Consider the following 72,089-nt stretch of genomic DNA (forward strand, 5'->3'; position numbering starts at 1 on the left):
ATCTTTATATATTAGATTAAACATATACTTTCCTAGGATCGTTCAAATTAATCTAAAATATATATATATATATATATTATGAGGAATAAAAACGACTTCGTTATATTTGCATATTTAATAAAACAATTGTTGATATTTACAATGGGGCCTTTTTCTTTTTTCTTTTTTACTAGTTTCGTTTCGCTTAGCAAAACATCCCCAGGGACTAAACCGTCCTGGTGAGTCCTCCGTCATTTTATACAAAAATATTTCAACCTTTGTCACAGCGAAGCTGATCGATTAAAAAAAATTAAGTCGTTTTTATTCCCCATAATCATCAACGCATATTGCACTTGCAACATCTGAAGCCATATATATATATATATATATATATATATATATATATATATATATACATTCTATTAGATGCACTCTACTTAAAGTTGACATTAAATTTCTTCACCGTATCATAAATAAAAGAATTGACTGCTCTGCTATCTTAGACTTAATAAATTTTAACTATAGTAATCGAACCACTAGAAACCCTATTTTATTTTATTCGGCAAGGCGCACCAGTAACCTTCTTCAGCGGATAATATCAAATTTTAATAAACATGGTACCAATGTCGATATGTTTTCCGGAAATAAACTAATAAACTAACAAATAAGCAGATTTTATTAAACTCGGTATAATTTTTGTACAATCTAGATATACTCCGTTTTTGGATTTTAAAAATTTAAACATTGCACTTTTTTATATATAAATATTAATATTGGTTTTATTTTTGTTTTTATTTTGTGTATATATGTGTAGAATATTATTTGGGTAATGTATATACAAGCCCTTGTTGAAAAGTTAATATATATATATCTATTCGCGATGACAATGTATACAATATATATACTTAATTTGTTTTCTATCTTTATATGAAGTAGATGTTTTTGACACCTGTTCGCCAACTTGTTGGTGCTTATGTACTGTTTTGCCGAACATTAAACAATATTCTATTCTATTCTATTCTATAATAAAGACTTGGGTTTTTATTTTGATAGCAAATTATTATTTACACACCATGTTGAACAAATTATCTTAAAAAGCCAGAAACATCCCGGAATTTCCTTTAGACTTTCACGACAATTAAATTCACGCGTTTGTTTTTAACTCTATCTAAATCATTAGTGATGTCCTCAATTCTTTACTGTTCCGTAGTTGTTAGTAACACATGCGCTTCCAATATTTTATAATAAGAAAAAGTTGTACAAAAGTTTACTTACCTTTACAATAATTACTTTCCAAACAACTCGAAAAAAACAATCATTGATACAATCAAAATTAGTTTAATCAAATCAGACATAAAATTTTTACATAGATTAATCAAAAAAAATCGATTGTCCTGAATTTTTAAATTTTTTAACTTTTATTTATGCATAACTCTCGCTATCGGAAGCTATTTTATTCATGTACAAATACCCCTTTAGTTATGGAAAGAATTATGTCCAATTATAATAAAGATGGTTATATTTTTTTACAAAGATCTTTGTCAAATAATTCGGTTAAGTTAATTACTGAACTTGGAAAATGTTAATTTGATTGTAAATATTTGTTAAACATTTTATTCCGGATTTGTTATTTTTGTTATCTATGGTTGTATTTTATGGCGGTATTTTAATTTAATGTAAGGTAACACCGACAATGTGTAATAACTAGCTGGTTTTTATAACTGTTTTATTGCACAATAAAGTAATTCTATTCTATTCTATTCTATTTATATAGATATATATATATATATATAGATATATATATATATATATATATATATATATATATATATATATATATATATATAGATATATATAGTCATATATTGTCACGTGTAGGAATAACGAGACGTGGTTTCAAATGCAAAGTGAATTTTATTTACACTAAATTATATACAGATATTTACATAGATACTAACAACTCTCTGAATAATGTTGGCGACGAGCCGGGACGTAGGGTAGGAAGCGGCGGGAGGCAGGGGCGAAGTGGGAGGCTTCGGCGTCTTCGCGTCGAGGTCTCCGGAAGTTAATTCTCGTGAAGCGGAACTTTTCAGTCTTAAGATCCCGACGAGAACCGTGAACCTCGATCAGTAGGCGGGACTTTTCAGTCTTAAGATCCTCACGAAAACCGTGAACCTCGATCAGTAGGTGGGACTTTTCAGTCTTAAGATCCTCACGAGATCCGTGAACCTCAGTAGGCGGGACTTTTCAGTCTTAAGATCCTCACTAGAACCGTGAACCTCGATCAGTAGGCGGGACTTTTCAGTCTTAAGATCCTACTAAGGCTGCCTCCTTAGAGGGAACTGTGTCAAGTCAAGTCCCTTGGGTTGCCCCATTTTATACCAGAGCCCCGTCTTTGTTCTATTGTTGGGGCTGCCGCTGGCGTTTCCCGCCTGGGGGCGTTATGAGGCGCGTGCACTTTACCAATTCAGGTTTTATGGCGCACGTTTCAAGCTTGCGCGACAATATTGTAACATCGCCAGCTTCTGGTTTAGACTGACGAAGACCTCGCGAGGGCGATAGCTCTCGTAAAATGCTGTTGGGCTTTTTACACCCTCCACCTAGTAATTATTAAAGTTCTTAATATCAGCCATTGTTTCTTTCTTTTATAAATGTACTAAAGTCTGTTTCTTTTCACTTTGTGTTCGACCATGTTCTTTCACAGGGGCTAGTGTGATGACGACAATTACAATCCCCGCAACCACTGATGTTCTAAACGCAGAACCCTTAAAATATGATAGAATCGCTCCGAAACGATGGCTTCCATTCTTGGGTCTTTCCATTAATTGTAACAATCACCGATAGAACTCTTGGTCAGGTCTGCCTCGACATCGACATCCGTAACATTGAACTTTGATTCAGCACATGATCTTGTTAATATCAGGCGCCTCAATTTCCAATTACGTTTCGAAACGGTTCTTGACCTTTGTAGCTGTCTTTCATCTATTTTGTAACTGCCAGGAATCTCAAATGATTTAAGAAGTCTTCTCTTCAGATCGATTTGATGTATGTTTCTGGGTTTGCGACATCTTAATGCGAGTACTTAATCTATTCGCTAACATAATATACGTGGCTTGTAAAACCCAATAGATATTTCTATAAAATAATATGAATAAAGTAGATAGTCTCCTCAAGTGCGATAGAAATTTCGTAGTTGCTAGCGACTCTAGCACGCACTCTTACCCTTGTGGAAGTAAAAGACAGTGGCGCAACAGTTACTTTAAAACAAGAAGACCATGTTACTTTAGAGAAAAATTTATTTAATCCGAACGGTACCAAAAATTACAAATAAGGAATGTTACAATGTCAAAATTTTAATTTCAATACCCTGATGGCAAAACAAAGAGTGCGTTTTTTGATATCAAGTATTTTTTATATTAAGTCTTAAGCCACGTCTGATAAATGATGCGAATGCCTTTTCAACGAATACTATACCTTTACAAAGTCAATACAGAAGTTAAAAATATATATAAATATACTGTATAACTTGATGGACCATTTTAAAATTACTATAGTTAAACTACTAAAATCTGAAATACGTTTTAACAGTTGTAAATATTTTGACCTAAATTAACAATACTAGTATAAAAGCGTACCACAAATTTAAATATATTTCGTTTTGAAGTAAAATATATTCTTTCACGTATCGTCAGACGAGATGAACCAGATATGTAGATTCTGAAAAAAAAAAAGATAAATTTTAAATTTTCTCCATACAATAGCCTCTTCAATAAAATATCTTCAAGGAAATCGCCAAGAAATAATATTTCCGAGAGCCAGGACCTGCAAGTCACTGTTTATATAGTGCTTGCTAAAATAATGGAAACTTTTCACCTGTGCGGTATGCAACAAGTGTTCCCTTTTAACCACGTAGCTTTTTTGACGTATTAAGGCTCAGAAAAAAACAGGACGTTCGTTGCTGCTGCTTAGAAATCGCAGTGCGTATTCAGTGCTACATTTCAAGGCCGCCGCAATTACTGGAGCTTTAACGACTGATTCAGTTCCGAATAGCTGCAGGATGCTCGAGCCAAGGGCGCTAGCCATTGAACAATGTACGAGATCTTTCGCGCTACTCTATTATTCTTCGGAAAATGTTTCTTTTTTGCTAGTTAGTTACAAATTATAACTACACAAAAGCTTCATTGTAATTACTTTATTGTGTCCCTGCTTGCCGGACCTGGAAGTATTTGATTTAGTTATTATGGCTAGTACTATCCAAGTGATTAAAGTATTTTAATGTTAAGGAAAATAGCGATGGCGTCGTAATTTCCGTCGAAACTAAACTTAGTATAAGGGACCAAGGGTTAGGCTTATCGGGTATTTATAATCTCAAATGAAGAGTACCTAAGCGACTTGACGAAGCAAGTTATAATATAAGAATTTTGTTAGGATAAACCAAGACACGGTATCGGAATAAAAAATAAAGGTAATCATCACGGCACGCTACATTCTTTTTTCGAGATTCCTTTGAAATTATGAGGCTAATAATAATAACAGAAATAAAGTTGAGGCTTCTTTCGGTGTTCTAATAGTAGAAAATAGTGATGAAATGAATAAGGATTTTCAAACAGAAAACATTTAAGGGGCTGAGCCGCCCGAACAGACTGAACCACCGTTTTCTATGCCAAATGACATAGGGCTCTATGTAAACGAGAAATTATATGACTTTACCAAGTGTACCATATAGAGAGACCTTGGACGCCAAATGAGAACTACGTGTTTCCATATAAAGCGTTACGTCAACAACAATCATCCGAAAAGATATAACTGGCTTGCGCTTTCTGATAAAGACAAGGCTTGCCCCGGCACACGTAAACAACGCCTCGTTACAAAAACTCGTAACTACAACTTTACAATCTTTTGCCAAACTTCTTGGAAAGGATGGAGACCTAGTCGTACATGAAAAACATATATATCATAAACAGGCAGTTGAAGCGGGAAAACAATTTCTAGTCACTTTTTATGAGCAAATCAAGTGGTATGTAACCAAATGAACGCGCAACGTTTAATGCAGGCTCAAGACAAAAGAGACAGATTGCGACCAATTTTGGAATCAATCATATCTCTCGATCAGCCGAATATAACAGTGCGTGGTCACCGAGATGACGGTACACTCATGGATGACTCTAGTCGAATTATGGCAATTTTAAAGAGCTTTTGCGATATAAAATTGTGTCTGGAGATGAAGTTCTTAGAAACCATCTAGCCAACGCCTCATCTCGTGCAACGAATATTGGGAAAAATCGTCCAGAATGAGTTAATTGAATGTTTAGGTGATGAAATTAAGTTCCATATTTGTTAAAGTCATATTTAGCGTGATATTCGATAAGACCACTGACATATCCCACACGGAGCAGTTGTGTAAAACATCACGATATATCGACGATGGCTGCATACACGAAGATTGAAACTTTGTGTTGAATATTCTACAAAACCTTTCGCTCAGTTTTGCTGGATGTAAATAATTGTGTTGGAGTTGGCACCGACATCCGACGGATGTTCAGTGATGAGATGAGCTGTAACAGAGATATTGAAAATCAGCCGTAGTGCAATGCGATGCCCATATTTTAATCACGCCCTTAATATTTCCCTGATGCAGTCCTCGAAAGTAAATACCACCAGAAATGCCAATTGAGTATTGAAAGAAGTTATTGCGTTCTTTAACGCTTCGGCGAAAATAAATCTTGTCGTAAAATCACCTTTAAGTCGCCAAATGGTTGGACTTTGCCAAACACGGGGTTTGAAAATCATGGTGGCGTAATTCAATTCCCAAGCATTCTTCCTGACATTGTTAACGCCCTTTCAATCATTTCGTCGTGGAATGAACAAAAACGGCGTCAAAAGCATCTACTCTCATTTCTTCTATTTGTACTAGCGAATTTGTTGTGGCTTTATTTTGTCTAATTGATCTCCTTAAGCACACTTAACCATTACGCAGACTACTTCGAATTCCAGCTATAGATCTTAAACTAGCAGTTCAAGCCGTTGAAGATACAAAATCGGTTTTGCGTGAAAAAAAGAAAATTGTGTATCGGTATTTTCACAAATTTATTGTGAGACTTGTAAACTGTCGAAAAATTTGGGTTTTGGAAATAATATTACCTAGACTAGTGAAAACAAATTCATCATGAGAACTACAAAGCGTCTGAAGCCGAACATCACTAACGCATTTCACTATACATCGCGTTGCTAGATGAAATTAATCAGGATTTATGCGCTTATTTATCTTCCGATTCTTTAGAAGTGTTAGACCTCCGATTATTGATGCTACCATTTCTCCTAAAATTCGAAGACGCTGAAATAATAGGCCAGCTAAAATGTCTACTGCAGAAGTTCAATTATCTTTTCGGTTTAGAGCACGGTTTAAAGAATTATATTCAAGGTGAGTTAAGGAAAAAGATAAATCCAAAAAATTAATGACGAAATTCGAGAAAAAGAAACCTATATGTACCGACACAGCGCTGGTTTTAATAAATTCTTGGGACAACAATTCGGAAATTGCCGCAGATTCTTGCCACTTTACCAATAAGTAACGCTAGTGCTGAAATGGCCTTTTCAACTCTTCGCCGTGTAAAGTCATGGCTTAGGTCACGAATGGTCGAAGAACGCCTGACTAGCCTATCCCTTCTACATACTCACCGAAACATTGAATTTAACGTAGATTCAATAATATATCGGTTTTCGAAAAAAAAAGCAACGTCGCTTGGATTTTGTACTTTAGTATTAATAAATAATCTTTAAATAATTTGAATTTTAACTGAAACTAGACATATTCTACTATTCAGAAAATGTAAATTAAAGGTCAACCAAAGTGGCGTAGGAGGAAAGAGGGATGATGTGGTATCACTTAGTTCAAAGGGAGTTGAATCGTCGCGCTGTAGGTCATATTTTCGGCGGCGTAACACATCATTACCTACAGCGTCACGGGTTAGTTCCCCTTGAACTTGGTAGTACGTTTTAGATGCCAAAATTAGTATTGGGTGGGAACATAATTTTTGATTTACTTTTGGAGGCGTCAAAATTAGGTTTTTATTTGTAGAAGGCAGGGGCGTAGGAACGTTCTAGAAGTTGTAAGGGGCAAAGAGAAACGAAAAGGGGTCTGGAGAATGGTTTTGAATTTGTAATGGAATACATGTGTACTTTTTACTAGTATGTAAATTGGCGGGAAAAGACTGGAATTTAAACACAGTTGAGATTCTACAAGCTTTATATGCTTTTAAAATGAAAATTTGAAGATTTCAACTGACCAAAATGTTGGAGGGGGCAATAACATAAGTTGTCCCTCCAAGAAAAATTCTAGCAGGGTTGCCACGCGTCAGGGAAAACAGGGAAATCAGGGAAAAGTCAAGGAATTTAAAAATGGGCCTAAAAAGTCAGTTAAATGTCAGGGAATTTTAAGAATTGGTAAAAATTCAGGGAAAAGTCAGGGAATTCAATTTTATCTTGGCACTTTTTGAAGGTAATTTAACTCTAAATCTATGACAAATTCCACGATTATCATTTATTTCCATGAATGTTTGGCTAATTTTTTCAACATTGCAATAACCTTTTTACTGAAATATAAGTCTATCAAATTTATTAACTTCTGATAAAAGTAAAATATAAACGAAAAATTTTGGCTTTAATAAGTCAGGGAAAATCTCTTAAAATGGTCAGGGAAAACAGGGAATAGTCAGGGAATTTGAATCTGAAAATTTTGTGGCAACCCTGTCTAGGGAGAGGCATTGCCCCTGCCCCCCCCCCCTGGTTCCTACGCCCCTGGTAGAAGGGGATATTACATCTTTGACTTATATGGAAACACTGCCATCGGTTGCGATGTCATCCCCAGTGGCGTCGCTAGGATGTTTTAAGTGGCGCTTGAGTGCACCCCGTTATTATTAAGCTTATTTTCCACTAGCGTGCGTAATGCTTGGTTTTCACTAGATTACGCCGTACTGCATTAGTGCCTGAATAAATTAATCATCGATTACAAACGCTCATACCAGTAATAAAGTAACATCCGTTAAATTCTATATTTGCTTGCTAAGTCCAACAACTGCTCCGCAATTAGGACAAGAGTGTTTAACATCCTTAGAGCAGTCAGTCACGAAAGGAATGAAGAAACAAGGAAAACTAAAGAAAACGAAAGATTATCTATTTTTCTTTATCTTTTTATCCCCGTTACCAATGTTAAGAGCCACATACCAGCACAAACAAATGACGAAACACCAAATCCAAGTACAAGTTCCATCCACCTTTGTTACAACAGTCACTATAGACTGTCGACAATTTGGACACATTGTTTGAGCTGGGACATCACCAAAAACTGGTGCTTGGACAACGAATGTAGTTTGCTCTAAAAAAAATTCATGAGTAAATTAATATATATAATATCAGGAAACTATATAGGTATACACTTTGAATGTCTAAGGAAGATTTTTACGGCCGTGATGAAGCTCGTAGAAACGGGCGCGTCTTAAAGCGGTAAAACTAACGAGAAAAACTCGCGCCTCGCTACCCTAATTCTACGAAAACTCGTCATTAAGCCTAGTCATGGTTATTATATTATTAGCTTACCTGATTACCTCTTTTATAATTATAAAAATACCTGAAATTAGGTATCACTACACTTCTTTCACGAAGAACATTATAATTACTTCAAAATATTAAGTACGATAACAAATTGAGGTTTTAAAATCCATCATTTTATAAGCCTTTTTTTGTCCGGGAAGATCGCCTATTTGTTAGCATGACGACGCATTCTTTTCGCGTCAAACCTCGATCCAATGAATTTGAAATGTCGTGTTACGTCTTACACTTGACGTAGTTAAGCCCCGCCTTTTTCTCGACGCGCTTTCGTATCACCGTCCCAATGGAACCTTAGACATTCCTAGTGTATACCTCTATAGTTTCCTGATAATATATATATTTGTAGAATCATATTCAATTTATAGTAGACGTTTAAGACGCCCGGGAAACTAGAAAAGCTACGCCTTGAAGTGGCCTATTCGTAAATTCTCATCGAGAACCTAACGTAAAAACGTAAACTCTTGCTCTAATCTAGAAATTTGGATCCATCTTGAATCCATATACATCCATTTTAAATCCTTAAATCAAATAATTTGGCTCAAATCGGAACAAAGTTGTATTTAATTGGATACAATTTATCTCATTTCGAATTAATTTTCGTTCAAAATCGAATTTGTATCTGCCATATTTGGGGTTTAATTTTGAATCGAATTTGATCCAGCACTTAAAAATAAACGAAGAATTAAAAATACCATATCAAATGGGAATAAAACGGTTTTTTTTTCGAAAAAAGTGTTGGGTTTTTTAACTTTTCGGGGAACTGCATATTTTCTATGCAACATACTTTCGACGCGTGGACGTGCACATATTGAAAAGTCCGAAAAGCGGCAAACTTAAGCATGTCAATAAATGGGCGTTTTCCGTTTCTTCAGTAATATACAAATGAAAGAGAAAGGTTTTCAAGGCCAACTAAAAACTATTACGCCCTTATTGATCAGTCCGTTTTCGTGAAGTGATTTCAATTGCATTTCCATTAAAAGGATGTTACATTTCTAACAGAGGCGGAATTCTACACGATGAAGGCTTATTATAAACTTTAGATAAAATATAATGTAATTGGTCGATTGTAGAAAATAGTAACAAAAATGTCCATTAGGCCTATCACATTTCCCTTGAATCCCTTTTTAACTGAAAAAAATCGTAATGATTTAAAAGATTTAAGGTTCTCAATTTCAAAACCGTACGTTGAGGGAACGGTGGTTGACCAAAGTTTTGCTGTGGCGCTGGTTGTCCAAAGTTTTGATGTGGCGTTGGTCCAAACTTCTGCAATGCTTCCAAGTCTTGTATCGGAGCCCCCGCGGTTTGTGGCTGTATCGCGAAGTGTTGTGGTGGCATCGACTGCTCGTAGGCCGGTGGTGGTGGCACGTTAGCGGTTAAGGTTTCTTTCGACATAATTCCAAAGCCTAAGAAAGAAGTAACGATATATAATTTTGCTCAATTAACATACTTTTAGTGTATACAATATATACCTGTAAGTTACGCCTAGTTTATATTTACTATTTTTTGAACTTGAACCACTTACAAATAGTAGGTATATACAAGGGCAAATGTATCAAACCACTTGACTTCTAGTGTTTTAAAACCGAGGTGACGAGGTCGTAACAATGAAGCATCGTATACATCCAGTTCAAGCCGGCCCGTAGGCTGAGCTGTAGTAAGGGTTCCTCTTCCCCTTTTTGACGGTCAAATTTCTACTTTGTGGGCCCACCCTACGTAACGAAGAGTAGCATTTGGCAAGACCTCTTCCCACTAAATTACGTAACACAAACTCAAGCCCCCTTTTTTTCTAAAATGTATTTTTATTTATTGTTTTACTGCTAGTGTACCTTAAAATAATTGGTAATTTTGGTTTCGGTATTGAATTATGATGTCACGTAACATTTCATCTACCCATAGAATAACCCCTGTGACATAGTAACGCTTCCAAAAATCCACCTCCCAATGACTGCCTTGCGTAATCTGAGAACTACCCCATCGTTAATACTCCTCTGGGTTTAGTACCGCAGTGATACAATAAAATCTAGAAATTACCATTGAAATAGCAGAGGAAGTTTCCTTACAAAACGAAATTTATAAGCGAAATTATAATTAAAACCTTCAGTCCCGAACGCTTTTAAATTTTTAGGGATGTTTATACGGTCGCTGGGGGCCTACTAGCCGAAAGCATTTACCTTTGGCTATTGGAAATTTGAAATATTTGACGTCACAAATATCCTTTTAGCAGACGACTATGCTAAATAAATGAATTATTTTTAACTTTTACAGTTAAATTAAGTAAGTTTTTTTTCCTAAAACAATAACTCAATATATCTATGATAGTTTTATTTATAGGAGTTTATATCGACGCTTATAGGGCCATTAAATCCCAATTCATGAACTGTTTAGCGTCTGCTTTTATTTGAAATTTCAATGAACTCAAAACAATTTCAAAAAATAAAACTCTTTTATTAAAAGCTAATATCACAAATATCATGTACAATATTGCAATAAAGTAGTATTTGTACTTTTCTTCGTAATACTTATAGGGTCATTCTACGTCAAATCGACAACTCATGCAACCATGGGTCGGCCGATCCAAATGAAATTTTTACCACGTAAAATAAGGGCAAATTGATGGGCAAAAAAATGTTAAACGGTTGCAAAACTAGAGCAATATGAACCGAAGTAACTTTTTCGAAGTGACGTAAAGCTCATTTTGTAAACCGTTTGTTTAATAATAATAGTTTTCTTAGAATTTTTCTAAAATGGGGGGTCACATTCGACGGCGTATAAAGGCCCAAGTCCCAACTTCGATTTTCAAATACAAGTTATTTTGAAATAGCCCTTTACGTAAGATTGAACTTGATATACTCTACTCCTAGAGTATTTGGTTTTAGGTTTGAAAAAAAATATTCGAATTTTGTTTATTTTCGCAAATCTATCAATAAAATTGTAAAGAATATATTTTTATTTTAGAAAGTACTAATACAAAAATTCTATAAAAATTATTTTTGAAAACGTAAATTAAAATCTGTTTGTACATTGTCTAAGCATATTTTAGACATTCTTAATTTGGAACGCGATTTGTGAGAAACTTCTTTAAAAGTATGACTAGAATATTCTCTAAAGGAACAAAGCAAATATGACAGTGTAGCAGCTTTTTGTCTGATCTCACTTGTTAAGTATTTAGAAATAAAGTTACTCCTTAAATCGTGGCGACTTTTTCAAGAACAATTGTAATTTGATGTTCATAGCTAAAGTGAAATTCTTTGAATTTAATGTAGAGTATATTGGAAACTAATTGTAACTGTAACTAAACCGAAAATGAAACGAGAAAATATTATTATGGAAAAGAGAGAAGCTCTTTCCTCGCACAGTTTTATTGTCTACTAAAAATATACAAAAGAAAAACAACAGAGTTCAAATTCCACGTATAGACAATATATATATATATATATATATATATATATATATATATATATATAGGGTTTACAGAGAAGGGGTCGCCATCTAGTGTGATAGATTATAACTTTGTTATCCTACACCCTCTCTCAAAGTTATAAGTGCCCGTTCGATGTCTATTTACATAGTCCAATCAACGATGTTAATTCTTGCGTCTTTAGTTTTTCCAGTGGTTTGGTTAACAAATCTGCCAGCATTGTTTCCGTTGGACAATATTCGAAATCAAATAACTTTTTTAAATCTTTAACAAAATGATGTCGCGTATCTATATGCTTCGTTCGCTGAGTTACACCATCGTTTTTGATCATTTTTAGACAACTTTGATTGTCCTCAAATATCTTGATTTGTAGCACTTCTTGTTGTAAATCGTCTTCGAGCAACCTTTTAAGCCAAAGTGCTTCACGACACGTTTCAGCGAGTGCCACATACTCCGCTTCAGTTGATGAGAGAGCGACAATCGTTTGTTTACGGCTTGCCCAACTTATAGTTCCGCCCAGCCATTGAAAAATCAATCCAGAATTTGATTTTCGGTCATTTACGTCTCCGGCCCAGTCCGCATTTGCGATTCCGGTTAGTGTATTTACTTGGGTTGTCTCAGATCCCAGTTTCAGTTTCAGATCCTGAGTTCCTTTTAAATATCGTAAGACACGCTTTACCGCAATCCAATCCATTTGCATTGGATCTGAAATATTTCGACTTAAAATCGATACTGCAGCTGCAATGTCGGGACGAGTGCAGGTAGCTACATATAGTAAGCAGCCGATGGCTTGGCGGTACATATCATTATTAGGCATATTTTCACCTTTTTCTTCTGTTTTCATTTTAATATATCCGGTATCCATTGGTGTTTTCGTGGGTTTTGCGTCTTGCATCCCAAAGCGTTTGAGAATGCGTGAAATGTATCCGGACTGGTGAATGATAAATTGTCCATCTGCATCGCGTTTTATTTCTTGACCTAAGTATAATTGAAGTTCTCCGAGATCTGTTATTGAAAAATGTTCCGTCAACAAGCTAGAAAAATTATCTATGAATATGTCTGACCCGACTGCAATAATGTCGTCTACGTACACGAACACGTAACACCATTCATTTTCAACTTTTTTGGTGTACAGACATTTATCAGCAGTCCCTCTCCTAAACCCGTTTTTTTCGAGAACATCGTTCAATTCTTCATTCCAAACACGAGCTGATTGTTTCAAACCATAAATGCTTCTTTGTAATTTACACACTAAATGCTCGGTTTCTTTTGTAGCGAACCCCGGTAGTTGTTTCATTACTATTAAAAAATGCGGTTTTGATGTCGTAGTGACGTACTTTCAACTTTCTATGTCCAGCAACGGTGAGTAGCGCGCGAAAAGTTGCTTGTTTAGAAAGAAAATCCTTGTGCGACTAGACGAGCCCTGTACCGACTGATCTTTCCTTTCGCATCTCTTTTTATTTTGAACAACTATTTACACCCGATGGCCTTCTTGTTGGGTGGTAGTTCCGTAAGAGTCCATGTCTTGGTAGCTTCTAGGGACCTTAGTTCCTTAGTCATTGCTGCCTTCCATTCTGCCTGTTTAGGACCAGATATAGCTTCATCGATACTACAGGGGTCATCGGTTGTTGCATCAATCTTGCATGCAATCATGGTTTCAATTAATCGAGTCGAGGGCTTCCCTTTGTTCACCCTTGCAGAGCTTCTTTTGTCTTGGTTCCTTACAGCGTCATCTTCTGACTCACTCGTATCGATGCTTTCGGTTTCATGGTCGCTTGCTAGCTCCTTTTGATCTTTCACCTCATTCTTTAAAGGTAACCAGCACTCTTCTTTGTCACGTTTAGTTTGTTCTGAACTACAATATTCTTCCACGAACTTGATATCTCTACTTATTGTGATGAGATCGGTCTTCATGTCAACTAATCTGTAAGCCTTTGAGCCATCCTCGTAACCAACGAAAGTCAATTTGTTCGCTTTGCCGTCGAGTTTCCGACGTTTTTCATCAGGAATGTGAGCGAAGGCTACGCAACCGAAGGTTCGAATATGACTTAATTCAGGTGCTTTACCATACCAGTGTTCATAAGGCGTTTTCTCGATCGTTCTGCTAGGCAACCGAATTTGTAAGTAGCAGGCGGTGATTGCAGCTTCGCCCCAATAGCGATTTGGAAGCTTTGCATCTGTAAGCATGCATCGCGCCATTTCAGTTAAAGTGCGGTTCTTTCGTTCAGCCACGCCATTTTGTTGTGGTGTGTATGGGGCAGTTAATTCCCATTCAATTCCTTCTTTCTTTAGAAACGTCTTTACTTCTCTATTGACATACTCTCCGCCTCGATCGGAACGGAATTTCTTCGGCTTGCGAGAATATTTTGTTTCGCAAAGTCGCACGAAACTTCGAATGTGCTCAGCAACTTCATCTTTCGTCTTGAGAAGTGACACGATGGTGTATAGACTGTGATCGTCAATTAAAGTAAGAATGTACTTCTTCCCGCTTGGAGTGACTGTTTGCATCGGTCCGCATAAATCCGTGTAGATCAGATCTAATATGAATTCGGATTTCGATCTTGATGCCGGAAATGGCATACGAGCCATTTTTCCCTCTAAACAGGTTTCACATATGCTTGACTCCCCACAATTTGATAATTTTATCCCATTTCCAAGCTGTTTCTTAACGAGTTGCGTAACAGCATCTGGGTCACGGTGTCCCATTCTTCGATGCCAAAGATGAATGCAAGTCTTCATTGTCACATTGCACGTCAAGACAGCTTCTATTGGTTGATCTAATTTGTATAAATCTCCATCGCAAGTTGCGGTTGCGATAATTTTTCCATCCAGTTGAATAAACTTGCAATTCTCTCCTACAAAAATTATTTTGAGCCCATTTTTCACTAATTTGCGCACGGATAATAAACTACCAGTTAGCTGCGGTACGTATAAAACGTCTTGGACTTCCGCTGTAGTTTTTGTACCGTTCTTGAGAATGCAACGTAGTTTACCGTTACCTTTTCCTTTAGCCTCAAGAGCTCCACCATCCGCTGTGTAAACGTTATCTTTAAATGTTTCGTCCAATTGTGTAAAAAATGTTTTGTCATTTGCCATATGACACGTAGCGCCGGAATCAATGTACCAAGCGTTACCGCTGGGCTGGCTAGTAACTTTGAACAATGTGAACTCATCTTTTGTTTCAATTGACCGTTTGACAAGGCTAGCATGCTGTTTCCCTGAATCATGTGGTTTTCGCTCATTTCTTTGTAATTTCCAACAATTTTTCTTAGAATGGCCTACCTTTCCACATTCCCAGCATCGTCCTTTCAGTCTAGAGGCAGCGGGTTTTATGTCCTTTCTAACCGTTTTCAATGCAGTTTGTTTTTCACTGTATTCGGATTTTCCAGTTAATCCCTCTCTTCGTTTAAATTCGTCAATTAGCTTTCCTTTCACCAGTTCCAAAGCTAATTCGTCTTCATCTAGTGTCTCTAATGCTATTATTAGGATTTCATAACTTTCCGGTAGACTGCATAGCAATAAAGCTACTACCAAATTATCTTTTAAATGTTCACCCAAGCCTTCCAAGCGATCGACGAGATCCAGCATTATTTCGAGATGTTCTTCCATATTTCCCGATTCAGTCAATTGACTACGACAAAGTCTTTTCAACAGGAATACCTTGCTACAATGAGTGCTCTTCTCGTGGTAGTCTTTGAGCGATGTCCAAACGCCAAGCGCCGACGTTTTATCTCGAATATGCATCAATTGATTATCTTCAACCAGTAATCCTATCGTCGCCCTCGCTTTATTATCTTGTTTTCTGGAAACAGCTGTTAAAGGTTCCGGTGGGTTGTCAGAAATTACATGCCAGATATCTTCTTTTATTAGAAACCTTTCCATTTTAAATTTCCAAACTTGGTAGTTTGAGCTTTTCAACTTCGCAAACTGTACCTTCGTCGTATCAGCCATTTTCCTTTGTTTAGTTTCAGATTTGTGCGCTCACAATATCTATTGTTTACCAGACCACACCACACCCACGTTCAAACGAAAAGTAATTTTTCTCCTAGGCCCATAACCTATTGGAAATTAATTGTAACTGTAACTAAACCGAAAATGAAACGAGAAAATATTATTATGGAAAAGAGAGAAGCTCTTTCCTCGCACAGTTTTATTGTCTACTAAAAATATACAAAAGAAAAACAACAGAGTTCAAATTCCACGTATAGACAATATATATATATATATATATATATATATATATATATATATATATATATATATATATATATATATATATATATATATATAGGGTTTACAGAGAAGGGGTCGCCATCTAGTGTGATAGATAATAACTTTGTTATCCTACAGGGAAATAGTAGTTTATTCGTGTTTGGATTCTTTGGAACTTTAAAAACTCGGGATTAGCGATGGAATTAGATTCACATTTTCCGAAACAGTACTCGGTTGGTGAACTAAAGAACGAAGAGTGTTATAAAACTTCATTGTGTAAGACAAAGGGAATAAAGAAAACGGACGAATTGGAATATTATAAAACAAACGGTTGATGATAGAAACTTTCTATGGTGTTTTTTGAAATCTACAGTATGTATTACACTAAAACCGAATATATTGCATAAAACGTATCTATATATTATATTTTATTCAACGATTCCTTTGGGGGTACCAAAATGAGCTTTACGTCACTTCGAAAAAGTGACTTCTGTTCATATTGCTCTAGTTTTGCAACCGCTTAAACGTTTTTGATAAAACTTAGTATTTGCCCATCAATTTGTCCTTATTTTACGTGGTAAAAATTTCATTTGGATCGGCCGACCCATGGTTGCATGAGTTGTCGATTTGACTTGGAATGACCCTATGCTTTTTTAAATATTGACTGTTTGTCGACTAATTATCAGTTAATACTTATCACAAATGTATATTAGGAAACAATTACCAATATTTTAAAAAATCAGGTAATCTATATGTGAAAATCATACCTAGTAATTTAGTTACTTTAAAAGTATTTGCATTTTCTTTCGCTTTTTCCTTGATCCGGTACTTTCTTCGTGTTGAGGTTGCGAATTTTCTATTTGATTTAGCTGCTAATTTTTCATTTAAGAACTTGATCCTAATGGAAGTGCGTACTTTAACGTAACACCTGATGACTTCGTGAGGTAACTCGGGGATTTGCTGCTGTTAAATTTTGGTTAATTTTTCCATAACCTGGTCTTCTTTATTTAAATCATTTACATGAAACTCTCTGAAGGCACTTTCAATTTTCTTGGCGTTGCGTAATAAATAGTCTGATGGCTCTATTAATCCTCCATATGAAAGCGGGCTAATCCACTTTTTTACAGTAGGAATGATCCGTATCAGTCTCTTAAGCTCCGTCTTTCACAAGTTGCGGGTATTTCATTTTTAAGTTAAAAGGAACCACCTGTGGACTGCATTGTAAAGGATGATAAAATTAACGAATAAGTAGATTAGTCCATTATGAAAAGGGATAATAAAGCTAAACAAATTTGAAGAAATTTAAAAACTTACTATTAGCTCGTACCGATAGGTCTTCGAGCAATTAGTACCGTTGGAATTTCTGGCTATTTTATTTAATTTAATTTTTAACTCGAAGATCTATTTGGTCCGAGTACATACTTGTCCGTTGATAAATATCTTTGAAGGTTGTTGGTGTACTGCTATATATGGTTTCCCGAGGTAGCCAACATATTAAACGTAATAGTCATTGCTACATGAGCTCTAACCAGTAATTTAATATTCTACCAGCGAGATACCCTGAAATATAAAATCAACGCCCCGAATATTGAAACAGAAGGTTCAATCTTAATTTCATTCACACAAAAAATATTTTATCTCGTACTTGAACAAGGGGCCTTGACATGCATTTTAGTTAAACTTTAACTATCTTGTCCAAACGACCCAGATTCAAATTGGTAGCAATCCTTGTTACTAGCAGGATGGTAGTCATGCATTTCAACTTGAACCGAGATGCTACGAGAGTACGAGTTGCAACCATTTTAAACTAACGTTGATCAGATTAGCCATGATCTTCTAATGACAGATTTTCCCAATTGAGTTTGACTATTAGTTGATTCTATGGGTTTTTCATATTGCACTACAAACGGTAATCATAACATTTTTTAAGCATGCACAATTTTTTCTATCTCATTGGCCAAAAGCACATTTTCCACATAAAATTTTTCATTTTCCCTTGCTGATCCGAAAGATCTGGAGTTTGCTGTTTCGAAAATATAATTATTTGCGGATGAAAATGATGAATTTATTATGCTAGCATTTTAAGGTCATCTTCAGTACATGATCGTTTTGATGCAATGCTATCATAATTAGAGCTTGAAGTAAGAGACATTTTAAGGTTGCAGCTTGGTTTTTATTCATAATCCAATACTTGGAATCTTGTGGTTATTAGTGGGTTTCCTCTAGGGATGCAACGGTTCCACTTTTTTGGACTATCTCGGTTCAGGATCCGGTTCCAGTTCCTAAATTTTGACTTTATCGGTTCCGGTTACGGTTCCGATTCTTAAAATTTTAATTTATCGGTTCCGGTTTCGGTTCCGGTTCTCAAAATTTAGAACCGATCGGTTCCGGTTCGTAAACGGTTCCTATACGGTTCCAGTGTGTTTAGTATTAATTAAAGTTAGATACACAAGCAATTCAAATGAAGTTAAAGATAAATAAAATAAACCACATTTATTTATTTAGAATATAAAATTTGTTTTTGATAAATTATTTTTAAAAAATAGTAGCTTTCTCAGTGACGTAGCTATGGGTTCGGGGTCCTCCCGCGAAACTGTTTTTGGGGTCCCCTATAATCATTAAGGCCGAGTCGCGATTATCGCCATCTAGAGTTAGGGCTAACATGTATCGCCTTCTACAATTAGATTTAACACGTACTTGCATTTTAAATATATAAAACACTTAAAAATGGCTTTAAGCCCTAAGTGAAACGATTAAGATAAATCACGGCAATCAGCGTCTAGAGCATTAAAAACATAGGTTCTGGTAGATTTAATAAAATGAGAATGGTTTTGAATTTTTAAAGGAGTGTAGCTTCACCGAATGCATGTGTTACTGTTTGACTACTATATAAATTGGCGGGAAAAGACACAGTTGACCTTCTATAAGCTTTATATGCTTTTAAATTGAGAATTTGAGCTTTTGAAGATTTCAACTGACCAAAAGGTTGAAGGGGCAATAACATTAGTTGTCCCTCCCGGCAAACTTCTAGCGAGGGGCATTGCCCCCCTGTTTCCTACGCCCTGCCTCATTTCATTGAAAAATATAAAGACGGGATTTCTATGACTCATTTTGATATAGCAGTAGACGACAAATATTTTTTGTGGCCTTTAATACATTTGTGAAATTGTGTCGAGTTTTCCGACTGAAGAAAATAAAACTAAAACTATCGTGGATTAAGGTATTATGCCAGTTTTTAAAGCAAACATTTGGAGGACGAGCCCATTTTCAATTGAGAATACGAAAGGGTGTGTCAGTTGACAGTTACGTAGAAACCCACATAGAGTTATCTGAGATAGGATAAGGATGAGTTCATATGAAAAACTAATAGTAAATTAGGAAGTTTAATAACTAAATTTCAACATAAATGATAATTTTAGAAATACGTAATATTGTTAAATCTAGTAAACTACTCATATTAATTATAAAACATTAAAAGAATCGAAAAGTATCCTATCGGCGTAAAAATGATTGCTGTTAACATCTTCCTTCTTCTTTATAGTACCAACAACATCTTTTCTACGCACGCCATATTCTTTTCTTCAATGACCTTGGCCAACTCCTAATATCCTACAGTACTCTGATCGCTTCCCCGAGGCTAAAAACGCGCCCCCTCTCTGGTCCTCTTAGATTAAAAGTTCGTGAGTAGACGAGTAAATGTAGAAAGGCTTGTAATAATACTATCGATTGGTTGATCTTAAAATTCATTTTGCGCGTGAAAATACGCCGCCATGTTAGAGTATAAATGCAAGTAAATAAGCCAGCTATACTTCACAATGTAAAGGTACTGTCACGCGCAGAAACGTAATTTTGGAATCGGTCAATTGTCACCTCGTTGCGAAACGATAGCGAGAAACGTTTTGTTAGTGGTGACTAGTGCCAAAAGTTAGTTAATGTAATATCAATAGGGTAGTCATTGAGACCTGACTCTAACGCCAATGATCGATTGTCCAACAAAGAGGGAAAGGTAAAATAAATAGGCGAGCGGGCATTCTCCTTCCAAAATCAGCAGGGTGCCAACAGGCCGGCAGAAACGGTCCCGATCGTAGAACAGGCACGCCGCTCGATCTTCTCCAAAAATGTTTTACGGGTAGCTCAATTGCAAGGGGAAGTGTCGAGGGTAAGATAATTTCAAGGGTGACTAGAAGAAAATTTAGGCCTTTAAGTCACTTTTGATATTACCATATTATGAAAATTTGAAAATATTTACCCCGTAGGCATGCTGATGTCGCGGAGCTCAGAGATTCGTGAGCTTATAAGAGTCTGAAACCGGTACACATTTCCTGGACACACTTCGTCTGCAGAGGCGTACCGATCCGGGTTCAGGGGTACATTTGGAACCGGGCGCCAAGCTGTCTTTCATGTAGAGGGTGCCAAAAACACTCCTATCTTAAAATATCAAAGCTATTTATAATTTTTTTATATATAGGGAGGCGCCATTTTGAAAATTTTGAACCGGGCGCCATATACTTTTGGTACGCCTCTGTTCATCTGTTTCCCCCAAAGAACAACGCAAAGTATATATATGAACTGAGTACATGACATTAATATTACTTAACAGTATGATCCAGATCTTACGTTTCTCAAATTTAGTTTGAGCATGGGTTTATGCTGCCAGTTCTTAAATAGACCAAAGGGTAAACGAAATTATATTATCACCTTGGCGAACTTGTTTCACTTCATTTCGGTTTAAGACCATAGCCTGCGTACTCCAACAAAAAGTCCACACTCTCTCGCTCAGGTCCGGACTGGCCAGGTCGGCTGGTCGGCGATCGTCGGGTACCCCGGCTCTAGGGGGCCCCAAATTGCTAATAATAAATTTTTTCTACAGGTCCTTTAGACGCGTTTGACATATAATCGAGTACACTTTAAAATCACTGTCGAAGGACGGACTTATCTCGTTTCGATCTCGTTAGGAATTTAATCAATACATAATATTAAATTATCGGTAGAACAGAACCAACGACGTAAGAAGTAAGGGATAAAATTCCTGACTGGTATATCTAAAGCACTTGTTTGTAGCGAAATTTGTCACAATTGTCAATTTAGAATGTAGTGCAGTCGAAACAGATTTTTAGTTATTTAATTGACATCGCGGAAATAGTCTCTTACTATTATATAGTATTTTATCAAGAATTCAGTAGAAGATAATTTCAGGTACTAGGCTATTAAGTGTCAGTTGCGGTTACTTTATATTTTATGAAGATCGTAACAATCAATACTAAACCCAAATGGGAGAAATCGATTGAAAAGTAAGTTTATATTTGTGATTACCGTTTATTATATTTTACCAAAACTAACGTGTAATAAATGAAAGGCCTAAGGTATATGTTTAAAGTTCGATTTTGTTTAGATGTAACGTAAATATGTATTTTTAAATCTAAAGTGTTTTTTATTTGTTGTCCTATAAATAACGATTTAGATTTTTATTCCATACCCCCCACCAGTCAGTGGCGGATACAGAAAAACTCAAGGGGAGGGGGGCGCTAAAAGACATCTTGAGCTATGGGTGTAATAACAAATCATCAAGTCACTGCGCTTGGTGCTTGGCCGCCCGCGTCAAGGAGGGGGGCGCCCCCCATATGTATCCGCCACTGCCACCAGCCCCCAAAGGAGGCAGTCCGGGCCCAATGTTCGTAAAATAAAAGCACTATAAGGTTGGCTCTTGTAAGAGTGGCGGGAAGTTGGATTTCGGGAAAGGGGAAAGAGAGCGTTGTTTTCCCTAGTCGCTAGTGATAAAAAATAAACAAGACGTGGCGTTATATTATATTTGTTATATCTACGGCACAGGTGCAAAGGAATAAAAAAACAACTTCCACCTACAGATCTTCCACTGAATGCAAGGTTCGTAAAAGAAAAGTGTCCGGGCCTGCTCTCGCTTCTCCCTTGCACCAAAAACGTTGAAGGAAGGAACCTTCCTCAATAGTCTTAGTCGATAATTCAAAATAACGGTCAAAAACGCCGCCGTTCAGTTTAGTAAAATATTTTCGGAGGCGTAATCGTCGGCAATTTTCGGTATGGAGATACCGGCCGGAAGGCAGGCACGGCTGCCAGATTTCGATAGACCGAAAACGGCCAACTCTCTCAAATGTTTTCGTTTTCAAAACGAAAATTTTGCGGCGTAGCTATCGACTAAGACTATGAAGGGAAAATATTATTTAGTCATATTCGGGTTATTTGTAAAATTAAATGGAACTTAACTAAAATAAATTCATTCACAACCTTGTAAAGTCAAAATATGGAAACAGAAGCCTGCTTGATTTCGATACAGTTGTGATGGCGGCGATAGCAAAATGATTTCCATCGCAGAGCTCTTCAAAAACATTCAATCACGTAATCCTTATAGTGTAACACCTTTTTCTTCTTTTTGGGGTTCTTAAAGTAAGGGCGACATTTCAACAATCAAGAGAAAGGGATACATTTAACAATGTTACTAGAACCGATGGGAGACACTCAATAAGGATTTGGTTTATTTTGGCTACGGCTAGTATTGTTCCAGGTGAGGGGGGGGGGTAGGAAAAGTTTCTATGTTACGGTTGGACTTGGGATTGTTTCTGGCGTTCTTGGGATTCTCTCTGCATACTATGATGCTTAAAGTGGCTTTAGACGACTTGGATTCCTCACTTTTGGCGAGCTGAGTTTGATGAAAAGTTTTATATAACATAGACGTGGTCTTCATTTGAAGATTTTGGGTATCACACAGCAAAACGCATCTTTAGGGCTATTTATTTGTGCACTTGGCAACTTTTCATAATATAACTAGATTTTGTTCTGGGCACTTGTCTTGTGGTTTCTTTGAAGGGGACTCTTTCTGCTTTTCCAGGATATCTCTCGCTTCTCCTCTGTTACACTGAATCTCTGTCACATTTCTTCAGCTAGAAAATGAATCAAAATCGAGGGGTCCGACACTTACGAACTCAGGTGTACGCGGCGACTAAAACTCAGCTGAACTCTTTGTTGAACTCACTTGTACTATCAAAATTTACCCAAACTCTTCGAACTCTTCAAAACTCAAGTTGAACTCTTCAAAACTCAAGTTGAACTCTTCAAAACTCAAGTTGAACTCTTCAAAACTCAAGTTGAACTCTTCAAAACTCAAGTTGAACTCTTCAAAACTCAAGTTGAACTCTTCAAAATTCAAGTTGAACTCTTCAAAATTCAAGTTGAACTCTTCAAAATTCAAGTTGAACTCTTCAAAATTCAAGTTGAACTCTTCAAAACTCAAGTTGAACTCTTCAAAACTCCCCAAACTCACACAAAACTCCCGTGAAACTCTCATAAACTCTCAATCGAACTCCCATAAACTCTCACTACATGTAACTCTGTAAACTCTCACTAACTCTGTAAACTCTCACTAACTCTGTAAACTCTCACTAACTCTGTAAACTCTCACTAACTCTGTAAACTCTCACTAACTCTGTAAACTCTCACTAACTCTGTAAACTCTCACTAACTCTGTAAACTCTCACTAACTCTGTAAACTCTCACTAACTCTGTAAACTCTCACTAACTCTGTAAACTCTCACTAACTCTGTAAACTCTCACTAACTCTGTAAACTCTCACTAACTCTGTAAACTCTCACTAACTCTGTAAACTCTCACTAACTCTGTAAACTCTCACTAACTCTGTAAACTCTCACTAACTCTGTAAACTCTCACTAACTCTGTAAACTCTCACTAACTCTGTAAACTCTCACTAACTCTGTAAACTCTCACTAACTCTGTAAACTCTCACTAACTCTGTAAACTCTCACTAACACTGTAAACTCTCACTAACACTGTAAACTCTCGTCGAACTCTCACAAACTCTCAGGTGTACAAAAAAATCTAGTTGTCGGACCCCTCGATCAAAATTGATGTTCTTCTGTCTAGTTTTTCGGTCGTCATTTGGTTTTCCTTCTATTTGTGGAGGGTGGAAATATTGGATGCCCGAAGTGTAGGCTTGGGTGTATTAGCTTAGGTCTGGGGTGACGTTAAACCGTAACCAAGTTCCTGATTCGCTGGGGATAATATCCCTCAGTTGCGAAGGGCATAGACGCTATATAGGACTCTCTCTTTCGTCTTTCAATGACTAGTGGAAAATTTTTCCTCTGAACAGTAAATTTGGTCTGATATATCGGAAGGTTATAGATGGAGTAAAGTTTTTAACGAGGGGGTAATGTGGGGGAATCTTTCCTCTCTTGACCGGGTAAACAAACTCGCTGTGGTTGGGTTTGGTCATAGACGAAGAACGGGTAAACCCTGGACATGCGACCTACTCCTCTCTCCGCGAAAAATGTTAGTGGTGTCAGAGGCGCTGCTTGTTTGTTTGCTGGTGCACTCACGCTCACGCTCCACCCTCCTCCTCCTCCTCCTCCTCTCTTATCAATTTCCGGTTTCGAATCACGTGGGTCGTGGAGATCCCAAATGTTTAAGCTAAGGCTTAGCAATTGGACTTGAATAAACGATGAATTCAAACTATAACGATGAATTTATTGATGAAATGTTTAATGGTGAGTACTTTTAACATTTCGGTATTTCACTCTTCCTAACTGCCTCAATATTATATTTTTTTTTGTAATTTAGACTGTGAAGATGTTAGTTGACAAAGGCCTATTAATAGAAAATCATGCGATTATAAAAATAAGCACTTTCTACAATCAACAAAGGATAAATATAAAAACATACTTAAAATTATATATCCACGATGTTTTATTTCTTTAGGGAAAACACACGGTAAATGGTCGATTATTTCTAATAATCTATTTTAAAAAAACACTAAATGCAAGATTGCAAGACTGATTCAAACTGACAGGATAAGGCAAACAAAACGGCGCGACTCACCTCGACTATGACCCCGAGACCGGAAACAAAAGTTTGCGCTTGCGCAGTAGCCTTTATTTGGAAGACGCACACTAGAGGCGCTAGCGTCGCACACCAGCAAATTCCTAACAATTATCAAAATCTCTCTCTCTCTCTCTACTGTGGAAGGCGTACGTCGCGTGTCCAGGGTTTACGCGTTCTTCGTCTATGGTTTGGTGGTGAAATCGGCTTTCAGGATGTTTTTGTCAAATTTATTTATTTCGATGGCGTCAGGGTGGTCGGGGGGAGAGAAATTGGTGGTCAATTATACGAAGGATCTTTGACCAGGTATCCAAACTCACTTAAAAAAAAGTTTTTCCAAGGTCTGACGCCGATGTAAAAATGATCAGCGGCGGCCTGTCTCATTTTTAGAGCTTTCGGTGGCGGCGTAAGGATAATTTAACCAGCGGCGGCGGCGCTTGCCGGCGTAACAGTGGCGGATGCAGTAGGGGGCAACCCCCTTTGATGTATAAAATTTCCCTCAGAACGAAACAATACTAGAAATCCCAGATCTTTGTTTTATACATAGAAATCGGAATAACAAACGGGTTTATACTCTTTCATAGAATTTCTGCTAGAAATCATTCATTGAACAATAATTATAATGACTAGAGGGTCATTCCAGGACAGATTTTCCCACTTGTTCACCCGACCACCGCCAAATTTCATGAAAACTTGTATTTAGGGTTATTTTGGCCGAAGAAGTCGATTCTAAAATTGTCAGGAAGATTGATTGAGTGGTTGTTGAGATACGGTGTAGTCACATTTGTGAAAATGACCTTGACCCCTACCATTAACCATTTGTTATCTCAGCTTCTACTAAACCGAAAAATTCGAAAGAGGGCTCATTTTAAAGGAATTGAAGAGCGCAATGTAAATATGCACTCAAGTTCATCCTATATACAGGGTGTCTCAATTTGCTCGATCAGGCCATTTTTCTCAAAATGTATTTATGTTAGGGTTTATTTGTTAGGTATGGAAGGCTTTGGTTACTAAATTTCAGAAAAATCGAACGATTTTGTGCCGTTTTGGAAAATTTATTTTTTCACCGGTAGGTGTCACGCAAAATGTTTCAATAGAAAAGTTGTAGAGCATAGTCGAAAGTGTAAAAACAATTTTTTCACTGAGTTTGGAGGTCGGGGGAAAAACAAGTTGTACTAGCAGGCAATAGCCTTTAACGAATTGTAGGTAACATGCATTTCAGTTATAAGATTTCGAAAAATAAACAAATAATAATTAGCCCAAGTGACAAATGTTTTTAATGACTTCTACAAAATGTTTTCAAAAATGCCACCTTCTGATGCAATGCACAAATATGCACGATGTTGCATATTGCGAAATGCTCCCCGAACCATTTCTGGAGTCACCCGGCGACATGCTTCGATGATTCTTTGTCGTAAATCTTCAACGCTCGTCACAGGTGTTTGGTATACGTAGTCCTTTACGAATCCCCAAAGAAAAAAGTCGAGTGGTGTTAGATCAGGCGATCTTGCAGGCCAACGAACAGGACCAGTTCTTCCGATCCATCTTCCAGGAAACTCGTCGTTTAGATATGCAACCACGTCACGATATTGGTGAGGTGGCGCCCCATCTTGCTGGGCCAGAGGAATGTCGTCCAACACGTTGGATATTTCATTTTGAAGGAACTCCAAGTAGTTTTGACCGTTCAGATGATTTGGCAGGAAGAACGGGCCAATAATTCTGTCACCTAACAGACCAGCCCACACATTTAAGCGAAACTGCACTTGGTGGCGGTGAGGAAATCCCCAGTGTGGATTCTCGTAGTCCCACATATGTTGGTTTTGACGGTTGAAAGGCCCATCTCTTCCGAATGAACATTCGTCGGACATCAGTAGTTGATCGTGAAAATCCTGGTGTGCGTCAGCCATGAGGCAAAACCAATTGCAGAAGTCGAGTCGGCGCTGTCTATCACCGTCATGCAGTCCTTGGTGAAGTGTCGCTCGATAAGGATGAAAATGGTGTCTTTTGAGTGTTCTCCAAACGTAGTTTCGATCCAACCCTAAGTCAAAGCTGGCAGTCCTGACGCTCACTCGAGGATAGGCGACGAAGTAGGCAAGTATGGTGTTTTCCACGAAACCTCGGATTGATATTACCCCAGTTGTCGAAGTCGCGGACCACTCTAAGAACCGTCGTATGACTTGGTCTGCAATTGGGAAATCTTCGTCTAAATAACTGACTTACTAGAGTAGCATTACGACGACCTTCTCCGTAAAATAATTGTAGCATATGAGCGCGCTGATCTCGAGTGTAAAGAGGCATACTGTACAACAATCGGCCAAGCTGAGATAATGTTTTAACTTTGAAATGTAAACGCTTTAAATACTACTCGGACAATTGATATTTCACGTTAAAAAACAACAAAAGAAAAATAAGCGTAATTTTTGGTCTACAAATCTTTGTTTGATGATCTTACTCGTAACCACGTCGAAATGGAAGACGCGGTCTTTGTCTACTTTGTCTAATTAGGTGTTGAACGTAATAATTTTCTTTAACAATAACTTTTTGCAGATCTGATTATTAACTACATAGCTGAAAGCATAAGTTCCCTAAAATAAATGTACATGTGTGTTGTGATTATGTACGATTGTTTACGTTAAAGGCTATTGCCTACTAGTACAACTTGTTTTTCCCCCGACCTCCAAACTCAGTGAAAAATAGGTCTTTTTCAACCGAACCAAAATTATTTTAACACTTTCGACTATGCCCTACAACTTTTCTGTTGAAACATTTTGCGTGACACCTACCGGTGAAAAAATAAATTTTCCAAAACGGCACAAAATCGTTCGATTTTTCTGAAATTTAGTAACCAAAGCCTTCCATACCTAACAAATAAACCCTGAAAATTTCAGAACCCTAGCATAAATACATTTTGAGAACAATGGCCTGATCGAGCAAATTGAGACACCCTGTATAAGAGAAAATACAATAAATCAAGTTTCAAATAGTTGACCTTTGACCCTGAAAATAGCTCATTTTTAATTTTCAAAATTTAATTTTTTTCTGCATTCCCTATACGCGCTTTAGTTGAAGTCAAAAAACTGCGAGGGTAATATTTTTTTGTTTTCGAGAAAAAAATTATTTTGTATACCACTCCTTAAAAAATATATTGAAATTTAAAAAATATATATTTTAGAGTAATGCAATGTTTTTATTTTGAGATTTAAATAAGCTTGTTCTATTTTCGAACTATCTTCCTTTTTCAAACAGTATTTACTACCGATTTGGTCGATTAGCGAAGGGCATTGTATTTTGCCAATTACATTTTCAAGTGGAACCCAGCATCGGTCCATTTTTTGGGTCATTAAAAATTTTTTTGATGTATTAGCAGGATACGTAAACGTTATGAATTCAATAGAAAAGTCCAACACTTTTCCTATATAGTACTTTTTCTCGTAAACCGCTGCCAAGTCTCTTTTTCAGTTTCAGTTTCCATTTCTACACTAGTAGTAGATATGGAAAAAACTTTCGTTTCGTCCATTTCTGACAGAAATGACACGTTGAGGGTATCATGAACTTACGATACCTCTGCGTGCCTTTAATTGTCTTTGTTCGAGAAAATCGTTCTTTCAAGAGATCTGATGTCTCTTTGACTTGGCCATCAGAAACATATATTAATTCAATGTTATTGAAAGACTTTTCGCAGAAGTTGAACATATCTTGTGGCGTTAAAATCTGGCCGGAAATAGGTCTTTGGCTCCAAAGACATATTTCCGGCCAGATTTTAACGACGAAATGAAAGTTTTTTTTCATATCTACTAGAAATCGAAACTGAAACTGAAAAAGAGACTTTTGTGGAAGGGGAATTCTTGGCTGCGGTTTAAGACAATAAGTGCTTTATCGGAAAAGTGTTGGACTTTTCTATGGAATTTGAAGATGTCTTCATAACGTTTATGTATCCTGCTAATACATCAAATAATTTTTATTGGCCCAAAAAATGGACTGATGCTGGGTTCCACTTGAAAATGTAATAGGCAAAATACAATGCCCATCGCTAATCGACCAAATCGGTAGTAACTAGTAAATACTGTTTAAAAAAGGAAGATAGTTTGAAAATAGAACAAGCTTATTTTATGTCTCAAAATAAAAACATTGCATTACTCTAAAATATATATTTTTTAAATTGCAATATATTTTTTAAGGAGGGGTATACAAAATAATTTTTTTCTTGAAAACAAAAAAATATTACCCTTGCAGTTTTTGACTTCAACTAACGCGCGTATAGGGAATGCGGGAAAAAAATTAAATTTTGAAAATTAAAAATGAGCTATTTTCAGGGTCAAAGGTCAACTATTTAAAACTTGATTTATTGTATTTTCTCTTATATATAGCATGAACTTAAGTGCTTATTTACATTGCGCTCTTCAATTGCTTTCAAATGAGCCCTCTTTCGAATTTGTCGGTTAAAGGGATGCTGAAGACGTAAATAACTTACTCTTATTCGATTCCCCATCTATAATTAAGCCTATTTAAATATTTCATTCGTAAAAAACTTTAAATCCATTTAAAAAAAAATAAAAACATTGAGAAATTCGGGCCTAACGCGTCGACGCAAAAAGTTATCGGAAATTTGTGTATTCCGCGGCTGTACGAGCGTCCAATGAGAAGCCTCTTTCAAATTTTATAACACCAACCAATGAGAGAGTGAATTTAGGCGCACGCTCAATTTGCGATTTTTAGCCTAATGTTTGTTATGACACTTTTCTCCATAAATAAATTCGGATAACTAATTTATATACACGTTTTGATCGGTTATTCTACTGTAGAAATATTTTTTTTTACATCTATTCTTTAGGCCAGCGGTAAACGCACGCGATTTTATTAGGTAAACAATCATTTTCACCACGATTTTCAATGTATAGGGCCAAGACTTATTTTGGTTTATGATGAAACTTAGTTAAATTTAGAAAGGGTCCTGACGGAAATTATGGCTGAAGAATTGGATAATCTAGGAGCCGTTCCGTATAACTTTGAGACTCTACTCTACTTGTTGACCACCCCGAGTATTTTGCAAATGAAGATGATAGTGAGGATGAAAATGAACAGCCAGTAGTAGTGGGAAATAATGAGCGTATTGGAAATACCAAATGGTAAAAATGAATTCTGAATATTTTTCATGAATCATTATACTAATTTAAGCATAAATTATTTCTTTTAGGTGTACTTGCGGTAATTGCAGGCCAATGCCTACAGCGACAGAGAGTATTTGTTGTCGAGAGATAGGAAGATTAGTGCGAGAAACCCCTAGTTTACGCTGCTGTTTCGATTGGAGAAAATTTCGATTAAATTGTTTAGAAATTGATATTTTAAAGCCAGCGTACCTCCATTACGTACAGGAAATGGATGATAGGAATGAACAAGAAATACATGAGTAAGATACTATTTGGTCTTAACAAAAGTTTATAATAAACCATATTTCACCAATGTTTTAAATTACAATAATTAAAGTAATAAATTCCGGAGAATGGATTAAAATATATAAAGGCAAGTTTTTAAAGAACCTAAAAACGTACATTGCCCTAATGTAAAATTTTCGTAAGGAATGCATACATTTAATATTTTTCAATTGTTTATAAAATTGTGCACATCCGCAAGCTGTAAATTGTTAAAAGAACGTTTGTAGAAAATTTGCGGTTGGATACTTCTCCCCGAAAAGGGTTTATAATAGATTTCTGGTTTAAGTTTTACAGTCTATTTTCACTTGTGATAATTGCTAATACAGCTCTATTTTACAGAAAATATAGACATATTGCATATATGCAATTTGTTTACATTACATTCCGTAGAATGGGAAGGAGAAATCGAGGACCAATTCCTAATTGTGCAGTCTCAAAAATAAGAGACGAATTTCCATCAGAGGAATTTACTGGATTTAAGTATCCAAGGCAATGAAATAAATTTCAGAATCGTTTTATTGAAAACGAGTCTTTTTTGGCCACAACATCACTTTTACTGACCTCCGCTGAATGCTTAGCTTGACTTAGTAGGAGATTAAGTTGAGCTACTCAAAATATCACATTAGGTACTATGCGACAATCCTAAATATAAAAAAATAACGATTTTTTTAAAGGGAAACGCAAGTGAGCTGGCATTTGTGTGATATGTATGCAAAGTGCGAAATTTACGGTAAACTCTGCGTGGTCTCGCTAGTACCGAGTGGGGGTGTAGGGGGTTAAAAAGCACGGTGCTTTTTCTTTTTTTTTGCCACAGAGCTTGCGTTACCCTTTAAATAAAGATTACTATGCAAATTTCTAATACTATGAATATTTTACCAATTGTATTCACTTGAACAGCGATATCCCTAATTGACTTGTGACGCAGTTTCCATAGTGAGTTTCTAAAAAAACAATTATCAAAAGATAGATCTAACGAACAATTAACATCAAATATTTATAACCACTTACTTTAGTAGCGTAGGTATGAAACTGGGTTGGACCCTCACTTAAAACTAATTCGGGAGCACTTGGTGCTTCTGAAGATGAACCACCTAACTCTAGTCCTTCCTCTCCAGGAAAGATTTCAGCATCCAGCAATGTAAAGTCAACTAATCTGGCTCTTTTAAAATAATTTGGATTTAAAATGCTTGGAACTGCATTTCTCTTTATCCGGCGTAGCTTAGCAGTACGCGGATGAAAACTATCTGATGTGAATTGAGCATAAAATACTCTCAAATTTGGAGGGGATTGAGCTTTAAGCCATACCGCCCTTATTTGTTGATCTTTCGGAAATGAATGAAATGCTATGTTTAACCCACGACAATTGTCAAACGTATTATCGCACAGTCCTACAGCACACACTACACTGCTCGCCATTTACTGTCAAATGTCAAGTGGCAATCAAAACGCTTCTATGGAGGTTCAAATCTATAAACCGGCCTAAAAGCCGGCTTCTGCTAGCCTGAAAACCAAAACAACACATTAAGCCTTGGCCTTATATATTGGAAATCGTGGTGGAAATGATTGTTTACGTTATAAAATCGCGTGCGTTGACCGCTGGCCTAAAGAATAGATGTAAAAAAAATATTTCTACAGTAGAATAACCGATCAAAACGTTCATATAAATTAGTTTTCCGAATTTACTTATGAAGAAAAGTGTCATAACAAACATAACGCTAAAAATCGCAAAATGCAGTGGCTCTGAGCGTGCGCCTAAATTTGCTCTCTCATTAGTTGGTTTTATAAAATTTGAAAGAGGCTTCTCATTGGACGCTCGTACAGCCGCGGAATACACAAATTTCCGAGAGATTTTTGGGTCGACGCGTTAGGCCCGAATTTCTTAAAGTTTTTTTTTATTTTAAATGGATTTAAAGTATTTTAACGAATGAAATATTTAAATAGGCTTAATTATAGATGGGAGATCGAATAAGAGTAAGTTATTTATCGTCTTCAGCAGCCCTTTAAGTAGAAGCTGAGATAAAAAATGGTTAATGGTAGGATTCAAGGTCATTTTCAAAAATGTTACTACACTGTATCTCAGCAACCGCTCATCCAATATTACTGAAAATAACCCTAAATACAAGTTTTCACGAAATTGGGCGATGGTCGGGTGAAAAAGTGGGAAAATCTGTCCTGGAATGACCGTAGAGTAAGAACCCTTTAATTTTTTTAGAAAATAGGAAAATAGTACGGCGTCGCGCCGGAGCAACGTCGGCGGCGGCGCGACGAAAATAAGGGAAAAGCCGGCGTGGCGGCGTGAACAGCGGCGTCGGACTCTAGTATGAAGGCTTATCTATAGAAAGTTAGAAACAGATGAAAAAGGGAGCCACTTCTCGGTATAGAAACAGGCTTATAAAATAAAGACACATGAGAGAGGGCCAATTATTATAATAAAGGAAATTAAGGTATACCAACTCAAAAGTTATTGAATTTTTGTCAAAATTATTTCACTTTATGCAGGCTTGTTTCGAAAATTTGGTGAGTTTTTAAAAGACCAAATGACCAAAATTGGCCGTTATCGACGTCAAGATTTAATTTAATCGAATTAAGGGTTACTGAAAAATCAAGGACCCAAATTTACGTGGGTCCAAATGCGTTGCTGAAAAATCAAGGGTAGCATACGAAAAAGAGAAGCCGACAAATAATTAGCTGAAGGGGACCTACATGTAGAGCATAGCGCCGACTTGATTTGGGTCGGCGGCGATGTTTCACGAAAAAAAACCCGGCGGCGTTGATTTTTCTCCGCAGCGGCGGCGCAGAGTGGCAAAAGTTTATCCCCCCTTTTAAAAATTTGGATAAAAAATTCCAACGATTTTGAAGGAAAAAATAAAGTTGCGTAGAAAATCTAGAAAAATTTCGGTGGCGGGATTAAAATTTATCGGCGGCGGCGTCGGCGGCGTTCGGCTCTACCTACAAAAAATAGCATCAAGATATTAGACCGGTTAATCCACTCCTCGAAAACATCTAGCGGGAACTTGTAGGATTTCAGATTATACACAATGAAACTACGTGTACACTTTTCACCGCACGTTTCGACGGCGCGGCTTAACCTGTCTATTAACTCCATCTTGCGTCATTGTTTGAGCAGGCACTCAAGTAAAAAAAAACTCCCCCCCCCCCCCACTGGGTACACTTTCGTAGAAAAAAAAAATTGTGGGACAATAAGGCTGTAATTGCCTATATGCACCTAAAAATGACCCCAAAATAGGAACTATTTCTTATAGAAATTCCCTGAGGCACTCAGGTAAAGTAGAACTACACTTAATGGGCCACATAATTGTTTGAATTTTAAGGAGTGAGGCTAAATAATAACGTACGTGTGACTCTATGTAAACTGAAAGGGTTAATTAAAGCATAGTGCCGCCGCCGATATTTTCTTTAGCGTCGATCGCAACGCCGCCGAAACACCTATTTTTCAGGGTACCGATCATGACACCCTTTAAAATATCTAAATCTAATAAGCTTGAAAACACTATATTTACCTACCGTTACTGAAGTGATATTTTCAATATTCCTTCTTCAAGTACTGGAAGCAACAAGTGTTCAATGGCGGGATAATGTTTAGAAATTTCCCAACGTTTAGTAAATGTCAACTACCCTCTCAAGGCTTTCAACTGAAAGAGCGCTAATATTAATATCCTCGTTGCTAAGGTCGTCAATTATGATAATCGGTCGAGTTTGTTAGGCTTAGCAAACTCCATGGAAAATCCTGACTCGTTCCAAGAATTTCCAGACTATCGCGTTCTTAACCAGTCTATAATTAAAACTTTCGTTTGATAGCTTCGGACCACTTAAAACCGTTGGCGATAATTTACAAATTAAACTTCGGAGCTCGCGAAAGGTTTGGTGTGAACAGCTCCGAGAACGCTATTGAAAACAACACCTACTCATTTGGTTTTTCAACAATTTTCGAAACGGACGAAATGTTACCCTCGCAAATGAAGTTGCATCGATTCGCCAAACGCGCGGACTCGGCGTCATAGTAACGTTTGTTTCACAGCCTGACTCACAGGGTATGCTTCTACTCTTTTCATACAATTGAACATGCTGGTTCTCCGAAGGGAAAATGCAATTAAACGGTAGAGGTACCAAATAAAGAGATTTCCTGTTGTCGTAGCATACAAGTATGCATATTGGAAAACTCGAAAAGAGAAGAGCTAAGTCCTTGACCTACATACATTCTCTCGTGTACATTTCCACTCAAAATAAGTAAAAATGAATATTGTATAAATGGTTTGGTTAAAGTAAAGTCATCTTAAATTTTATCCCACGAACAGTAAATTAAATTTAACTTAATGGCCAATTAAATAACTACAAGAAGGACTCGTGGGGGCTCTTTTAAAAAACGTTTTAAACTAAGTAAAGATTTTAATAAATACCACAATTTTGTAGATTAAATTAAGGAAAATATTTTATTAAACTTCAACTTCCTTGCTCTTTCGGTTTATTTATTTAGGCATATACCTTCTCAAAACAAACAGTATTGTAGCCCCAAAATAAGCACCTTTTCTAAAAATAAAATCTTTACAATGGTTAAATACAGGGAAGTACCCACCCTCGACCGCCCAGTATTAATTTCGGTGATCGGGGGCCCAAAAGTTGGTAATCTTTCCATTTTCGTGATTTTTGGCGATTTTCCCCTTAAAATCAACATACATTTTTAAATTAATTTCGACTGTCTTGAAAATTATAATTTTAGATAAGTCTCGTCAGTATTATATTATGTTTTTAGCATCAAGAAATTCACATTTTAAATACGTTTTCCGCCACAACCACTTACGCACTATTGTCATATTTCAATAAAACATCTTCAAGAAAATTGCCAAGAAGTAATATTTCCGAGAGACAGGACCTGCAAGTCACTGTTTATACAGGATGCTTTAATTAGATCAATACAAGTGTTTTTCACAAAAGCTATGTTTTGTAGAAGTACGAAATTTTTAGGGGGTATTCGATGACTAGTAATAAATTTTAATTTTCACGAAAATGGGGGTAATTTTCAGCGGTAGGTTACAGAAAAAACATTTCAATGAGAAAGTGAAAGAGCAGACTCAATAAGATTAGAATAAACTTACGACCAACTAGTTTTATTTCATGAGCTAATATTTCACTGAAAAATAGGCGGATTTTAACCAAACCAAGTTTATTCTAACCTTTTACAGTCTGCTCTTTAACGTTCTCGTTGAAATTTTAAACGATTACTAGTAATCGAATACCCTCTGAAAAGTTCGTACTCCTACAATTCATAGTTTTTGCGAAAAATGCTGCTATCGATCAATTTAAAAACACCCAGTAAAGTGCCTTTTAAAACAATGGAAACTTTTCACCTGTAAATAGAATATCGTATTTTTCTAAGCCTTAATATGTCAAAAAAAATTTCCTGCTTAAAAGGAGACACTTGTTCCATACCGTACAAGTGAAAAGTATCCATTATTTCAACAAGCACTTGTTTCTATTAAATTTATTAGTGTTATTAAACCCATTAGATACCCTCAGATTGTTGTTTCCAATGTTGATGTAAGCGTAAAAGATTCATACCCCTAGACAACGACTGACCAATGTTTATCTTTATTTCGCTAACTCCAATACCAATATTGGTTACGCGAATGATAACTCGGACTAACTTAAACTAAGCCGTACGTTTGGAAACCCTTTTGTGATTGATATTTAGCGTCCTTTAACGAGGTCCCACGTTCGTATGTGTTGGACTCCAACCTCGAGTCTGTATGGTAGTCTGTTAGGAATCGGGGCTAAAAGCATCACACCCACAGGTAAAAATGGGCGCCAAAAGTACCAACCAAAGTACGCCACATACTCTAACAACAAATGCACCCACAAAAATGCGCACCGAAATACAAACCCAAGTACTCAACTTACAATAATCACGCTGTACAGAAAACGCACAATTAAAAATAGACGGCGAAAGTTCGAGACCAAGTAGGCAGCAAAATTGAATAACCATTAAAATAGCCGTAAGCGCTGAAAGAACGAGACATTGCATAACCAACACCCCTCTATAACAAATGACCGTCGTAAATAATGAGCTAGTAAAGTATTGCATCATAGTATAACCAACACCCTGTAGAACAAATTAACGCATATAAAAATGCTAGATGCCTCCGTTGATAATGTCAATGTTGGATATGAAGTTTTAGAGATATGTCTAAATGTAAAAATATGTTTTGGTTTCTCAATGATTTTAATTTTTAAGGGAGAGCTTATTTTATTCCTGGTACCGCCGACTTAAAAACGTTCTTAAATTTCGGCATTTTATATTTTATTATTATTTCAAATGTTCCTTATTTAGGTATATTAAAAAAATGAACTTGGTATATTTACCGTTATAATTGCGTTATTTTTCCAAAACGATTAAGATCTCAAAATCGAAAAAACCCAGCATAATCCTATGGGAATTTCCCGAGCTAGGCTTTTGAAAGCGTCGGCTGCAGCTTTCATATTTATCTGCCGAGAGATGACGCGTCGGGCGTAGTGTTGTCATAGAAAAATATGACGGGCAGGCCCGTCTTAAGAACTTTTGGGGCCCTGGGCTAAATTATATATATATATATATATATATATATATATATATATATATATATATATAAAACCAAAACTTTCAATTTCAAAAGTATAACATCTAGCTCTCATTACTTACGACAAAAAGTGAAGGTTAAGTTTTAGTTTTTTCAATATTTCTAATTCTTTCTCAATATTTTTTACTCGTTATTAGGTTTTAGAAATTGTTGTTACCGTATGACACGCGATGTGGCGATGAGTCAAATTACTTTAGACGTAACTAAAAGATACATAATATTAAATAAGCATAAATAATATTTAACCAACTAAACCCTTATCCCTAGAGTAGAGGCTGTATGGCTGGCCTTTCCAGGGCCCCAAAACTGGCTGGGGGCCCTGGGCTGTAGCCCATTTAGCCCATGCCTTAAGACGGCCCTGATGACGGGAAGATAATACAATATTTCGAATTGAAAATTTTAAATTAATGAATCGGCTTCAATATACCTGGTTCCCTTAAATGAAATTCTATATGTTTAATTCAATAAATTACCTATAAATTTGAAGTATTAGACCCTAAGGTTTTAGTTGAAGGTTTGTTTGTATTCGAACAGGTTGCTGAAACCTAGGAGCAACAAACACAAGGAGAACGCAGCTAGCCTTTAAACACGCTAACGAAGGGTTGTGTACGAATTTCATTGGACGAGCGTCACGAGCCTTTACGCTGAACGTTTTACGGGCGGGGGGGAGACAATTTCCGAATTTTCCCCTTCTGACGGCAGCAGGCGCTAAAGCGTCTAGCCAATGAAAAACGTACACAAGAAAATCCACGACTTTTGACGGGTTGCGTTCTCCTTGTGTGGGGTGTTGTGTTTGTTGCTCCTAGCTGAAACTACCACTATGTAATATATAAAAGAAAATTAAAAATAAACTGCATCCTCCCCAGTGGCGCACCCAGGATCTTTTTCTGGGGGGGGGGGGGGCGATGAGTTTTAACCATTTTTAGGTAATGATAAGCACAAAACCTTTAACGAAAGCTTCAGTCATGCTTATTTTCTTCTTCTTCCTAGAGGGGGGCGGATGCACTCTGATCCTCCCCGTACTAGCCGGAAATGTCGACTTCCTGCCGTCTTTAAGAGATAATCCACTTGTCCCAAATTATTTATGGGGCCGTTTACAAATTACGTAACTCTGTAAAGGGGGGGGGGGGATTGGATTTGTAAAAGCGGTACTAAATGTTACAGGGGGGAGGTGGAGGGGTCGCTCAAATGTTACGCCATATATCAGTTTTAGATGAGAACAAAAATAATCAATTATTTTATCGTAAATACGCGATTTAATACTTGGTTTATCATTTATAATAGTAGGATTAGTTTGGTGGACGTAAAATAATATATAATACGTATCATTTGAAAGTAAATTTAATCATTTTAAGGTTTAGGGAGCGTCTATAAATTACGTGAGGCGTTTAGGGGAGGGAGGGGTCGAGCCGAGTCTCACCCAATCTCACGTGGAGGAGAGGGGGGGGGCGGGTTTCGGCAAATATCACGTAATATTTTCCCAGCAAGAAACAGTGTAAAATTGCGATAAATACTAGTCTTAACTTGTCTTAAATATAATTAAGCAAATTATGTTTTTTTTTAGAATAAATCCAACGCAATCAAACACAGATTAACGTATTTACACTAAAAATCTCATGTGATATAAGGGGGGGGGAGGGAGGTGGTCGAGCCAAATCTCACGACATCTCACCAAGGGGGGATGGGGTGTCTAAAAATCGCCAAAATAGCCCCACGTAATTAATGGACGCTCCCTTATGGCACCATTACAAATGAGGAGTTAAGTATTTGTTAGGTAATTTCGGATATGCGTTAGGATTTTTTACGTTACGAATTTTTGAACAGCCTCTATATCGATTTCCTAAAACGAGTTAACACAATCACAGAGCCCCAAAAAACATTCTAAGTGTTGAATTTACTTTATCTAAAAAGCTTATTTCAAAGGAATAAATATACACAAACCTGAAATACCCGAAAATCACTTCAATGGCTTCACTTTTCAAACCAAAGAACTTAATCCTTTTATGAAGTTAAAAACGCATATAAGCACTCGAACTTTATCGAGCTTAGCTAGCTACAAATCCAGTATAGAATAAACTATATAGACAGATACTTCGTAAACCTTTTATTAAAAATAATTTGTAGAAAGCTGATCGAGGCTATTCATACTTTTTCGAACTGACGAAAGTCGCTCTTGCGCTCGAAAAGCTTTCCAAATATTCTTTTTTAATACATCTTTTACATAAACCATGACGTATCTGTTTTTAGTTCGTTCTATTTATATACAAATCGAAGTGTAGGGGATTCGCGCCCGCAGAAAGGAGCGAGCGTCCTAAATAACGAATCTAACATAAATAGAAGCTTTATAAACAGTTAAGAGGGGTAACCAGCAAATTCCTGCCATTCCAAGACCGAATGACCCCCGATAGAGTAACCGTTAACGGTTTCCGCTTTACCACGTGTAATTTCCATAAACAAATTAGCTTCAAAAATATTTCTTTTGAAACTTTGGAAATACTTACAAGGTGGTTTTGGCTAGAAAATGTACAAAGCGACATAATATACACATAATTGGTTGATTTTAAAACCATTGCTGGGAGACACTACGTTTAATGAAATTTCCGAATACTTTTCACAATTTTTTTAACCATTAGCAACCAACCTAGTATATTCTCTAATGCATTCAACGAAACAGTGGCGGATACATGCGGGGTGACTTGATGATTTGTTAATACACCCATAGCTCAAGATGTCTTTTAGTGCCCCCCCCCCTTGAGTTTTATCTGTATCCGCCACTGCAACGAAATAAGTATTTGATTTAATAGCGTTTGTAGTTTGATTTCTCAGTCCAATTGATAATTCAAGCGATTTCATTCTCGTTCTGAAAAGGAACATGAAAAAAAACTTCTCAGATAGGCCCGTATAGGGGGGGGGGGGGCGCCAGGGGATGCTCAGCGCCCCCAAAAGAATATTTGAGCACAAGGAGCTAACCACTGTCAGGTGGCCTGTACACCAATTACGCGTACTCAACACTGATAAAGGTACAGACTTTAAAGATCACGCGTAATCTCAAAGGTACGGGAGCCCTTGTACACCGATTACGCCGAGTGACTAGCCCCTCGCTTGAGCATCCCCAACCCGACCGACCCAAAAAATCGATTGCTCAACTACCAACAAATATCATATAACCTCGGTTACCTGTATTTTTGATAAAATATTCTATTTTAAACGAAGTCGAAATTCATAATTTAAAAAATAACCAAATAAAGCCAATTTGGGTATATTTACTAATTTTAGGAGTGGGAGTTAAAAATTATGATTTTTAGTATCAAGGGATTGGCCCCTCCCCACCTGCAAAAATTGATTGGAGCAGAGCGAAGCACGAAAATAGGAACGCTATGGGAAGTTGTAGATTTTAATGGTAATTGGGTGAATACTCTTCGATTCCATTAAACCTCTTTTAGAATTAACGAAATTCATTAAACATAAAATTTCCTAATAGGATCCATGGTAAGAATAACAATCATAATTTTAACGGAGGAACCACATGGACGTTTTAACAATAAATTCATTATAAATTTAAAAAACATGCATTAAGTTTTACATGATTTACAAACCATAACAATTTCAAGATTTATGTAATTTTAGTTTATGAAATAAACATTTTCGAGGAAAATAAGTCCCAACTAAACTGATGGTAAGCTCTAAACGTTTTACTATTGAGGTTTCAGAGTAGAGGCTAGCTTTCTTTAAAACTGGATAATACGCATTCTAGAGGTTTAGCCTCATTTGGAAGTGGCAACGAAATGAAAAGCTCTTTCAACTTGGAATATTATTATCATTAACTCATTCTGAGCTATATTTTAGACAAAATATAAAAAAACCGGTGGGTTACCTTATTTAGGAAACGAATTGTGAAACACTTAATTATTTCCATGCATAATTCTAATTTTAGGAATAAACTACGTTTCGAACACTTTTTCATTTAAAAACATTGAGTTAATTATTAAACGAAATTGAATCAGCAGAGGTGCATATCGCTTCTGCTTGTTATTTGACGAGGGAAAAGATTTGTATGTTTAGCAGTACAAAATTTAACAGTCATATCTTGCATTGCAATTTAGTTACATTGATTACCGTCTTCTATGGCTTCATATCTTTCAAATATATATAGGGTGACTGAAAAAAGACGCAGGAAGGTTACGTTATTTTTAGGAATGTGAGAAACGTTTGATTATACGTGGCTTTTAATAACTATTCAAAAGTAAACCCCCCGTACGTTTTTTTAGGATTGCATAACTTATTGTACAGGCTTGAAAACGTACTTAATATTTCAATGATTTAACCTAAAATTTCATATATCAATAGATATAATACAAAGTTCTTACAGAAGCTACCATGGACAAAGATTTCGTTTACTCTATAAAAAGGCAGCTATTCAAACAATAGACCGTGGTCGGTTAAACATAAAGTTTTTGGAAAATGTACCCCTACAGATTATTATAAAACATGATTTTATGAAACATTTAGAAATTAACAAAAAATCTATAGTTTTGTTTTATATAAACACTATATTTGTTTGCTAACTCCAAGTATGGAATCACAATTCGGACAGGCATGTCTGACATCCTTTGAGCAGTCGGTCAGAAAAGGGATGAAGCAAAACGGAAAACTAGAAAGAAATTAAATAAAAATCATTTGCAAAATGTATTTCATTTTACTCGCGGAGGGGAAGTACTTACAACATAAGCTTTAAAGTTCCTTATAATAGTATTTTAACTTTATTATTAAAATTATATTTATGTTTTGGTACTTTAAGATGTCAAAAAACTCAAGGGGGGGCGCTAAAATACATCTTGATCTATGGGTGTAATAAAAAATAGGTAGCATGTTAGCCCTATGCAAGTACAACTATACTCTACTGACGAATAAATTGCGTGTAGATGGATACGTGGGCGGGTGGTGCGGGTGTGCCCTCTCCTTGCCGTGAACCGTACTTGGTGCTGAAGCGCCCGTCCAAAAAATGAGTCACGCCTAGAGAATTGCACAAATATTTTTTTACAATGTCCCCGACAAGATATTTCACTGCTCACATCGAACATCGTAGGGAAGATAGTGTAATCTAGGAGCAACAAACACAAGGAGAACGCAGCTAGCCTTTAAACACGCTAACGAAGGGTTGTGTACGAATTTCATTGGACGAGCGTCACGAGCCTTTACCCTGAACGCTTTACGGGCGGGGGGGGGGAGACAATTTCCGAATTTTCCCCTTCCGACGGCAGCAAGCGCTAAAGCGTCTAGCCAATGAAAAACGTACACAAGAAAATCCACGACTTTTGACGGGTGTGGGGTGTTGTGTTTGTTGCTCCTAGGTGTAATTATATAGGTAATTTAGATGCACGGCGTGGAATTTAATCAATATCATGAATATGTTTTTCAAGAATTAGATGAGGGTTCTATACAGTTGAGCTCGATTCCAATAGTGGCGGATGAAACTATGTTAGAGGATAGTAGCTGCTGCGATATCAAGGCTTGTGAAGCTCCTGCGTATTACTAACATAATAGAACGCTTTCTTTGTTATAGAGGTAATATGTTAAGATGTTAAGTGATGGTGTTATTAAGAAACCCAAATCGCGCTGCAAGGTAGTACGGCTATTTCGTGTTCCTCCTAAAAAAAGGGTGAGAGCGAAGATGCTATGGAAGAATCATTCGTGATGCTCAGTATGAAAGTTTTTATCTTGATTGAAAGGCATACAGTTTATTTTAAACCAATGCTCCATACTGAGAATATCAGTTTGCAGTAGTTTAACATCATCATAATTATATTTGTGGTTGTAGACCTTACAGTCATCAGCGTATAACGCTTTCTTTGTTTGAATATGATTTGGCAGGTCAGTGGCCCTCGTTCACTGCCTTGAATGACGCAACTAGCTACAGGCAAGCTCTCACTTAAATTGCGATTCCAGATAACCTTTTACCAATTTTGTTTAGTTTTTCCAAAAGCCTATTACGAGGCACCATATCAAATGCTTTGCTGAAATCAAAATAAAGCACGTTGGTCCTCACACCATTGTCCATAGCAGATAGCCAATCATGAAGACAGTTAAGCATATTTGTCTCGACCGACTTACTGGAGAGGAATCCATGTTGTGACGGATGTAAGTGAGGTAGGACATGGTGCAGTATACCTTTTTTTCACGTGAGTTTCAAGAGCTTTGAAAACTGATGATGTTACATTAATTAAGGCTTAGGGTGTAGAGTTTTTCAAAGTCCAATGTGTGAGTTATACATATGAAAATTAAAACAACTTTGTTAAATTTTCACATTTATTTTTATAAAATCAAAAATGATATTTACAATGTCATTTTAAACATCATTTTTTATTTTAACAAAGTGGTTTTCATTTTCATACTTGTTACATTTATTGGACGATATTTTCTAGCGTCAAATTTCTTGCTTTGATTTTTAAATAGAGGAGTTACAATAAAGTTGGACCAATCGTTGGGAAGGACACCTTGAGTAAATTTTTTACAAAATAATATTTTAAGTGGTTTACAGAGGACATTAGCACACTTTTTGAGGACTATATTTGGCACGTTATCTGGACCTGGAGAGGATTTGTTATTAAGGTGACGAAGAATATTGCGAGTGTCCTTAGAAGTGGGAAGCAAATCTTCCAGAATGGGTTGTGTATTTGTCATATCATTAGTAGGAGCAGGTTTAGTATTAAAGTTCTTTGCAAAGACGTAATTTCTTAACAAGAAACCAAAAATATTTAAATATATTGTCAACATAATTCTGTACAAGAAAAACGGGGTTTACTCACAAAGTGTTTTAAAAACCATTTCCACATGGCAATGGAGTCACGTTATGCACTCAACCAAAACAATACTTAGCAGACCAAAGTTTAAGCCAATCACAGACGAACCAGGGGTCCAAATTTAGCCAATAACGGGCTTTCTATTCACAAGAATTTTAATTTTCTAACTAAAACTAGATTAATTAATTTTTTTAAAACATCAAGTTTTATATTTATATTGGAGAAGTGCGAAATCCAGAGTATCTATTTTTGTAGTGCCCAGCTACAAGTTATTTATACATTGGGTAAAGAGCCGGTGAAAGTCATGTGATCTTTCGTTTTACGGTGATATTTACCTACACCTGGGAAGGGGAAAGCACTGAAAATAACACGGTTTGCGCTTCGGTCCTAGTTCAAGGCTTTTTTGTACGAAGTCTTATCAAACTTTAGATTAAACGTTTGCTTATGTTATTAGTCACTTAACTTTTTAACTTTTTTATTTCTTAATAATAATCAGCTAGGCTAATACCCAAGGCACCACCTATGTCATCAAGCGACTTATGATTTAAAACTATTAACATCCGCTATTCAATGTTTTTGGTATTTGCTAAATCCGTGCAATGATAGGACTTATATTTTCTACAATATATATAACGGGAAAAAACATACCAACATAAACAAAGTACAAAACACCAAACCCAAGTACAAGAACCATCTAGCCTCGTTATAGTCGTTACTACGGACTGTCGGCAGTTAGTGCAAACTGTGTGAATCGGGCAATCTCCAAATAGCTGTGCTGGAACAACAATAGTAGCTTGCGCTGAAAATATATTGTGACACTTTTTAATATAATGAGATATATATTTATAAGAATGGCGTTTAATTATAGATTTGGGGAATATAAAGTTAAAAGTAAATTCGTTGTCTAGGGGATGAATTGTGGAATATGATTAATTTAAAATATAAGTGTCAACATTAAAAGAAAAACAAATACACAGAACTGGCAATGGTCAAACATTTATTTAAAACGTTCATTACTAAAAATAAGCTAACTTACAAACTAAAATATTTACAGAAATAATAAAAAAAAAAGATTGGCTGGTTTCCCATATGCGACAAAGGTTTTTACGATACCGTAGGAGTGGTTATGGCGACGGTGAGTCCCGGGACCATGGCGCAGCTCCTGGCTTGTGAAAAGGCGGCGACTTGGCTCTTGACACGGCTCCAGAGTTACAAGATGGTGGCAGCACAATTCTCGTTGTCCGTAGCCCCAACCACGATTGTATATATTTTTACCAATGGTAAAACGAGAGACTGAGCCACGAGGGCATTCTACCCCGCGCTAGAGTTCACGCGTAAAAAAAACAGCAGTCCGGTAATCCGGATCAGCTAAGTACTGCTTCGAGGAGCTTGTGGTTGACGACTCATCTCGTATTGTTGAAAACAACCCTTTTTAACACCTCGTCAGGAACTGTGAAACTTCCATGACGTAGGGGAAACTGGGGTTTTCGAAAGAGTTCGGGCCGACACGGCTGCAACCGCTTTTTGGGGCAATGGATAGAACCCGTGGTATGTTTTTGAGCGCTCCCCGCAAAGTACAGGTGCGAGCGTCGCCTTTTTGTCGAGGAAACCAGCATTAAGGGAAAAACCAGCCATTGACGACATTTTAAAAATATACGAGTACCAAACAGTTCGAAAATAACATTTTAATGAACCTAATACTAGAATGATTGACCATAATTTTAATTATTTGGGGGGCAAAAAAACATTTATTTATTTATTTGTTACAATATCACAAGTGAAGTTAATTTTTTTAAATTTTTAAAACATGCAACTTTGTTCGAAAAATCATATCCATGCGAAAATTACTCGTACATTTTGAAATACTAAACGTATGATTGTAGATAAATATAAAATGTAAAATAAATTTCGTAAATTTGATAGCTGTGGTTAAACTTTTATGACCCGGCTTTGCCTCGCGGTCTAAATCTATAATTATATTGAATATTTTTTAATATACTCTACGTTGCAGTGGATATCCTTGCAGCGGTGGGGGTCCAAAGTTTTGCGTTACTGGAGATCCAAAGTTGTGTGTTATCGGTGGTCCAAAGTTGTGTGTTGGCGGTGGTCCAAAGCTGTGTGTTGACGGGGGTCCAAAGTTGTGTGTTGGTGGTGGTCCGAAGAATTGCTGCGATTGAGGGTCAAAGTTCTCAGAGTGCAAAGGCTGGACAAAAGCTGGTGCCGATGAAACATTTTGTGGAGCTGCCTCTTCTTTATTCATCTAGTTTTCCTTAAAATCGCACGTAATATCAGAAATAAATGTCATATTAAAGGCTTTTTCCTTTCAGCATCCGAATAAGGGATTTGTTTAAAAGCGCCTAAAGTTCTGTTAAAGACAAAGTATTCTACGAGGACCACCAAGAACATATTAACGTTTTCTTAACAACTGCTTAGGCCTAGGTTGTCAAGGGACTTTTAAAGTCTTTAATTCGGGTGGTCGGTTACAATACGTAGGAAGGTGGTGGCAAGCCCTTCATACCACGTGAGCCAATAGCTCCCTACACTAACTATTACCGTTAACCTCAACAAGTTTTAATGGAAGAGGAAACCGAAGAGCTCGGGGGAAAACCCCTTAAACCAGCGGGGAGAGAACTTGAAAACTCAACGCGGAAGAAGTTGTCCCGAGTTTTCACCCAGTGCTACAATCTGGGATTGAACCTCTTGCTGCGAGGCGAAAGGGGTACTGGTAACCACTCCGCCACTCCACATACGCCGTTATTAGAAGAGGGACTATATTGATTTACAAAGATGTGACGCTGGCTACCAAGACATAGTGGCTAGGAGAGCTATGAAAAAAAAACAATTCTTAAATTGTTCACCTTACCTTTCAGGCGTTGGTACTCAAGCTAATTTTGGAATTTAATTTAAATACCTCTTTTTGTTAACTATACTTCGCGTCGGTAAAGTACATTTAGAGGTCAAATATTTTTACACCTTTCACAACTGCGGGGAATTGCTCAAATATTCAATATATCTTGAGATGCTTTTTGCTTTTTTATAGTTTTTTCAAGCTCAACCGCTTGTCGTATTTTAATTATGTTAATCGCGATAATCCAAGTACGGTGCTTTTTTGTTGGAAGTTTAATAATTAAATTGCTAACGCCGTAAAAATGACGTCGTTTTGGGACATGAAAATAACGTTTTTGCTCGCTTTTCTGATGAGGCCACCGAGGAACACCTAGGGAAATTGCACAGTGTTGTTTTTTATTTTATACTGAGCAGTTGCCAGTGATTAATCGAATTTAAATTTTACAACTTGCTTAACGAAAAAGATATTCTAAGCGGGGATGTTTTTATGAAATATAAACATGCTTTTTAGGAGCAGGAGTAATAAATGAAAACTTATTATGTAGCGCTATTATAAAATTTCTTTATTATGCATATTATCGCATGTTATAGAGAGCGACAAATACTTTTAAAATGTACTTCGTTTGGGGTAATCCATGGTCACAGGCTTGAAATACACAATTGCTTGACTGTTATTTCGCTTGGGGCTTTTCTTAAACACTGCCTACAATGAAAGCTTTGAGAAGGAAGAGTTATCAAAAGTAGCATTTATCGTACCAGTACAATGGCCGCAGTTTACGTTTGACACTTTTAAACCTATTTTCCCTCAATGAAATGTCTTTCCGTTAGCACTTTAAATATTTTTCAGTTAATATTTTTTAGATATAGGAAAATTCGTGATTTATAACATTAAAGTTTTAAAAACTCTTGGTGGTACTTTTCATATTTCCCCGCGGCAAAGCTCACTATTGTGTTGTCTATCTTAATAACACGTAATCAGACAGTTTCATTGAAGAATTAAGATTCCAATACTTCACTATAAGAACAAGATGATTAATAATATTACAAGGATATTTATTTTACATTTTTTCAGAACTATAGTTTTCGTATACAGGGTGTCTTAATTTGATCGGCCCAGGCGTTTTTCTCAAAAACCATAGTTGCTAGAAATGTGAAATTATCAGGATATACTCTCTCGGGGAGGACCCTTGTCTTTTGGAATTTTCAGAAAAACCGTGAAATTTTTCACCGTTTTGAAATTTTTTTTTTGAACGATAGGTGGTAGACGAAAATTTTCAATCAACAAGTTGTAGAGCGTACTCGAAAACCTATAATGAAATTGGTTTGGTAAAAATCGTACAATTTTTCATTGAAATAAAACGTCTGGAGAAAAAAACCATGTTGGTACTACCCAAAAAGGTTTACATCTCATGAAAAAGAAACCTATCTAATTTGAAATGATCGTATGTTTGTAGAGATAAAAAAGGACTTGTAAGCTAAATCATTTTAAATAATTTTTTAGAGAAAATACAATTTACATAGTAGAATTCCAGAATTCACGCGTCTTATTTTAAATGAGGTTCAATAATTCCACCGTCCGCTGCAATACAAATTCGTGCGCGATGAAGAATATTTTGAAACGAAGCACGGACCATCTCGGAAGTTACGAGTTGGAACGCTGCCATGATTCTCTGCCGTAGATCTTCTTCGTTAGTGACAGGCGTTTTATACACTTCCTCCTTGACGAATTCCCACAGTAAAAAGTCCGGCGGTGCGAAATCTGGGGACCTCGGAGGCCATCGTACTGGACCGTTCTTGCCTACCCATCGCCCAGGGAACTCGTTGTTAAGGTACTGCACGACGTGTCTTTCTTGGTGGGCAGGTGCACCGTCAGGCTGGAACCAAAGGCGTGGGACGTCGACTAATGGCACATCTTCCAACTCGTAAAGGCCAGGTAGTTCTGCCCATTGAGTCGACGCGGAAGAAAAAATGGCCCAATTACGCGATCTCCCAGAAGACCAGCCCAGACGTTTAAACGGAATTGTACCTGATTGTGGTGAGGAAATCCCCAGTGCAGATTTTCATCACTCCACATGTGGTTATTTTGGCTGTTAATCGGGCCGTCTCTCCCAAAGGAGTGTCTTCTATGTTGTCATGGCCAGGTCCGCGGAATCTGTGATAAACGTTGCCTTCGTTTTCAAAGTCACGGACAGCACGGAGATCAGGGTGGTGATTTGGATGACTGTCAGGATACAACATTTGAAATAATCGGCTCACGTGACGTTCATTTCGTTGACCATCTCCGTACTATAATTCGACCATCCTGGACCGCTGTTCACAGGTATAACGAGGAACCTTTTTTTATTTTACTGGAGTACGTTCATAGAATGATTTTAAAACGAAGCTGTGTCTCTTTAAATACTAAAATGGAGCCACACTTAAAGCGACAGAGTAGTGCAAAATAAAAAACACGTGGGAAATTCAGTTGGCATAAATTAGACGGTTTCGTGGACTTCTTGCAACATTCTTGCCCCAAATAAGACGCAAGAATTCTGGAATTCTAGTATGTAAATTGTATTTTCTCTAAAAAATTATTTAAAATGATTTGGCTTAAAAAACAGTCCCTTTGCTATCTTTACAAACATACGATTATTTCAAATTAGATAGGTTTCTCTTTCTTTTTCATGAGACGTAAACCTTTTTGGGTAGTATTATTTCACTGAAAAATTGTCCGTTTTTGACAAAACCAATTTCATTATCGGTTTTCGAGTACGCTCTACAACTTGTTGATTGAAAATTTTCGTCTACCACCTATCGTTCAAAAAATAAAAATTTCAAAACGGTGAAAAATTTCACGATTTTTCTGAAAATTCCAAAAGAAAAGGGTCCTCCCCGAGAGAGTATATCCAGACATTTCTAGCAACTATAGGTTTTGAGAAAAACGCCTGGGCCGATCAAATTAAGACAGGTACATACGCTATATTATTCATAATGTTATTTTATTAATTTCCTTGTCTTTTTCAAAATATTAGGTTACGCATTTCGGATTTAAAAGATTGTTATTTGGCTTACTATAAAATGTTATTGATTATATCCAATTTAATCCACTTATTGCGAGTTCGAAATTTAGTTAGTTCTTTTAACACTTGCTTTCTCGGGTTTTAACAAAGCACTTACTCTCCGGTAATAATTATAAGCATTTCAAATTAAAATCTGCTTTTTTTTAAACTCAACAGGTACTAATAAACTTTCTAAGTGGCAAACATTCGTAGCGCTCTTTTCACTGGACAATATTTCATATTGTTTTGCACGTTCTTTTAACGTTGCGCGTGTGTAAAATATGATATGAATAATTTTTGGTAGAGCAAAGCCAGCTAATGGTTTACCTTGACACAATTCCTCGGGAATCGAAGGCAACGTACAAGTACTATTGATTTGACATGCGCGTGCTTAGAAGCTTGGTTTCCTATTTATTATAAGACTGTTTCCATAGAAGACCTTCAAAGTGTTCGCGTGACATCCTGAACTGGAAGTTTGAAATTAGGTATAGACTATAATTTGTTTCGCACCAAAATGTGGACGCAGCCATTTTGTACAAAACATGACCATGAAACACTGCTTTCGAGTTTGCTTATTAGTTGTCTGTATAATGTCTTGGAACCTAGCTACAACGAGAACTCAGAAACTACAAATTAATTTAGTTCTAATGCCAGGCAGAAGGCGCTAATTTTTGTAAATAGCTAGGGTTTCCTACGTGAATAAAGTATTTTTTCAAAACATAGCAATATCATAAATGGAATATTTACGCAACATTGGAAAAAATGTTATTTTACTGAATTCACTGGTTTATTTGAAAATATTAGCTGATAAATAAGTAATAACTTTTTTAATTAACAAAATGGTTACTCCATTTTCCTTTCGATCAAATGAATATTCGATCAACTGATCATTCGATCTAATTAAACAACATTTCATACTACAAAATTGTTAATAAAACATCTGCCAAAGCAGTATTTAAATACTTTTCGATCAAATGAACGTTTGATTCATTCTACAAAAATTAAAAGTCTGGTCGTAAAATTGTGCTGATCAAAAGCAATTCAATAATTTCATTTTAGATCAATTCTGGTGAAATAAATTAATTGAACCTATACCCAAATATACAGATATGCGTTTGTTGTACGAAAGAGCTTAAGGATATGGTCTAGAAGCTAAAAGATCGTACCAGTAGCAGAGGTCCGATTTATTCGTAAGGAGCAAAAATTGTCCTTAAAAATTAAAATTATTCTTAAACTCAAAATTTTGTATTCTACTCTAATCCTTGAGAAAAATTGTCCTTAGTAAGGAGCTAAAATAGTCCTTAAAGGGAATATAACTTGCAAAGCAATCTTTATGGAATACCCCTTCAATTTTTCCAATTACCCTGTACAGTGGTGTCAATAATTCTAAAGCCAAAGGCAAAAGCGGCCAGAGCTGGAAACGTTGGTGTTCCATACAAAATACCTGAGGTAATAATAATAATAATAATAAAAATAATAATAATAATAATAATAATAATAATAATCAGCTAGGCTAATACCCAAGGCACCACCTTAGGCCTAAGTCATCGAGCGACTTTAAGATAATGTGAAGTTAAAACCTCTCCTTAGAGGCGTAAGGACCAAGAACTATCCTTATTTGGCTCATATTTCAAGATGGCCGCCTTTATAAATATTGAAATTTTGTATTTAGCGGTTATAGCGAATGTCAAAAAGCACCTGAAATAGATTTTCAGTTAAAAAGAATAATAATATAATAATTAATTAATTAATTTTAAAGGTATTTGTTCTCATTTGACAGTAGATAAATTGGTTGTAATATCTGCTCTAAGATTATTGAACTTTAATAATTTGATTATGCCCACTATTTATTTTTAAAATTGTATTTAATTTAAATCTTAAATTAAAAGGCTTACTTTTAAATTGTTTATCTAACTAACCTCCGAAATTTATCATTTCAATCTGTCATGGTTTTGTAGTTAAGCCTCGTCCCGAGTAATCAAGCTACGCACGTCTCCTAACAAGTTGAGAAAACGCCATTGGCCAAGAATAAGCCACGTCGTCAAGTTTTTGCTTTTCTCCTTTCGGAAAGAATTCCCCATAAGAACCATGACAGTAGAATATGAATTTTTGCTTAGCTTATCGTTATGCGCGAAAAAAGGATTTCACCTTATGTAAGGAATCTTTATTTTTAAGGAGAGTTGTAGAATAGGACCCTAGATTCCTGAAAGCTGGATGATAGATCGACGAACGTTCGAGGCTGTAGATCGACGGCTAAGAGAAAGCTGACAAATACCACCAGCTAGTGCTCTGAGCACAAGATGTTCCGGAAGAACTTTTTGGGTTTGATTTTCGAAAGTCCATATCTCTGAAGCGAAGTACTTCAGACCCCATGTTCATTGGACAATTGTTACTCATTGGGACCCATAAAAAACACCTCGAAATTTTTGACTTAATCGTAACACCCTGTATATTAAACAATAAATTGCTCGGAAATATTTCAATTATACTTATTTTCTTTCACTAAATAATAAACGTACGCTGGTAATTCTAAATTGAATTAAAAATTAATTTTTGCTAATGCTGTCGCTTATTCATACGATCCAACATTTTTTCTCAAATTTCTTGGTGAGTGAAACTATTAAATTCCCATCTGCTAAGTAGAAGATTTGCCATTATCAAAGCAAGTGTCTGCTTAGCAATCCAAATTCCAGCAGTTTATGAACTTATCGGGTTAGCTGCTACACGGCTTTATGTAAACCGAAAAGGCTAAGTATTTGATTTAAATATTTGGTGCTAAGCCTCGGCTATAAAAACAGCTGTTCTTGAAGAATCGACCAAAAACTAACACGTCGAGGAACTTTTTTGTGCATTCACATGAACCAACTCGGTTTAAGAATCGTGTTGGCCAACAATATTTCGCCAAAATGTTGACTCTTGTGAATAGGCCATAAATGACTCAATTTAACCCTGCGCACTCAATAGGCCGGATTATATTTAATATTTTTGAAATTAATCAAAGCTTTGGTTTAGTGGTGATCCAAAGTTATGTGTTAGTGTTAGTCCAACGTTTTGCGTTAGTGGTGAACCAAAGTTATGTGTTGCTTGTGGTCCGAAGAATTGCTGCGATTGAGAGCTGAAATTCTGTGAATGTAATGGCTAGTCGAAAGCTGGTGCTGATGAAACGTCTTGCGAAGTTGCTTCTTTTGTATTCATTTGCGTTACAGTATTCTTTAAAAGCGTAAGTAATATCAGAAATAAATACCATGTAAAGGGCGCTTTGCTTTAACGAACCGCATCTACGCGGAAAACAAACAACACGCAATAATAGAAGAGGATTAGTATTTATCTCGTAAAAGATATATTTCTGGTAATAAGTTAAGGTATTGAACTTAATTCTCATAAAGGGTCACATAATATAACAATTCTATGATCTTGAGAAACACTTTGGAGACCGCTATATTTTGAGCGTTAAATGTGCAAATATAATTTTACTTAAGTTTTCTATGGCTATATTTCGGTCATCTACCATGATGCAAACACCGCTTAGATAAGCGAAAATTAGCTTACGAAGAAAATTCAGGATTTGTAACTTTCTTGGTGGTACTTTTTAAATTTTATATGCATTGATTGTGCTCATTATTATGAATTACTTTCAACCGACAGCTAACGCATTTTAATAACACATAGTCAGATATGTTTACTTAAGAATTAAGATTCACACACTATAGGCTTCTGGCTTTTTATATAAGGACAAAATTATTAATAAAAGGACCGCACTATAGTTTGGCGTCAATGCAAGCGCATTATCCTTTTAATTTTATTTCATTAATTTTCTGTTTATTTTTAATTTATTTAACAAGATCGTAATCAACCTTTTCAGATTACATAGAGCCACGTAGCGGCCAACACGAGAAGCTGGATTTTCGACTGATTATCAGACTAAATTGCAAAAGTTTATGAAGTTCAAAGAGGCTAATTTGGTTTACTTTAAATATTTATACATCCACACGAGGTTTTTTGTTTTATTTTTTTAATTCTTAATCCACTTAAATATTAGTAGTTCGAAATTTTGTTGATCGTTTTAACACTTGTTCTCTCGGGAGTTAATAAACCACTTACTATGCTGTAACAATTCGTAAAAGTCCAAGTTAACGACCGCTTTATTTTAAACTCATCAGATACCACTAAACCTTTAAGCTCCAAACATTAGGGATTGGTTTATAAAGATTAATTTTAAAGGAAAAGTTCAGGTTGGGTAAGATTTGGATTTATTTGAAAGATCATGTTTAAATAAACTCAAAAATATCAGTCGTAATATTGTATATTTTTTAATGACGAGAAATTAATTTTTAAACGAGCCAAATTTACCCGCCAAGCGATATGATATTTTGTTTCGCGGTGACGTTTTAGGACTTTAATCACGCGCTGTTCGCGGTATAACAGCACTCTGTTCCCTACGCGTGCGGTCTGCGGAGGGAAGGTGAAAGAAAATAGCAACTCGCTCGGCGGGTAAATTTCGCTCGTTTCAAAATTAATTTATCGTCATTAAAAAAAGATACAATTTTACGACTGATATTTTTGAGTATATTTAAACATGATTTTTCAAATAGACCCAAGTTTTACCCAACCTGGACTTTTCCTTTTAACTTTTATGGTTAAGATTTTTAAATTGTCCGCACCATGAACCTCCGGCGAGAGCTGTATTACGCCTTAAAGAAAACTTCCGGGATAGATAATTTTTGGTTTAAAACAATGGCACTAACTTAAAATGCAATATAAAATTAGTAAAACGATAAAAATATTAAAAACATTAACTTATATGCATTTAATTGATTTGAAATACGCAGCGCCATTATCCCCTGAATTTGGGCTTTTCGTCTAAACATTTTTGGGCCGTATCTTTATTGGCTGCTATAGTAGCCAATGAAATCATAACTCCTAGGATTGACTCTTGATTGTCTAAAGTCGATTTTTTCTTCTAGACGTTTTATAAACAACAACATAATGCCAGTGTATTTAATAAACGGGTGTAAAACCTTCAGTACCGCATATGGAGTTTCTTTATTTAGAGTTCCTAATCATTTAAAATACCCCGAACTTGCGCGAAAATGGCTTCTAGTCGAAAAAAACGAACGTTAGAGCGGCTTATTTTGGGCCTTGTTCTTCTAAGGCTTTTGCCGTCCATCGATCATAGAGTTTGTGAAAATCATTTTACTAGTGAGTGTATTGAAATCAGTGACACCGGTCATCGAACTAGTAAACGTCTCAAGTTTGGTTCCATTCCAACATTAAATCTTCCTGAAACGAATGAACAGGCCTCGGAAGAAACCATTTTTCCTCTTGAAGTTGAGTCACAACTTAAAACTTATTACGGTAGCTGTATAACGGAGCCACATACAGTATTCAGTGATTCAATTGAAACTGGTTCTCAAGTGAATAGAGTTCATGTTGGAACTACGATTACCGTTAACCTCGACAAGTTTTTATTGAAGGGGAAACCGAAGAGCTCGGGGGGAAAACCCCTCAAACCAGTGGGGAGAGAACTTGCAAACTCAACGCGGAAGGAGTTGTTCCGAGTTTTCCCCTGGCACGATTTAAGAGAAATAAAAAATGTCACCAGCTTTTGATGTTAGTTTTTGGAAACCAATGAGATCCCATAATGATTTGATTTTTAAAGGGAAAGATCGTTATGGTAGAGCGTGACGTGTATTACGAGCGACGCTATAAATCGTTTCAACATAGCCATTTTCCCCAAGTATAAATAAAACAGTCTTAATATTTTAAGCGCATTTAATACGCCTATAAACACGTTAGTAAACCAAGCACAATCGGTTTGAATTTTGAACCTTGACATTGTTATTCACTATTTCAATGTTAAAGTGCGAAAAAATTATTTACAATACGAATATAACCAGAAGTTGGATTCGGTATATTATTTAAAAAATAAATCCCTGAAAGCGATTAGTATGGTATAGTTCTCACTTTCGGCGTATTGACGGTAGTAATTATTATTATCACATGTAAAACAGCATCTCTCGAGTGCTCCAAAATTGAATTTCATTTTAATATTTTCAATGACAACTGGTTTTTGATAACCAAACAAAAAGTTTGTGCGATAAGGAAATATTTCGATTCATACGTTTGCACATTTTATTTTAAAAATAAATGTTTCGTAGCCGCGACACCGAGAGAACGGTTTACTTTGGTCTTCATCTCGGTCTAACGAAATTTCTTCGGTTAATTTCAATATTTGCGTATTCCGAAATAGTCTATAAGAGACGTTGATCAAAGCAATGTCGAATATTTTATCGCAAGTTCAAAATGCTTAAGGGGGCGCGTTATAGCTTTTACCAACGTCCGAGCGTTATGGCTGTTGTATTCAAGGTGTACGACATGTTTCTCATTGGTAAAAACCAAGAATGTATTTATTTATTTTTAGGGGGAAAGACAATGTGGAGACGATCCGTGGGCATGATGTTCTAGCTTCCCCGCGCCACGCGAGAGAGGGGGAAGAAAACCGTCACCCGCGTCCATCACGAGGGAAGACGTCAGTTTTAGGAAACCGAAGAGATACCGAATCCATTTGATTTCCTTTAAAGTGAGGAGCACACTGGCACACTTTTGATTAAATAAATACATTCTTGGAAAACCTTTGTCACTGAAATGTAGGCAATAGATGACAAATTTATTGTATTAGATTTTTGTATCACTCTTTCATAGTGGGATTTGGTGTGTTCCCGAGAATGGATGATTTCGTTTGGGTATATGGTGTTCAAATTTGGAAATTTCTTGGCATTTATGCCAGGAGGACAAATCGCTGACAAGTAAAGGAAACGAAATCTGTAAAAGTAAATGACGAAAAAAATAAAAAAATTAATTTTTTGAAATAGATTTGGTCGCAGATCAGTAGTTCTTTTCGCTCAGGCAGCCATGTGCGTTGTGTCATTCGTCGCCGTGTTTTCCGTCAACATGCCAATGTTCTTAGTTATCAGATTCCTCCTTGGATTAATTTATGGTGCTGTGCAAGGTCCTGTTCTAATAATATGTGAGTTTCAAAGAAATAAATATTTTGGGTTATATTGAAAAATACAAAATTTTGATGTCAAACAAGCTACTTGAAATTAATGTTACCCGAGACTACTAACCTTGTTGGCATTTATAATTAATAATTCATCCGTGATCTTTAATTAATTAAATAATTAATAGGGCCCCACCGTAAGCCTTAATCAGCTATAGGGACCTTTAAGGCCATTATTGCAGATGAACTAGAGCAGCTGCGCGTAGATGGGTGTTGACAAGCCCTTCATGGCGCGCGATTTAACAGCTCTCCACACTCACGTAATCAATGTAGTTGGACCACCCCCCCCCCCCCCCCCGAAATTGCCCTTCCAAAAACTTGGCAAGTGATTCAATTAAATATTATGGTTCGCCCAAACCGAAAATATTATTATAAAACTATGTATCCCCGATAAAAATAAATTAAATACTTAATCAGATTTGATATTTGAAAATCACTAGCAAATATGGACAAATTTAGCAAAACCAACCAAAAAACGAAATCATTAGCGTTTTTGGCTTAACCCAAAAAACCTAATTTTCTGCCCCGCATTTTCGCTTATGCACCGCACCAACTATTTTCCTTCCGCCGCCACTGATCCCTTTAACCAGTGGTTAGAGTTGTCTCGAGTTTTCACCCAGCGCCACCAGCTGCGATTGAACCCGGCCCTTTTTGCTACGAGGCGAACACCCCACCTTTTCAGGACAGCTTTTCAAAAACTAAATCTAAATTTCGATTCTTCGTCATAGTACACACTTTTCCAGATCAAATACCGTAGCAGGCGAAATAAATTAACTTCATTTTTGGCAGATTTGGAATCAGTGGGACCAGAATATCGGGACCACTTAGTGTTCAGTTTCGGTGCCATGTGGGGAGTTGGAATGATGGCAGTGGCATTTTTGGCATGGCTGATTAAAATTTGGCGAACATTTTTATTTGTGTCATCACTGCCGATCCAATTGCCTTTCCTGGCCCTAATATATTGGTAAGGCATCTGATTTCACAACGACAACGACCTTTTCCAAGTCATTTAAAATAAGACGTGTTCCAGGTACGTGCCTGAATCCACGAGATGGCTCATTTCGACTAAAAGATACGAAAGAGCAGCGACTCAATTGAAGGAACAAGCGGAAATGAATGGGAGACCGATAGCGGACCTTGAACAAATCATGACGAAATTGATAGCAAATATTGAAACGGTACGGAAATTAATAATTGCATGACTAATTAAGGAATTAGTTAATTAATTAATTACACCGATAAAGACGTTTTAGAAGAATATTATTTCCTCTCAAAAGCAACATCGTCAGTTTTGAAGCATTTTTACATCAATGTATTATTACACCTAGAAATGTTGAGTAGCTGAATGTAGTTTTTATTTATTAAATGTATAACGTCATAAATTGGGAAATTTAGATTATTTTAACGGATGATATTTAGCTTATTTTAGGATAGAAAGGATCGACAAGGTACATATAAGGATTTGTACCGCAACAAGCCGCTTCGAAAAACGGGGCTTATTTCATATTTTGCATTGTAAGTATCACTACAATGTATCAGTATTTTCGGTTCGTTTTTTTTTAAATGTTTGTTTGTATTGTAGGAAAACGAATATTTAGGGGAATAAGTCGTCTTACTAAGACTACTCCCGTTTGTGCGCGTCACATAAATATCTAGTCTAGCAGAGCATTTTATTAACAATTAACGTACTTATCATTAAGCTCGAGACGAAAATTGCTATAGTGTGCTCACGAAAATCGTTGGTTTTCTGTCCAATTTTAGACAGACTAATCAAGGGCAATCTTTTTCAAAAACGTTTGAATTTTATTTCCATGTAAATTAAAATGGCTTTTATTATCATTATAACCTTAAGTGGGCATTCTGTAAATGGCGACAATTTGAGATTGCATCATATATAATTTTTCAAAATCGAAGATGGTTATATTAATGTAATGTTTTAAAATTTCAAGACCCTATATTAAAAGGTCTACTTTAATCTATTTCGAGGTCGATGACTCGAAGTGACGCTTCCGGGTTTTTCTGATCGTTTGGCCGAGACTCGAAATCCTTATCGTCCCCCTGTGTCTGAAAGTAATAGATTTTGGAGGCTAGGTTATCCTGATAACCATCCATTTTAGATCAACCAATGTAAGGTGTTGCATTTTCATCGAAGAGGTAGTCACATAATTAATCCTCGCGAAAGTTCTATTTTTATTCGGTTTATTTTTGGTTCAAATGAAACTTACTCGATCATCCTAATAGTTGTAACGCAGATTCAATTAATTTGTAGTAAATAATGGAAATACGCAATACGGGGAAAAACACCGCTAATATGAGCGTCAACTGTTGAAATCTCTTATATATATCATTTTTGGGTCGATCTACGCAATCGCTGCGATTTTGCAAACTAGCCTTCCACACAATTATTTTTTAATCAAGAGTGTATTCAGGTTAATAGAGAATATGCGGGCAACAACCTGTTCGCCTTTTGATTCCCGGAAGAATAACCACGCAAATTCATCTTTTTTCACGTAATTTTTTCTCTTTTTTCCTGTAAGAGGTACTGTGGTGCGATCTTTCCGTGTAGGCGGATATTATATTCTCAGAAATATGAAAACCGGGGAAATATTTGTAGCTTCATATTAATCTGAATAAATTCTTGATTTAATATTCTGGGTAATCGACCCAGGCATTTTTCTCAAAAACTATTTAATCTAGAGTTTTGAAATTTTCAGAGTATATTTATTGGCAAGGGAACTTTTTAATATTTCAATTTCAGAAAATCGGAAAGATTTCGTAGTTTTCTAAAATGAAGTTTTCACCGATAGGCGTCAGACAAAACGTTTCAATGAGAAGGTTGTAGAGCATACCCTCGAACCTACAAATAAAATTTGTTGCATCGGAAAAGGTTAGGTTTCATGAACAAAAACAAATTGGTACTACCTAAGGAGCCATTTTTTCTAAATTAAATTATAAGCATAACACTATTCAGTATACCAAAAAATGTGTTTTTATTCAATCAAACAATTAGACATTTAAGAGCTATTAGATACATCAAGATATGCTCTTTCTCCATGAACAAACCATAATGATACTATGGTTTATTGACATTAAGGAAATAAAGTTCAAAATAGTTAAAAGGTCGAAATAATTAATTACATGTATGGTTCAATAATTCCTCCGCTACGATACATTTTGCCGATATCGGCTCGAGTAATCATATTGCAAAATGACCTCTGAATCATATCAGAAAATTCGAATATTCGTGGGCCATGGACAGGAGCCAGTTGTTAAAGTCAAATATTCGTACCATATCCCCCTCGTGAAATTTATTGAACACGCGCTTAGAGACAGCGAGCGAGTGCGAGTTTGGCACACGCGACCCCTTTGGCGGGAAAGATTCGAATAAGGCACGTGTTTTTTGAGTATAAAGTGTTTAAAATAAAAGTCAGTTGCTTTTTCGTTTTCATAACGAACTGTTGTCGTATTTACTTCTCTTCTGTTATGATCCGAATTCAGTTAGGCATTACGAACCCGCAAAGATTTTCTCCTTTGTATTTTTAAACGGACCTTTAGAAGTTTCAGTACCCGCTTAGTTGAGATTTCACATTATTTTGGTGCCGAAACCCGGGATTAACCCCTGAATTCCAAACATACAAAATCTCAAGCCTCCGTCGCGTTGAAGAGAAGTCATCGCGTATCATAGAAGCTTCGCAACACGTACGAAATGGAAAATTTAACCGTCATTTAGAGCAGAAGGAGAGCTACGAGGAGAGCCACAACAAAGATCAAGAACCTCCTGGAAATGGAGTTAGATAGAGACGAGCCCGATATCCACAAAATCAAAGGATACGTCAAGGTGTTGGATCAGAAGTTGGCAATGTTACAAGGCTATGAAATGGATCTTATGCAATTATTTGAATTCGAAGCCAAGATGGAAACAGACCTAGCAACGTCCCAAGAGAACATCGATGAATTGGAAGTTATAACTATGCGAGCAAGAAGTTTACTGAACAGACTTAGGAGGGAAACCCAAATAGCAGCGATTCAGATAATGATAATGCCGGGAACAGAGCTCGTAGGAACAGAAACAACGCACCAACTGTTAAACTACCGAAGCTGGAAATTCGTCGTTTCAATGGGACAATCTGTCAATGGCAATCATTCTGGAGCCACTTTGAAAACATCATACATAACTCAGAGACTTTGTCGAAGACCGATAAGTATAGTTACTTACTATCGTATTTGGAGGGACCCGCACTACGAGCTGTTGAAGGCTTATCGCTAACTGAAGTGAACTATGACAACGCAATTGCCGTACTACGAGAGAGATTTGGACGCAAAGACATCATTATTAGCGAGCGCATGAACACCCTTCTAAACCTCCCAGTTGTAAGAAGATCTAACGACATTTCTGGCCTCAGAAAACTGTACGATACTTGCCGCGTGCAAGTAAGGAGTCTCGAGTCTCTAGGAGTAATGGATCAGTCTTACGGAAGCCTTTTATGTCCCATAATAACGCAACGATTACCTGAAGACGTCACGCTAGCCTTTAGTAGACAGTATTCAGATGACCAGTTCAAAATTGAAGAATTACTCAAGTTTCTTCAAAAGGAAATCGCAAGTAGAGAACGAGCCCTAGTTATGGGGAAAGCAGCTGAAGTAGAGAAACCTTCCCATTTGCAACCTATGCATTCACAACTTTCGTCTTATCGCAATTTTCGCCAGGAAAACAGATACAATCGCAACCCTTCTAGCGCTGCATCCTTAACTATGGGAATTGGAATTATACCATGTCTCTATTGTGAACAAGCGAACCACACTACAACAGACTGCGAGAAGATATCTGTCAGAGAATAGAAGAACGTACTAATTCGCAAGAAACGCTGTTTCGTATGCTTGAGAGAAAATCATCTAGCTAGAGATTGCAGAGTACACGTCAGAGGTTGCAAAAATGTAACTGTCATCACCATACTAGTCTCTGTGACCAAGCTGAGTATAACGTGGAACAATCACGGACGCAAAGTGATCCTAAACCACCATCGCAACAAGATCTAACTAAACCGAAAGAAGTGGTCCAAATGTCAGCGGGAATAACGGGTAGTCGGAACGGAGTAGTTTTACTACAGACAGCTCTAGCCATAGCGCAAAAGCCAGGAGATAAAGGCGAAGTGCCAGTACGCTGCCTTCTCGATAATGGAAGCCACGTTACATTCGTAAAGGAGAGTGTCTCGAGGCAACTTGGACTTGAAGTTGTCAGAGAAGAATATCTGAACTTGACCACTTTCGGTAGATCAAAACCGGAAACAGTGAAGAGAAGGAGAGTACGTCTGCAGTTGAGAAGTCGTCACGATCCAAGACAAAACGTGACAATTGAAGCTTACGAAGCCCCCGAAATCTGTGGTTCGGTATTCTCGGTACCAGGAGCCGAACTGACTGAAGAATTTAGAAGTAGAGGATTTTTACTGGCAGACGCAATGTCAGGCAATGTTGGCGCATGCAATCCGCACGCAGTTGATGTATTAATCGGAGGATATTTTTTATGGGCAGTCGTGAGTGGTAGATCCGAACGCTTTGGAAGTAGATATGACTGTGGAGCAGCCATCGAGTTCCTTATATCTTGCCACTGGTCCAAGAAACGAGAAAAAGGTGGACCTTCAAGTCTGGCACGAAAGACTAGGCCATCAAGATAAACGACATGTAGCGGCTACTCTGAAGAGACTCGGTTACGAGATTATCAATCAGAAGACTGATAAACTATGCGAAGGATGTATCTTTGGAAAAATGACTCGTCACAGCTTTGGCACTCGGTTAGATAAAGCCACGAAGCCAGGAGATAGAATTCATTCAGATCTCTGGGGGCCATCACCGACTCCATCAATGAAGGGCAAGCTCTACTATCTTCTCTTCAAGGACGAGTATTCCGGCATTCGTATCACATATTTCTTGACGAAGAAATCTGAAGTCGTGGATCGTTTCAAGGACTTTCTCGCATTTTGCAAGAACCATGAGCATACCGTACGAGAACTTATCACGGATAACGGGACCGAGTACGTCAACGATGAGTTTCGCCGAATAACGACACAAGAAGTCGGCCTGAAGCATCGAACCTCAATGCCATACATTCCTGAGCAAAATGGAGTAGCTGAACGTGAGAATCGAACAATCATGGAGTCTGTTCGTGCAATGCTGCATTCAAAACCCGATCTACCTCCAAAGCTGTGGGCCGAAGCAGTCAACACGACGACGTATATTCTAAATCGCACAGCCCCAACCTGCATCAAAGGGAAGACACCGTACGAACTATGGACTGGAAAGCCGAATCCATCAGTCAAGCATTTGCGCATTTTTGGAACCGATTGTTACGTTCATGTGCCAAAGGAGAAGCGAAGGAAGCTGTCTAAGAAAGCTTTGAGGGGCATTTTCGTTGGCTATGAAGATAACATGGATGGATATCTAGTCTACGTTCCAGAGCTAAATGACGTCATCCGATCTCGAGATGTCAAGTTCGATCCTGAGAAATGTATACTCGAAACCAAACCTGGAGAATGGATGGATGTCTCTAGTCAGGGAGAGCAGAGTTCCGATGATTCGGATTCCGAAGACGTGACATCCAGATCCGTCAATGTTCCCGAAGACGTGACATCCAGATCCGTCAATGTTCCCGAAGACGTGACATCCAGATCCGTCAATGTTCCCGAAGACGTGACGTCCAGATCCGTCAATGTTCCCGAAGACGTGACGTCCAGATCCGTCAATGTTCCCGAAGACGTGACGTCCAGATCCGTCAATGTTTCCGAAGACGTGACGTCCAGATCCGTCAATGTTTCCGAAGACGTGACGTCCAGATCCGTCAATGTTTCCGAAGACGTGACGTCCAGATCCGTCAATGTTTCCGAAGACGTGACGTCCAGATCCGTCAATGTTTCCGAAGACGTGACGTCCAGATCCGTCAATGTTCCCGAAGACGTGACGTCCAGATCCGTCAATGTTCCCGAAGACGTGACGTCCAGATCCGTCAATGTTCCCGAAGACGTGACGTCCAGATCCGTCAATGTTCCCGAAGACGTGACGTCCAGATCCGTCAATGTTCCCGAAGACGTGACGTCCAGATCCGTCAATGTTCCCGAAGACGTGACGTCCAGATCCGTCAATGTTCCCGAAGACGTGACGTCCAGATCCGTCAATGTTCCCGAAGACGTGACGTCCAGATCCATCAATGTTCCCGAAGACGTGACGTCCAGATCCGTCAATGTTCCCGAAGACGTGACGTCCAGATCCGTCAATGTTCCCGAAGACGTGACGTCCAGATCCGTCAATGTTCCCGAAGACGTGACGTCCAGATCCGTCAATGTTCCCGAAGACGTGACGTCCAGATCCGTCAATGTTCCCGAAGACGTGACGTCCAGATCCGTCAATGTTCCCGAAGACGTGACGTCCAGATCCGTCAATGTTCCCGAAGACGTGACGTCCAGATCCGTCAATGTTCCCGAAGACGTGACGTCCAGATCCGTCAATGTTCCCGAAGACGTGACGTCCAGATCCGTCAATGTTCCCGAAGACGTGACGTCCAGATCCGTCAATGTTCCCGAAGACGTGACGTCCAGATCCGTCAATGTTCCCGAAGACGTGACGTCCAGATCCGTCAATGTTCCCGAAGACGTGACGTCCAGATCCGTCAATGTTCCCGAAGACGTGACGTCCAGATCCGTCAATGTTCCCGAAGACGTGACGTCCAGATCCGTCAATGTTCCCGAAGACGTGACGTCCAGATCCGTCAATGTTCCCGAAGACGTGACGTCCAGATCCGTCAATGTTCCCGAAGACGTGACATCCAGATCCGTCAATGTTCCCGAAGACGTGACATCCAGATCCGTCAATGTTCCCGAAGACGTGACATCCAGATCCGTCAATGTTCCCGAAGACGTGACATCCAGATCCATCGAATCACCATCTGCAGCCACCGGACCCGTACTTCGAGATCTTTCAAAACTGAGGGCAAAAGGGCACACTTGTTGTACCTGCATGCCTGTAGACAAAGTTTTCCTGATCGGTGATGATCTTCCAAAGACCGCCGAAGCAGCTCGTTCAAGCGCCGAATCCATGAAATGGCAAACGGCAATGTCTGAAGAGCTCTCTTCAATGAAGGAACACCAAGTTTACGAATTGGTCAATCCTCCTTCGGGCCGGAAAATCATTGGAAATAGATGGATCTTTCGTACGAAGACGGAACGATTTCCAAGTATAAGGCCAGACTCGTAGCCAAGGGATATGCACAGCGAGAAGGGATCGATTATGAAGAGACTTTCGCTCCAGTTGCCCGTTTCGAGACCCTGAGAATATTCCTCAGCATCGTTGCTCAGAAGAATTTACATTTAAAGCAATTTGATGTAAGGACAGCCTTTCTTCATGGAAACTTGTCCGAGGAGATTTACATGCACCAACCAGAAGGATTTGATGACAGTAGCGGCAAAGTCTGGAGGCTTAAAAAGAGTCTGTACGGCCTTAAACAATCACCACGCTGCTGGAACGAGCGAATCGATCGAGTTCTACAAGATTTCGGTTTCAGACGTGCTGATGGTGATCATTGCCTCTACGTTTTTTCATCTGGAAGGACATTGCTTATCCTAATCCTCTATGTCGACGATGGTCTCATTGCCGGAACTACAGCTACAGATGTTGATGCATTCCTCCGTCAATTCACTGATGAATTCGAGATTACCACAGGAGCCGCCTCAACATATCTTGGTCTCAAGATCGACTTCACGGAAGATGGCTCAATTTTCCTTCATCAGAGCGCCTATCTCGAGAAGGTCTTGGAAAGATTCCGTATGCTTGACTGTAAAGCTGTAAAAACACCAGCCTCTATGCCAGATACCAGCGAAGATGGTCAGAAGAAATTCGAAGCTCAAACGATGTTCGCCTCAGCCATTGGAAGCCTCCGGTATGCTGCAATGGGTACACGTCCTGACATCGAGTTCGCCGTAAATCGTACATCGCAGGCTATGGCAAACCCAACTATTGCAGACTGGAACGCCGTAAAACGCATTTTTCGTTATCTACGAGGAACGACAACCCTGGGTCTCTTGTTCAAATCAGATGACACATCGGAACTTGTCCCCTACTGCGACGCCGATTATGCCGGATGTGAAAAGACCAGACGCTCAACCTCGGGAATTGTCTGCCTGATGGGATCAACGCCAATTACATGGGCAAGTCGAAAGCAACAGTCCGTTGCATTATCTACTACCGAGGCTGAATTTGTTGCCGCCACAGAAGCAGCGAAAGATATTGTCTGGATCAAAGCCATCAAAAGGTCCTTGGGTATTGAACGAGAAAATGAGATTCCAGTTCTGCGCATTGACAACGCCGGAGCTATCAAATTGATCCGGAATCCAGAATTTCATCGTCGTACAAAGCACATCAACGTCCGTCAATTCTACGTGAGAGAACTTGTGATCAACGGCCAGATTGATGTCACCTACGTGCCAAGTGAAGAGCAGTTGGCAGATATTTTCACGAAGCCGTTATGTGCCGAGATATTCACACGCCTTCGCCAAAGCCTGAATCTCCACGCATTTAACCATATCTTCATCGAGGGAGAGTGTTGAAGATAACCGACGAAGATTGTTTTCCAACACAGCGGGAAAGAGAACAAAACCACGGAGAGATGTTCTTTACTTTATCTCTCCGCTTTATTTTATATTTGTTTTTTAAATGTTTTCCGCTCGGTTTTTAGTATAAAAACCTTTTACACTGCGTATCAGTGTGTCACTAATTTACCAGCTTTCAATCATGTAACTTGTTCTCATTATTTTAATAAATATAACCAGTCTATCGTTTATTCGAGTCTCTTGATCATCACTGCGAAGCGCTGCTGCTACAAAACTTCAACACAATGGAAACCACATTTGGATGCACTTTACAAGGACCGGTAGAAGTCGCCTCGCACACAATTGGAATACCGTTGCAATTATGACCGTTACTGTTGAAGAAAAACAAAAAGATGAAGAGCTGTCGACTCAGCTTCGCAAATTCTGGGAGTTGGAATCATTTGGACTTTCGCAAACCAATTCCGAATCTTATTCGGCAAAGGATATTTTAGAAAAGTTTGAGAACACTACGACCTACGCAAACGGTCGCTACACCGTCGCATTACCATGGAAACCAGACACGTCGAGTCTCGCTAATAATCACGCAGTCGCCGCAAGACGTACGTCAAATTTATTGTACAAACTTCGCACAGAACCTCGCATTTTGAAAGATTACAACGCTATCATGAAGGAGCTGCTTGAAAATGGAATCATTGAAGAAGTGAAGCCTACTATGAAAGAAGGAAACCGCATATATTACATGCCGCATCGGGCTGTAATCAGAGAGGCTAGCGCAACAACTAAAACTCGCATTGTTTGAAAACCCTCTAACAGCTATGAGCCAAAGAACCTACAGATTTACGTGAGTACAATTTGGCGTAACATCTAGTCGTATTTGCTAGCTGCAACGATAAGAACGCACGCGAAAAAATACAAGGAAATAAAACCGGAAATCAGCAGAATTCTAGATGATTCCTTATACGTGGATGACCTTCTGTCTGGCGCAGACACCGTTGCCAAAGCGCATCAGTTGATAGTTAAATCGAGTGAAGTAATGTGTGAAGCTGGAATGTGTTTAAGAAAGTGGCAGTCTAATTCTTCCGAATTAAAACAACTTTTAAACAAAAACAACGGCGTAAAAACACAAATTGAAGATCCAACCAAATTCCCGCAATCAAAGGTCCTTCAACTTTCGTGGGACAGTAAGGATGACGAACTTATTTATGACATTTAAGAGCTTCTGAATTTTGTGAAGAATCGGTTCAGTACTAAGCGATGGGTAGTGAAATCAGTCGCAAAAATCTTTGACCCACTCGGATTTTTGTCACCGTTTGTAGTTCGAGCGAAAATTCTCTTCCAGCAGCTTTGCGAGAAAGGAATAGGTTGGGATGATACCCTTCCTCGGGACTTGAAGGACATCTTTGAGTCTTGGTGCTCCGAACTAAAAGACTTGAGAGAAATTAAAATCAAAAGGTATTATTTCAATGGAGTTGAAGTTGAGAAAGCCCCGCTGATCTCGCAACAAGGGGTCGCAAGTTAAAAGATCTAGTGGAAGACAAATTTTGGTGGAAAGGCCCCAGATTTATTCGCGAAGAACCTATATTGCGAGAAGTTATCGCTACCAATGATGGAGTAACCGAAGAAACCCGAGAAGAGTTACGTGGCGCTTTTCAAGTTCTATCCTCCTATCGATATTAGAATGTATCGCACGTTGAAAACTCTCCATCGAGTAACCCCCTGGATATTTCGTTTCATTAACAACTGCCGTGACAAAATCTGTTCTCAATGGTCTGGAGAATTAACAGCTGAAGAAATTCAGCAAGCGGAAAAATACTGGATTAAAAATACACAAAAAGAACAATTTTCCGAGGAAGTTGAATGCCTTACGAAACACTTGCCAGTCAACAAAGATTCCAAAATTAAGACGCTTAACCCTAAACTGGACGGAAATGGACTACTCTGCGTAGATAGCAGAATTCGTGGAAGTGGTCTATCCTAGGAAGTAACGAATCCGTGGATTCTTGCACCGAATCACCCATACACTACGCTTTTAGTTAAACATTCACATGAACAAGTAATGCACGCTGGAATGACAAGTACAACAGTCGCCCTAAGAGAAAGATTTTGGATAATTAAATACCGAAGATTTGTGCCGTATGTCTTAAAATCGTGTACCATCTGCCAAATCTTACGCGCAAACCCATCGCAAGCTATCATGGGACCGCTACCCGAACTTCGCACTACACCAGCTTCGCCATTTGAAGTTAGCGGCATGGATTTTGCTGGACCGTTATACTGCCACTACGGCAAGAAAGTTTACATCGCTTTATTTACTTGTGCCGTGACTCGTGCAGTACATTTAGAACTTGTTTCAAATCTTACTACCGATAATTTTATACTTGCCTTCAGACGTTTCGTAGCGCGAAGAGGAGTACCGAAACGCATTATTTCTGATAACGCGAAAACATTCAAGCGCGCAAAAAACGATCTGAGCGAGTTATTTGAAAACATCGCTAGTCCTGAAGTAAACCAATTTTTCGCAAACCGCCAAATAAAATGGACTTTCATCGCAGACAGAGCTGCCTGGTGGGGTGGTTTTTGGGAACGACTAGTGTCATCAGTAAAGAAAGCTTTACGGAAAGTACTTGGGCGCGCCAAACTGACGGACGAAGAATTAGAAACCGTGCTAACGGAAGCCGAAGCAGCTATCAACAGTAGGCCGATCACAACTCTATCAGAAGACCCCAGTGATCCACGACCACTCACACCCGCACATTTTCTATTGGGAGATCGGATAACAAGTCTACCATCGAGACGCTTCTCTGGAGACAATGCAGCGTCAGTTACCAGAACTTATTTAACTCACCGATTGAAGTACCGCCAGACCCTAATTGACGGATTCTGGCGCAGATGGAGCAAGGAGTATCTACTTCAGCTGAGATCAGCTCACCATCGCACACCGAACAACCCGACGCAACCAGTGAAGGAAGGGTACGTCGTAATCATTGCCGATGAAAAGACCCCGAGATTATGCTGGAGAATGGGAGTTATTGACGAAACTTTCAAGGGAACAGATGAACAAATTCGCTTTTGTATGGTGAGGTTGGCGAACAGGACACGACTACGCAAACCAATCCAACTACTGCATAAATTGGAACTTTAATTGAACCTTTTAATTGAACTGTCAAGTTCAATCGGGGGGAGTATGTTAAAACATGTTAATAATTTTTCTTTGATATTGGCCCTTTAAGAATTGTGAAGCCTGGAAATTGTCGGCTTATGTCTAAACCATGTACGAGAGTTACCTTTAAAATACTCTTTATTAATAATATATTTATATATATTTACCAAATATTACAAGGCATGGCACTAAACTTTCTCTAGAAGAGAGAATACAAAAGATATGAGTAGTTAAGTCAGAGTCCGTAACCAAGAGGGGTAGTCCAATGTCTCGACGTCCCTTATATAGCGGGCCCCTCGGATGACGCTACTGGTCTCCAACCTAATTGGCTGCAGAAGAAAGCCCGCCAAGAAATACTTGCGGACTCACTGTGGTGCAATAGTAAGCGTCACCGGTAACTTTACCCCGCTCATAACCCATCGGGTCAGAGGTCGCCACTTTCGGAGAATTCCGAAGGTGAACGACGCGAGCGAGGATGAGTCATCCCTACCTTCCCCAGCAGCATTGGCCCAAAACAACGAGATAACTCTCAGAAGTAAAGGGAAATACTGTTTTGACAAAGCCTACATTTGCGGATGCAAATGCGGGCTTTACACACCCCCACCCAAAAATTTGGCGTCGGGTGTGAGGTAAAGGTGGTCCATAGCGTCGAGAAAATGCTCGTCGCCGCTATCGAGGGGAGAGACGTCGTTATCCCCCAATAACAAAGTGTCCAGATCCATCGTGACGGCGGATCCTGACACTCGTGGGGGTAAGACTGGGGTAGGGGCGGCGCCAAGCTCAGCGACCGGAAACCCCCTGCACCATAGGGACAGCCACCGAAGGATACACCCTCGGAGCTACTTTCCCCACAGTACACCCCTGGAAGACATGGGGAGTGGGGCGTCCCACTACCCCAAGCATCTGCTGCTTGGGCCACCGGGTGGCTATGAAATAGGTCAACAGGTCAACGTCCATCGGGGCCACCCAATAGCCACGGTTCTCAACATCCGTTGAGGGGGCGTATGCCTCGCCTCAAAGGACGCCGGTGATGCTGTTGCGGAGTGGGTGGACTGCCCCCTTGATCCTTGGGCGGTATGCCTTAAGGGTCCTCCTAAGGCCGTCTGCCTTGTGGTTTGGGCTGGTTGCCCTCCTCTCGACAGGGTGGTCTGCCCCGGCGTTCCTCAAGGCCTCTGGTGGAGGCGGCTGCTCCCCGCCCCGACTGGCGAGATTGGGATCGACCTCCCCGATCCTGGTTACAATTGCTAAAAGATGGCGCGAATGCGCAACAATCTTCAGCCAAAATTACGTACAATTCAAGGTTTCTCAAATTGCTCGCAATAAGTTAGACCCCCACCCAAAAAGTGTTACTAGGCGTTTGCCTTTGAACATAGATTGTAGCGATGCTTAGGGGGGTCTACAGGGCTCTCACCCCTTCTACGCCGTCTCTTCCTCTTGGGACGAGAGAGGGTTTCCTTCTTCTCGTCCAGCGTTTCCGCCCCCCTACCGGTTTCGTCACACGGGGTGTCATCTCCTTGCCACGGCGGGGTGAAAGTCTTCAGCTGGGACACGTGCGTTACTCCGATGAAATCACCGGAGTTCGGGTCCCCCAGCCGATATGTCAAAGGAGTGGTCCTTTCCTGCATTACCAACGGCCCCTCAAAGTTATCTCCCAACGAAGCCGTGATACCACGACTAGCGTCGGAAAGAAGATGAGTTTTGTGCAATACGAGGTCTCCACGTTTGTAGAAAACAGCTCGATGACGCTTGTCGTAGTGCAGTTTTTGAGTGAGCTTCGAATCCTGTAAATTCAAGCGTGCATGGTCGATTGCATCATGCAGCCTAATTTTCAGTTTCTCGGCGTACGTGCCTGCCCTTTGATTACCGGAAGTATTTCCTGGTATCAACTCCCAATTAAGGGGTGCGCGAAGCTCTCGGCCTAAGTTAAAGCGGCGGGCGAATACCCTGTCGCTTTGCTCTCACCTGAACGCAAAGCAAAGCCTAATTCTGGGAGACGGGCGTCCCAGTCCTTATGTCGTTCGACATAAGAAATTATCATTGGCTTTATAGTTCTATTCATCCGCTCAGTCAGATTTGCCTGAGCGTGATAAGGGGTCGTTGTCTTAGGGCGTATGCCGAAAACCGAACAGGCCCTTTTGAACTTTTTACTAGAAAATACGGATGCATTATTAGTTATCACCTGTCGTTGGAATCCATATCGACAGAAAACTTCATACATTTTCTCCCATATTTTCTCAGTAGTCATTTTCCTAAGCGGGTAGAGTTACCAATTCAAAAAGCCTTTCACTGGGGACGCTAGAAAGTAACCCGGGGGTTAACTGCTGGGATGGCTTACTTTTCTGGCACACCCCGCAACCCCTCACATACTTGATAACGTCCCGCTTCATTCCTGACCACGTGACTCTTGTAAACCCCCTGGTGGCCGGCAAGCGCATCGTCATGAAAATAC

General features: G+C 38.0%; 4 protein-coding genes across 7 annotated transcripts; 3 read left to right on the forward strand and 1 right to left on the reverse strand.

Moving 5' to 3' along the window:
- Nucleotides 1-3,496: 3,496 nt before the first annotated feature.
- Nucleotides 3,497-39,176, reverse strand: LOC149933281 (lipopolysaccharide-induced tumor necrosis factor-alpha factor homolog). 4 transcript variants are annotated; one of them, XM_090156291.1, is made up of 5 exons: nucleotides 39,084-39,176; nucleotides 9,771-9,989; nucleotides 8,203-8,353; nucleotides 8,001-8,130; nucleotides 3,497-3,696 (listed from the first exon to the last, which is right to left on the reverse strand). In XM_090156291.1, exons 2-4 carry the CDS (start codon nucleotides 9,976-9,978, stop codon nucleotides 8,028-8,030), a joined length of 462 nt encoding a protein of 153 aa, XP_090012417.1. In that variant the 5' UTR covers nucleotides 9,979-9,989; nucleotides 39,084-39,176; the 3' UTR covers nucleotides 3,497-3,696; nucleotides 8,001-8,027. The 4 variants fall into 4 exon arrangements, with proteins under 4 accessions (XP_090012417.1, XP_090012415.1, XP_090012418.1 ...); XM_090156289.1 differs by lacking the exon at nucleotides 39,084-39,176 and adding an exon at nucleotides 38,088-38,123; XM_090156292.1 differs by lacking the exon at nucleotides 39,084-39,176 and adding an exon at nucleotides 34,032-34,595.
- Nucleotides 39,177-54,917: 15,741 nt separating this feature from the next.
- Nucleotides 54,918-58,553, forward strand: LOC149933282 (solute carrier family 22 member 7-like). Its single transcript, XM_090157255.1, has 7 exons — nucleotides 54,918-55,241; nucleotides 56,530-56,633; nucleotides 56,700-56,854; nucleotides 57,677-57,851; nucleotides 57,918-58,065; nucleotides 58,317-58,402; nucleotides 58,470-58,553. The coding sequence occupies exons 1-7, from the start codon at nucleotides 54,918-54,920 to the stop codon at nucleotides 58,483-58,485; spliced, it is 1,008 nt and encodes a 335-aa protein (XP_090013381.1). The 3' UTR covers nucleotides 58,486-58,553.
- An 8,288-nt stretch (nucleotides 58,554-66,841) lies between these two features.
- On the forward strand, nucleotides 66,842-67,999 carry LOC149933283 (uncharacterized). Its single transcript, XM_090157256.1, has 3 exons — nucleotides 66,842-67,273; nucleotides 67,349-67,661; nucleotides 67,797-67,999. The coding sequence occupies exons 1-3, from the start codon at nucleotides 66,842-66,844 to the stop codon at nucleotides 67,997-67,999; spliced, it is 948 nt and encodes a 315-aa protein (XP_090013382.1).
- A 675-nt stretch (nucleotides 68,000-68,674) lies between these two features.
- Nucleotides 68,675-69,622, forward strand: LOC149933284 (uncharacterized). The gene has a single exon (XM_090157257.1). It carries the CDS (start codon nucleotides 68,675-68,677, stop codon nucleotides 69,620-69,622), a length of 948 nt encoding a protein of 315 aa, XP_090013383.1.
- The last annotated feature ends 2,467 nt before the right edge of the window (nucleotides 69,623-72,089 follow it).

Source organism: Leiobunum rupestre, chromosome 8, assembly GCF_980474605.1.
Source record: "Leiobunum rupestre chromosome 8, qqLeiRupe1.1.hap1, whole genome shotgun sequence".
In the NCBI taxonomy this organism is placed as follows: domain Eukaryota; kingdom Metazoa; phylum Arthropoda; class Arachnida; order Opiliones; family Sclerosomatidae; genus Leiobunum; species Leiobunum rupestre.

Coding starts and splice junctions, on each gene's coding strand:
- LOC149933281 (XM_090156289.1), bottom strand. CDS start 38,109: ATGACTGAAGCTTTCGTTAAAG. Junction 9,990..38,087: donor GACTGAAGCTTTCGTTAAAG/GTTTTGTGCTTA, acceptor CTTCTTTCTTAG/GCTTTGGAATTATGTCGAAA. Junction 8,131..8,202: donor TTCGTCATTTGTTTGTGCTG/GTATGTGGCTCT, acceptor CGTTTTCTTTAG/TTTTCCTTGTTTCTTCATTC.
- LOC149933282 (XM_090157255.1), top strand. CDS start 54,918: ATGGCTTCTAGTCGAAAAAAACGAACGTTAGAGCGGCTTATTTTGGGC. Junction 57,852..57,917: donor TTCCTGGCCCTAATATATTG/GTAAGGCATCTG, acceptor GACGTGTTCCAG/GTACGTGCCTGAATCCACGA. Junction 58,066..58,316: donor TGATAGCAAATATTGAAACG/GTACGGAAATTA, acceptor AGCTTATTTTAG/GATAGAAAGGATCGACAAGG.
- LOC149933283 (XM_090157256.1), top strand. CDS start 66,842: ATGACCGTTACTGTTGAAGAAAAACAAAAAGATGAAGAGCTGTCGACT. Junction 67,274..67,348: donor CAACAACTAAAACTCGCATT/GTTTGAAAACCC, acceptor CGTAACATCTAG/TCGTATTTGCTAGCTGCAAC. Junction 67,662..67,796: donor CCTTCAACTTTCGTGGGACA/GTAAGGATGACG, acceptor CACCGTTTGTAG/TTCGAGCGAAAATTCTCTTC.
- LOC149933284 (XM_090157257.1), top strand. CDS start 68,675: ATGGGACCGCTACCCGAACTTCGCACTACACCAGCTTCGCCATTTGAA.